The sequence below is a fragment of the Catharus ustulatus genome, chromosome 6 (genome assembly GCF_009819885.2).
Source record: "Catharus ustulatus isolate bCatUst1 chromosome 6, bCatUst1.pri.v2, whole genome shotgun sequence".
NCBI lineage: Eukaryota > Metazoa > Chordata > Aves > Passeriformes > Turdidae > Catharus > Catharus ustulatus.
In genome coordinates, this window is record NC_046226.1 from 8,565,799 (window position 1) to 8,636,132 (window position 70,334).

The 70,334-nt window shown below is 43.7% G+C and overlaps 3 protein-coding genes across 11 annotated transcripts; 2 read left to right on the top strand and 1 right to left on the bottom strand.

Annotated features, from left to right (window-relative positions):
* The first annotated feature begins 4,021 nt into the window (after positions 1-4,021).
* On the top strand, positions 4,022-11,958 carry CDCA4 (cell division cycle associated 4). 3 transcript variants are annotated; one of them, XM_033063593.1, is made up of 5 exons: positions 4,022-4,123; positions 4,758-4,931; positions 7,599-7,676; positions 9,541-9,818; positions 9,977-11,958. In XM_033063593.1, exons 4-5 carry the CDS (start codon positions 9,816-9,818, stop codon positions 10,730-10,732), a joined length of 759 nt encoding a protein of 252 aa, XP_032919484.1. In that variant the 5' UTR covers positions 4,022-4,123; positions 4,758-4,931; positions 7,599-7,676; positions 9,541-9,815; the 3' UTR covers positions 10,733-11,958. The 3 variants fall into 3 exon arrangements, with proteins under 3 accessions (XP_032919484.1, XP_032919483.1, XP_042635350.1); XM_033063592.1 differs by lacking the exons at positions 4,758-4,931; positions 9,541-9,818; XM_042779416.1 differs by lacking the exons at positions 4,022-4,123; positions 4,758-4,931; positions 9,541-9,818 and having other exon boundaries at positions 7,595-7,676.
* Positions 11,959-19,291: 7,333 nt separating this feature from the next.
* Positions 19,292-33,368, top strand: LOC116998072 (SERTA domain-containing protein 2-like). 7 transcript variants are annotated; one of them, XM_033063405.2, is made up of 5 exons: positions 19,301-19,396; positions 20,514-20,991; positions 21,197-21,295; positions 22,290-22,408; positions 29,811-33,368. In XM_033063405.2, the coding sequence occupies exon 5, from the start codon at positions 29,815-29,817 to the stop codon at positions 30,664-30,666; it is 852 nt and encodes a 283-aa protein (XP_032919296.1). In that variant the 5' UTR covers positions 19,301-19,396; positions 20,514-20,991; positions 21,197-21,295; positions 22,290-22,408; positions 29,811-29,814; the 3' UTR covers positions 30,667-33,368. The 7 variants fall into 7 exon arrangements, with proteins under 7 accessions (XP_032919299.1, XP_032919297.1, XP_032919296.1 ...); XM_033063409.1 differs by lacking the exon at positions 19,301-19,396 and adding an exon at positions 19,718-20,271 and having other exon boundaries at positions 20,886-20,991; XM_033063408.2 differs by lacking the exon at positions 20,514-20,991 and having other exon boundaries at positions 19,292-19,396.
* Positions 33,369-38,583: 5,215 nt separating this feature from the next.
* CLBA1 (clathrin binding box of aftiphilin containing 1) lies at positions 38,584-47,288 on the bottom strand. Its single transcript, XM_033063179.1, has 5 exons — positions 46,630-47,288; positions 43,085-43,233; positions 41,560-41,689; positions 39,739-39,852; positions 38,584-38,787 (listed from the first exon to the last, which is right to left on the bottom strand). The coding sequence occupies exons 1-5, from the start codon at positions 47,077-47,079 to the stop codon at positions 38,620-38,622; spliced, it is 1,011 nt and encodes a 336-aa protein (XP_032919070.1). The 5' UTR covers positions 47,080-47,288; the 3' UTR covers positions 38,584-38,619.
* Positions 47,289-70,334: the final 23,046 nt, after the last annotated feature.

Genomic DNA, 70,334 nt, shown 5'->3' on the forward strand with positions numbered 1-70,334 from the left:
ATGTAGTTCTTAAGCCATAAGACATCCTCCAGTTTCACTAGAGAGGTTATTGGGGGGAAAAGAACCACAAACAAAAATGTCATGATCTTCTCACTGTAGTTACACAGAAAAAAAGAAGAAAAAAATCATAAGGAGAGGGGAGTTAAGTACCTTACTCTATATAGAAGATGCTATCACTAGAAAGGGTAATGCAAATGCACTCTCCGAGCTGTGATCCTTCAGGGAACAGCCCCACACTGCCTCGAAAGGGGCCTCCATGGAGGCTCAAAGGTTCTTGCAGGATTTGTTGTGGGAATACCTATTTGGATTCCTGCTGAGCTGGGGCTGCTGGGGGGCGTGGGAGGAGGGTCAGGCTGTGCTGCTGCCAGCTGCGGGAGCAGCCGAGGGGGCAGAGCCTACATCTGCTCCAGGAATATGCTGGCTGTCGGGAATGATGGCTCCTGGAGTGACTAAGGCATCTTGACAAACCAGGCACTGCTTTAGGAAAGACTATGCCCAATGGGAGTGTACTTTTTCCAGATATTTTTCACACTTACCATCTTTTGTTTCACGAGCAATTTAGAGATTACCAGGATTACATCGTGGCTGACTGCGTGTTGGGGATTACACTGTTTACTTATAAAATATTAGAAATTAATTGTCTAAGGCTAAATTTAATTGTAACTTGCTGACAGTTTAGCATCAGTGGGTCCTGCTCAAAGCTTGGTGTCAGGGAACTTTAAATTAACTTTGTAAGCATGGACAGCTAAGCAGGGGAGTAAACAGAGAAAGACTGGGTATCTTCAGATAAGAGTTGAGATCCTGAAGGGCCCCAAGGATGGAAGATAAGAACAATTAATGGGCTGACCACGTGGACATGCAGAAAGAATTCCATGAGGTGTTAGAATACTCCAGATCATAAATCTCCATTGGGCATCAGGTGCACAGACTGTGGAGATAAAAAGGCCCAGGGATTTCTTTGTTTAGGATCCCTCTCCAGAGGCACCACATCGAGCTGGAGGAAACTGACTGTGGCTCAGAACCTAAGGTCCAAACTCTTCCTTAACACTGGAAAACTTTAGAGGTAACATAATTCACAGCAGAGTACCTGAACAAAGTCTTTGCACCATGTGGACGGTGGGAAATCTGGTGTACAAATGTGTTTGAGGTTCTTGGGGTGGCTGGTATGGAGTACTCAGCTCTGAAAGCAGTTACGCAACTCAGCCTTTTTTGTGTGAGTCATGAGACAGCTGGAACCCTTGAAGCTTAAGGGACACCAGATACCAATGTGGGAGCTGTGGGTTGTGTGTGATGAGTCAGGAGAGTTTGACCAGACAGCACAAGCTGTAGAGCATGTCAGGCTCTTCTACCAGTGCATCTGGAAGACTGGACAGGGAGAAAGAGGAAGATATTTGGATTACTTTATGTGATGTGTTGAGCCTTGACTGAGGTTGCATTCTGACATCTGAGTATATGGTGTGATTCTGGGCTTGTAGCAGATTGTGGTAAAGACCTAGAAATATAGTTTCACCATAATCCACTGACAGCTGTAAATGCCTGTTATGAAGCAGACAGTCATCATCTGTGCTGGTCATTGTGTTCTAGAGGGCCTGTTCTGCAGTGCTGATTCAGTTGAACTCAAAGGCTACGTCTTTTATATTGTGGTAAAATAAACAAAAGAAATGACACATCTTTCTTGATTGTACAGAATCCAGAATAAGGATCTCCAGTTTGAAGTGAGTGCAACATGAAGTTGTAAAGGAGGTTTTAAATGTCCATCATGGGAAAACCACCCTGGAGAATTGTGTGTTACAGCGTGAAGCCAGAAGCATAACAGTGCAGACATCAGCCAAGCTGTTAATGAAAAACTTGGATCTGTGTGGTGCCAAGGATGCTGGTGTGGAAATATATCCAGGTAGTGCATGCACTCTGTTGAGCAATGGTATGTACTGCTGCAAGGAGGTAATACTTACAGACAACTTCTTAGATTAATATTATGACATTCCCAAGGTAGCCATGATCAATAATGTGATCCATAATAATAAAGGATATGGCATGGTCCTAGTCAGATCAATGATGGTCTCTGATGCTTCAGCAGCCAGAACAAAAGGAAACCCACAGCCCACCCAGTCGGGGGATGGCCAGTCTGTGTAGAGGCTTCAGGCTTGAACAATTACCTGAATGCTTAAACTCATAAGAGAGCTGACATTTCTGAGCAAACCGAAGGCAACTAGGAAACTGCAAATTAATTGGGGGTTACTTCTCTTCTACAAAGAAGAGCCAGATGAAGTAACAAGAGATGACTGATGAACTGTCTTGTCCCAAAAGCAGATCTTCTTTTGCTATGGAGATGTTATTTTGTCCTGCTTTACTGTATGACGCTACAGCTCTGCTGTTCCCCAGCCTTTCCTACAGAGCCTCAGCTGCAAGCCTCGCCGATCCTCCAGCTCCTGCCTATCCCACCCTTTCTGCATTTCCTTCCCCTCCCCGTCCCGCCGCGCCCCGGGGGCGCGAGGCAGCAGCTGCCGGCTCTGCGGCTCTCGCAGCCCGGGCCAGCCGCCCCTCCTTCCCCCGGGCTGCTCCGGAGCAGCCGGCACGTAGCTGCTCGGCCGGGAGAGCGACCAGAGACGCTGCGACGGCCTAAGTGTTTGCAGATGTGCAGCCGCATCGGGCTGGGGTCACAGCGGCGAGCGAGGTTTGGGGAGGGGGTTTTGCTCAGCAGGGCGGCGGCAGCTTTAGGACAGAATCAGTGAGGTTGGAAAAGATTTCTGCGATCACCGAGTCCAACCTGTCACCGAACAGGACCTTGTCAACTAGACCATGGCACGGAGTGCCACGTCCAGTCTTACTTCAGCACCTCCAGGGACACTGACTCCACCACCTCCCTGGGCAGCCCATTCCAGTGCCTAATCACCTTTTCTGGGAGGAGATTCTTCCTAATGTCCAGCCTAAACTCCCTACAGCACAGCTTAAGGCTATGTTCTCTCTGGCCCTGTCACTGTTCCCTGGGAGCAGAGCCCGACCCCCACCTGGCTGCACCCACCCTCCTGTCAGGGAGCTGTAGAGACTGATAAGGTCCCCTCTTGAGCCTCCTCTTCTCCAGGCTAAACACCCATGATCTGCCTTAGCTGTTTCTCATAAAACTTGTGCTCTGACTCTTCACCAGCTCTGTTCCCTTCTCTGGGCGCACACTCCAGCACCTCAATATTCTTCCTGAATTGAGGGGCCCAGAACTGGGCACAGCACTCGAGGTGTAGCCTCACCAGTGCCCACTACAGGGAGAGGGTCACTGCCCTGGTCCTGCTGGCCACACTATTCCCGATAGAGGCCAGGCTGCCACCGGCCCTCCTGCCCACCGGGGCACTCGGTGCTGACTCGTGTTCGGACAGCAGCTCCTTGCGGGGTGTGAGACATCACCCCCGCCCCAGCATGCGGGTTCCTGGCTCTGACTGCGAGACCCGGGGCCGGGCGGCCGGGGCCGAACAGGAAATGCCACAGGCCTTGCTAATGGAGTGCTGAGGCCGCCTGTCACCCCCGCGGGGCGCAGCCCCGGGCCTCCCCAGCTCGGAGGGAACTGGCGCCTGACGGCGGGGAGCGCCCGGGCCGGGCCGGGCCGGCCAACGATCCCTCTCCCCTCCCCCGCCACGGCTCCCCGCGGGCTGCAGCGCGGCCAGGTCTGAACCTGTTCCCGCCGGAGCCCGTGGCCGGGAGCCCAGACATGCCGCGGGGCCTTGGCTGCGATTTGAAATCGGGGCGGCCCCGCGTCGCCCCCGCCCCCGCCTCCCTCAGCCTCTCACGGCCGAGGGGAAGGGTCCGGCTGCCATGGCAACCCCACCGCCTTCGGGGGCGGAGCCCGAGGGCGGGACAGACAGGTGTTAGAGCCAATCGCAGCGGTGAGTGGCGCCTGCGGGGCCCTGCCGCAGCCAATAGCAGCCTCCGCCGCTCCCTGGTGGGCGCGGTCTCCGGGGAAGGCCCGCCCCCAGCGGACGCGGGTCCCTTTGTGGGGTTTGACAATAAGATGGCGGGCGGGGGGAGGCGGGGCCGGCTGGCCCCGCCCGTCCCTCAGGCGCGGAGCGGGCGGTGAGGCGGGAGCGGAGCGGGGGTTCCTGCGCGGGCGTGCGCCGGCGATAGCAGCGGCAAGGCAGTGAGTACGGTGGGCTGGTCGGCTGGGCTGGGTCGGATCCGCGGGAAGTCGGTGCCGGCGGAGCCCTTGGAGGGGACGGGGTCGATTCAAAATGGCGGCGGGAGCGCGGGGCGATGAGTAACCGCCGAGAGGGCCGGGGCGGGCGGGACACGGGGCCCGTTCTGCACTTTCCTCCGCTCGGGCCCTTCCGCAGCCGCGTTCCCTCATCGTCCGCGCCTCCCCCGGGCACTCCGCTGCCCTCCCACCACCGGGGAGCTCCCCCTCGCTCCCCGCCCCTGTCCCGCCTCTCCCCCCGGTTCTGCGGGCTCCCCCCGCTCAGCGCTCCCGGCCCCCGCCTGCGTTTCCACGAGCTCCTGCCCCAGCTGCCCAGCCTGCCCTTCCCCGGGTGCTGGAACCCTTCCCCAAACCTCTCGAGTGCCGGAGAGGTGCCTGCCAGCCCCCTGCGCCCCGGGGGTGGGCAGACCCCAGTGCTGTAGAGGGGCCTTTGTTCCAGTCCGAATAGCGATGTTTCTGGCCTTAGCAGCCCTCTGCTGTGTCTGCACCCCACCGTACACCTCGTCACCATATGGGCACATGTGCATGTCTGCAGAGGAGAAGTAGCTCTCTTTCCGTCTTTTTCTCCACTATTACACAGAGCTTTGGTTTCTTCCCACGGTTCTTAGAAAAGCCAGTGTTGGAGTGGAGAGGATTAGAGTGGTAGAGGGGAGGTACGGCCCCTTTTTGCCTTCCCGTGCTAACCATCATCACTGTACTTGCGGCTGTACAAAAAGCAGCACTGTGCTTCACTGAACCTCCAGCACTGGCCTAGGTAGGTCTTGTCTGCTATCATAAAGATAAGCACCACTGAAATTCTTGTCTTCTCTGTTACCCCGACTAATGGGAAGCAGCTTTTTCCTTTAATTGCTTAACTACATCTTTGGCAGCATATCACTGTGTGAGTCTGAATTGAGTGTGAGCCCTGAGTTCTGAAGTTGATGCTCTAATAAGAATTGTGTCAAATTGCAAGCACCTTATTTGTAAAGCAGACTGGGAATTTGTTGATCCTAAAAACAAAACTTGTAATGAATTACATAATACTGTGCTACTATTACAAATAAAAAAACCCAAGCAAACAAAAAAAAAAATCCCCAGAAAACTTTTTCCTAGTGCACTGTGCTGCAGCTAGCTGCTGTCTCCTTGACAACATCTTTTTTTTGCATAGCTGTTTCAAACAGCAGTTTAGTTGGAACACACAAAGTTTGGACTCATGACACTGGGGTAACAGAGGAAGAAAGGAGGTGATGTAGCTCGTCCAGATGCTGCCTCTTGGACACTGAAAGGTGCTAGGTGCTGCTTGAAATTATCAGGGAATTTTGAACACCTTGACTCTGAAGCAGCAGTGCTCTGATGTACCAAAAGGTTTTACACAACAGCTAATGCCTTTTTGAGTATGTTAATGCATAAATCAATAGGAAAAGGTACTTAGATTTTAATTAAGTTTCAAATTTAGCATTCTCTTGAGATGAGTGCTTATTGGAGATAATGCAGAGAAGTCTGCAGGAGGTCGTTTGTGTGCAAGGTTTTAATTGCATCTGATAATAGTTATGAAGTTAATATGCTTTTACCAAGAACTTGATTGCTGAGGTCCACATCTATGCCAGTTTACAGAACTCAAAGAAATGACTGCTGTGATGGACATACCCTTCAAATTCACACTACCAGAGGTCCACGTGGTTTGGTTGTTGCCCTAGGGAAGAATCTGGAATCACATGCAGCAGGTTTTACACATTATTACATTGCATGGGAAAGCCTCCCTTCTGTAGTGTGTAAATAGATTACAGACTGGACTGGTTTGCCAGCATCCCCTGTCATGGAGTTTGTGGATAATGGCTCTTTTACCAGCAGCAATGGTCCCCTCCTGTATTCTCCGCTATTTTGGAAGGCAAACAGCCACAGCCTCCCCCTCTAAAATGTTCAGATATACCAAATAGTCTCAGAAGATATTTCAGTTTGTTTTTCTCATGACTGCATCATCTTTACCTGTAGTTATTGGCAGGGGTGGGGGGTGTTTGATGTGTTTTGCATGGTTGGGTTTTTTCAAATTAGGGTTATGCCCTTGTCACCTATCCTCCAATAAAGTAGAAATTTTGGGATTCAAATAGTTACCAGACACAGGCTCTCAAAGAGGTCACTTTTCATTTATAGAATGTTTTGAAAGTGTACCTGGGGAGCAGAAACTTCTGAACTTTTATAGTGTCATAAAGTGTTTGCCAGAAATAAGAAATAGTTCATTGACTTGATATGGTGTCTGACTGAAGTTGTAGCTCAGATGCCTTAAGACACTGTTTCCAAAGTTGCTGTGAGCTCAGTCCATAAAAGAAAATGAGTTGGTTGAAATACAATTTCCATGACATAACATCATTTAGTTTGAATATTTGGGGCCAAGTCAAAAGATTTTGGCTTGAGAATGTTAAAGGTGGGGTTTTTTTCTCCCATTGTGGTATTTTAACAAGTGTGCAGCTTCTTGAGGAAAAACATGTTTTCTGCACTCCCACCCCCAAGTCCTTTGTCAGCACTCTTCTTCCCCCCAACATTTGAGAGCAAACAATCTTGAAAAACTGTTTATTACTACACAAAACAGAAAATAAGAACAGATGTCCATGTGCACCCTCTTTATTTGTTTCTTTTCTAGGTATGCACTTCAGTTGCAGACACAGAACCATCTTGTAGTGCACAGACATGTCTAGAAAAGTATTGTTAAATTGTTTCCATAGTTTATTATGAACGTTTTTGTAGCCTCTTAGAACAACATTCTTTCTAGTTTCAGTAGTTAAAAGAATTGTTGCGTGATGGGATGTTGTATTTGAGATATCAAATCTTACTATGCTTTAAATTGGTTTTTAGAAACTCAACCTTTATAGTTAAAGCAGTTTAATTACTGTCATTACTCTTGTTATTGTCATCTTGCAAAGTAAATCTTAGTCATAAAGTTTCTATGCTGGTAAAGGAAAATTAAAATTCTCTCATGTTTTGCTATGTTACAGTTTTGTATTTGTGCCACCTCATTTTCTCTAGATGCTACAGAGTTATACAAGGGTTTGTATAACAAAGGTGAAAACTGAAGTTTTGTCATAAAAGTAAGGAAGACTTGCTTTCATTACCTTTTGTTTATGCATACTTCATCTTTAATGCTCATATGAAAAATTTTTGTTTGCTCTTCAAATGGCAACAGTGTAGGCATAAGGGAGAGGCTGTTCCAAAGGTCAGGGCAATAGCCTAGGACTTGGAATTAAACGGGCATTTTCCTCCTGCTGCAGATTTTGGGAGTATTGTTGGCCAAACCACGTTTGTGCTCTAATTGTGCCTTGGGTTTAACAGTACTATTCATGTTTGTGGAACGATGCTCACATCATACAGTACAGAGATACCAAAGCAAAACTGTTTTGTTCTGCATCTCCTGTCCCTGCCTGACATCTTGCTTCCCTGTGCTTGGCAGGTGCTGTCACTCTTACTGTATGGACTCTTGCTCAGTAGCATGGGAGAAGAGGAAGGACTGCATCAAACACAATTCCTGGTACGTCACTTTTTGCTTCTTAAATGAAACCATAACCTGGTACTCTGTGCAGTCACAAGAACAAGATGACAAGAACTGGCTTTATGATGTAAGATACCAATTGAAAGCAAGTTTTAGAAAAAAATCCAGTGAATGCCATGAAAGGTTTTCCTTTAAGAATCAATAAATGTTTTTCCTCTGCTTCTAGGTACCCAAGTGTGTGTGATGTATCGAGGTTTTCAGGTTTTCTCCTGTGTTCTGTTCTGTTGGTGTGCCTTAGAAGGCATATAAATGCCAAATTACAGATGTATGAAAACCAGGTTAACATTCAATTGAAGGTTTAATTACTCTTCACAAGAATGTGAGTTGAAATAAAAGAAGCTTCAAACTCTTTAGTGTTTAGTGTTTGACAATTCAATCATACATGATTTGTGCACAGTCCCAAATGAAGCTTCTAGAGGTTGTTTCACATGGGAGGGGAGGATGTGTTCAGAAACTACCATACATACAAGTGTAGAAAAAATTAAATAGTATATCCTTTGATAGGAAGTTTGCAGGAATGTCTAAAAATCTGGAAAAGGATCTATCAAGCAACAAGATGTATTGTATTTAACAGGAGTAATGCAAATAAGTTAGGTTTCAGGATAAGTTTTTAGAAGAAATGTCCAAAGTATTTAATATGTAGTTGATCCCATGGATAGCTTTTAAGAAGTTATGAAAAATGACTACATGACTAAGTTCATTCTATGTTGTAGTCTCTGCACATTGTGATTTCTAAGGAGTTTTGTAACTTCAGTGGAAAGAAATCTTTTAAGAATTGGCAAATCCCAACAAAGGTTATTTCATGGATATATACAGCAATGTAACAAGTGTTGTACAGAGTCAGATCAAGTGTTTATCTAGCTACTGTGCCATCCCCAGGTTTTCACAGTAGATAAGCATGTAATGTATTTTGAAAGGAACAGTGTTGTTGCCCTTTAGTGGATTTTTAGTGTCGCTGAAAAAGCTGAGAGAGAACTCCTTGAAAATATGTGGAATGTACCGTAGCAACCAGAAAAGCAAGGCAGAGTTTAGGGCTTATCAAGGAAAATGGGAAATTGTATAGAAAGACACTGCAATAGTATTTTGGTTTTATCAGCTTTTAGTTGAAAAACTGTTTTGTTTGGGTGACTACTTGAAAAAAGTCCCCAAATAGCGGACTAACAGGAATTCTAAGGACTTGGAAGAAAAATAAGGAAGGAGCGTAAATGTAAAGATCAGGTACCAGCTTTTATTTGCAGCGAATTTTTGTAAAACTAAAAGAAGTGATGCATCCTGCATTTTAAAAAAAGTTACTCTGTATTCCAAGGGATCAGCTGCAATATTTGCATGGGGCAGTGTTGTCAAAATTAGTGCAATTCAGAGAAAGAGCTAGGGCAGGTACTTGAGAGGCATCCCTTGGGGAATCCAGCAAGTGATTTTAGGTGTGAAAGCTGAAAAGCCTGCATGCACCCTGTGTATTTTTAGCTGGTGAACCTAAGCTATGAATACAGGAATTTTGCTGGCTTACAGCTGGGAAAGGAGCACAGAAGCCCAGACAGTGGATGACTGTGGCTATCCTTACTGGACTCACCCAGTTCTTACTGGAATTACGCAGTTCCCTTCCTCACCCAAGGAAGGGAACCGGAAGGACTGCTTTGGGCACCTCTGCTGAATGTCTCAAGTTACATGGAACAGATCTAGATATTACTCTCTTTGTAGCCAAAATAGGCTCATCTTTTCACATATGCTGCCTGTGTTTGTTTGTGGTTTTTTTCATGTTACTCTGTTTGGCATATTAATGTTCTGGAGGGGTCAAATCTTTTAAAAATGGTGTGCCAGGTTGTATTTTTATTTCCAAAATTAGAGGTTAAGCATGCCAGTAGAAACTCGTGAGGAGCGAGGAGAAACTGCCTCTGCAGTAGGTGAAATGCAGCCGGTGAGATGTTTGCTTCTGTGCAAGGCAGCAGCTCCTGACTTCCACCAGGTGTGGAGCTTAATGGGAGCCAGGAGCTGGGAGCCCCTGCCTCTCTCCGATGCCATGCCTTGTGGACCTGCTCACCCCTGGTTCCCGAATGTCGCCTTTGGGACCCGGTCCACATGTTCCTGACCCCTGTTGTACCACACTGGCCATTCTAGAACATGGTATGACAATTCTGATGTTTCTATCTTTAAAGAATTTGCTTTTTAATAAAAGATTAATGTTTGCTGTTCTCTTTTTTAGTACCTTTGTTTTTCTCCTCCCTCTTGAGCTGTTTATGTTGTACATGATTTTTTTTTTATTTGTTTGGTTTTTTTAACAGGACACAATGTTTGTGCGAGGATTAAAGAGGAAATGTTTCGATGGTGAAGAAGATATTGAAGGGACTCTGGCTGGTATTAAGGCTATTCCTTCGTATAATCTGCAGCGGCAGTCACTTTTAGATATGTCCTTAGTTAAACTTCAGCTGTGTCACATGCTGGTGGAACCCAACCTTTGTCGTTCAGTGCTTATAGCCAACACGGTACGGCAGATCCAAGAGGAAATGACTCAGGACGGGACTTGGCAGATGATAAATACCCAGAGTACAGGGCAGGCATCCCTGGATCGTCTTGTTTCCACAGATATCCTGTGTCGCTCATCTAGGGATCAAGCTGAGGGAAAGCATGTTCCAGCCTATGGTACTTTCAATAAAGACTTTGAGAGTGACCAGGCACAGGATAGTTCAGAAACTATGTCAACAGCCCCTTCAGTGCAAGCACCAAGAAACCTGCAGAGCAATGCGTGGGAAATGGAGAATCCACAAGAAAATAAAGGAAACTTTCAAAAATCTTTAGATCAAATATTTGAGACACTGGAGAATAAAAGTCCTAATTCTGTTGAAGATCTGTTTTCAGAAGTTGACAATTCTTATTATGATCTTGATACTATGTTAACTGGCATGATGAGCAATACAAAAATGGGACACTGTGATAGTCTTGAAACATTTTCTACTCCAACAAATACAGCTTCTAACTCTAATTGCAAATCTGATCTTAATGACCTTGATCATATCGTGGAAATCCTTGTTGAATCCTGAACCTCCTTGTGTAGGAGGTAAAGATCTGTTAATGAGAAGAAAAGACTTGAGGAAGTAATTTCTACAGTTTGTTCAATCAAATCTGCACGAGTATTTTACAAATGTCTATATATTATATAGATACATGTATTAAGAAGCACTTCATATTGCAAAAAAGTGTTAACTCTTAAAGTTAACCTGCAACTTGTAGTGTAATAATCTGATTTATCATCCACTGAACTGTAAGTAAATACGGTAAATGTTTCTACAATGGGGGTCCAAGGCTCTTGAAATTGGGTTCCTTTTACCGATTTATTTTAGCCTTTGATGGAGGATATCCTCAGGGAGAGGGATTCTCTATCTTCTTACACTTCTCCCATAAAAATGGTAATGAACAGAGAGAGAAGTTGGATAACTGGTTTCCTATTTTCCTCCAGTTTCCACTTTGTTACACCACAAAACTACCATACCTGCTGCTTCTGTTTTAAGTCGCTACATGGCTCTTAAAGAGCAGTATGCAATAGTTCTTGTTATCCTTGCTAGCTTCTTCTGGGTTTTGCTACAATTTTTACTTCAAAAATAGTTTTAAAGTGTTTATTGGTGTTTAGATTTTTCCAGGTATTTTCCTAAAATATATTTTTTACTACAGATGTTATGTCAGCTGCTAACTTAGTAACTTTTGATCATATCTGCAGTTGATGTATTTTTTGCAAGATTTTCAAAAAGGGATGTTTTTTTTTTTAACATGAGCTACCCAATGTAGTTCAGTAAAGTGTATGTAAATGTAAATATACAATTTTATACTTTGCATTAAAATGTAAGAGCTGTTTTCATGATTCTGTTTTATAGAGTAGTACTTTACTAAATTGAGAATTGTACATTTATGCTTTTCATACCCCACATACTTGAGCATCATTATAGGAAGAACTTCGATCTAGCTAGACACAATTACATTTAATTCATTTCAGAGCATACCTTTTGTTAACTACAAACCTAAATGATGTAGGTTTTTATTTATGTGTATTTATATGTAAATGTCATCAAGTGAATTGTTTATCATTGAAGTCTACCATCAAATATTTGTTTATATGGAATAACTATCTTGCACTAATTGCTACAAAAAGTGTTATTAGCGGCCTTTAAGTCTCACTGCTTGGTATGTCATGATGTCTTGTCATAATTAATATGCTCCACCCTTTCCAAGGGTTTTCTCTTGGCTTTTTTTAATAACAAAAAATGTAATACAACGTGAGATGGTGGTCTTTTTCTTCCAGCACATTTGGTTTAGAGTGTATATAGCTAAGCTTCTTCCTAGGAGACTTTTTTAGGGGAGGGGATAATTTGAGTATAGGCTATGATTTTATAAAATAATAAATGTTTACCATCAGAAGCTGCTACTGGGGAAAAGCCCCAAGCCAGCAGGGAGTAGGGAAGGGGGAAAATACGGATTGGTTTCTGGAATGTGTTGGCCATGGCTGTGCCAGGGGAAGACATCTGTCAGTAACGTGGTTGTTTCCTCTAGATCTGAGCCAAGCAAGCTGAACAAGAAAAGAGCACCTTGGTGTGTGTGACAGGCTCTGCCTTCCCATGAGTGACCTTACCTACAATGCAGATTCTCAAACCTGGAAGGGGGATTGGAGGTGGATGTATGTGCCAAAGAGTTGTTGAGAACATTTGAGTATCACTTCAAGAATAAGGAGACCACTGAGCTTATGTGCTTTAGAAACATCTGCATTGAGGAAAGATCTTATCACTTAGCTAAATTGTGCAAACTCAACAGTTGAATGTGTATTGGCTCCATCTTCTGAAACTTCATGCACTTGGTGTGAGTCTTCAGTGAACTGGAAGTTGTTTCCTTGTATTAAATTTGGCATAAGATAACTTGGAGTTGCTGCAGTTAAGCTTTGCTTTCTCATTTCAACTTTGATTAATAACTTCATGTTGAAGGATGAAATAGCACATAGGCACTTGCAAGTTCAGTCCATAGGATATAGCTGGACCAAAGAGAAGCCAGTGCTACATCTCTTAATTGAGAGATCACTCATAAGTATTGCATTAATAAATGCTGATTCAGGAGGATCCAAATATAGATAAAAATTGTCATATCTCACAGTGAAATAAAGCTGGCTTATCTGGTAATGTTTGTTGTATCAGAAATTCCTTCAAAAATTATAAATCTGCAGGTGATTTTTCTTGGTGGTTTTCTGTGAACCACTGAACTGGACATCAGATGCCTTAGGGTAAAACAGAAAGCCAGGGAACATCAGTTTTATAACGGGAACATCAGCATTGATTGGAATAACTAAATATCTTCTGTTCCTCTGGGAAGCTTTCCCAAAACTGCTCTGAACTGTGCTGAAAACCCACAGGTTTGAGCAATTGTGGGTGTTTCCCTGTGCCCCCACACCCTTCATTTTCATTAAATGAGCAATTTCATGTTAAGATATTTTAAAAATGTTCTTCCCCCCCTCCTTAATGTGCATCAGTCTGCATGTTACAGATAGGAATCTGTATAACTTGTATAACTTAAACTGTATGTCAAATGTGTGTGTATTTATAACTCTATTACAAAGCATCTAGCTGGGTGTATTCCTTTACTGAGGAAGCTGTGCCCAGTTAAACAATTTACAGAGACTACTTGGCAGAACAGAAAGGTGTTAGGTAAGTAGGCATTTGTGGAGTCAAGCATTTAAACAGAAATATATATCCTATTTTATTACATTCTCAAAATTTATGCCAAATCCTATGTGCTCTTACAAGCCTGGTATCTTGGCTCAGCAGGTATAAGAATTGGTATTGCTGAAACTTGCACAGTCACCATGCAGAACTGATGGGTGCCTTCAACTGGTCTGACTTTGCAGAGACCAGTCTGGAAAATCAGCTTGTCTCCCTATTGCTTTAATAATGTATCTCAGTCTGATTCAACTCCTCATGCTGAAAAAAAAAAAAAAAAAAAAAAAAAAAAGAAAAAAAAAAAAAAAAAGAGGCTTTATTCTTTATTTTCTAACTGCCATTCTCATTTCTTTAGTGAGCTGTTACTACAAATGGTGAGAGATGATATTTGCTGGTGAGGATTTTCTTAATTTCTACATGTAAATGGGAAATTTAAAAAGAGAAAACTTAAATTCGGAAAGGCTTCTGACAGATTTTGCTGTCACTCCTAGCAGCCTTTTTTCTCTTGTGCTGCTAGGGAAGAGTGGTGGAGCTTGCCCAGCATCAGTGCCTGTGTCAGACAGGCTCCTGCTCTGCTGATGGCACTGGGCTGTAGACTCACACACAAGAAAGCGCTGTCAAGCACATAGCTAATATCCAACCTGCTTCCTTTGCAGGTAACGCTGACTATCTGTCCCCTTCTTCTGTGCCTGTGGTTTTATTTCTCCTTTTCCCTTGCCAGAAAATCACAGCTCAGGCATTCTGCAAAGGCAAGAAGTGCAAGGATCCAGGCTGCTATAACAGTGGCTTGTCTGCTTATTGCTGCTCTGTTTGTGTGGTTTCTTTTAACCCCTTCTCTCTGCCACAGCTCTGGGAGTTTGCCTAGCAAAAGACATCACCTGTCTCTGTGACCATAGCTATATTTGCATAAAGGACAAATTTGGTCAATGGAGAGAGAACTAGGTCTTTGAATTAAAAAAGCACCTTTCCTGACCAGACTGCCTTGGAGTGCAGCAGTGAAGGGTTTCAGCCTGGAGCAGGTTAGGGATTCACACGTGAGCTGAGCTCTCAGACTCACCAGGAATTACCTGTTCTCAAAGCTCTCCTTAGACTTTTTTTGAAGTCTTGGGTATGTCTGGGCTGCTTTAGTAAGCATTTTAAAAGGCATTATTGTAAATTGACTCAGAATATAGTTTAATATTGTAATTGCCAGACCATTATGGATTTTTTGTGTCTCAGAATATTGATTTGTGTGACTACTTCACAGTCCTGCAACTTACTCCATACTCCCTTATAAGTAAACGAACTGTCAAAAGCTAGAATGAAAAAAACCCAACACATTTTTTTTCTGACATCTATGATAAGACAAATGCTTTCAAAAATTACTTCTGTTCCAAGTGAAAATATACTTGTGTCTCAGGCCTAGGATGTAGTCCCATATGTAAAAACAAAAAAAAACCCCAAAACCAAACATGTCTGATGATGACAAATTTTGTTTGCTCCTCAGTTCTTAAATAAGTCTTATTTCATCCATGACTAGTACAAAGCCACAAAGTTTCAAATAAATGAAATAAATTGTCTTGGAGAACATAGGTATTTGTGTCCATCTGGTTATCAAATACAAGGTTTTGCAAGGATTGTCTGAACTTGTGGTGTCTCTTATAAAGTTGACAGTTAAGATAAATTTTCCTATTTTATTTTCATTTAGAGGTGAAATCCCATCAAATAATTTATCAGGAGACTTATTTTAGATGTTTGTAATGCCTTTAAAATTAAAAAAAAAAAAAAAAGTTAGTGAAAAATACAAAAATTTCATTATTTGACATGATTTTAGTAAGTTTGTATGGTAGCTGTCTCTTTCTTTAAAAACCCAATAATTGTTCATTTGCTTAACCAGCATTCCCCCAAAATGAGTCGTTTATGACCTGAAGAATTATTGTGGTAAATGTTCATGCATGACAAACGTGTCAACAGGAAAACCTAATGCTAGAGGCTTTGCATTGCCAGGGAAGCATTTGAGTAATTTCAACTGTCACCTTTTTAGGGAAGAGTAATTGAAGATACAGGTGATTGCATGACATCTTGCAAACCCAGAATTAAACAGAAATTGTATCCCCATGTATGCTGGGTTTGGAAGTTCCCATGGAGCTCGTGGGAAGTGCAAGTATGTATGGCAATAGTAAAATGTTGCAGCAAATGAACTGTACATGCTATTTCTCATGTTCCATTTACAGACAAGATTTGGAGAGGAAATCAAGAAAAATTAATGCAACTTCAGCCTGGGGTTGTGCAAGCTTACAAAGCAGGACTTCCAAAGGGAAGAGCGGCTATGTTGATAAAAAATAAACTCAAAAACCAAAGGAGTTTAATACCTAGAAGAAAAAACACCAGTACTTGTAACAAATTCACTTTTCTGTATTTGGAATCATTACTGACAGAAAGGAAAAGCATATGGAAAGCACCGGGTGTTTGGATTATTTTGTGTCCAGTGAGCTGACTGAAGTTGAAGACAAAATTGCTGAATGGTTAATTGTTTAAATTGGAGCTCAGTAACATCAGTTGCTTTTGTGTCTCTGTTTTGTTTGAAAGGTATAGGGGGAAAGTGCTTTTTCTTGTAAATTGTGATTCTTTTGACAAAAGAGAACAAGGGCTAATTTCCTACTCTGAGAAATACTAAGTAGGGTTTTATTAGGTTTTGTAATAACATCTTGTGCCATGGCTTTTTCTAATAAACTTGAGTAAGTATAGGAATAGTTTGTTCACAGAGGCTTTACCACCAAAAAGAGGTGGTAAAACTAACTGGGGTTTAGTGCAGTGTGCTCTGCCTTTCTCACCTCCCTATGGAAGGATGGCATACAGGATCATTCTGCCTTTCAGCTTTAGAATAGCTAATTAATTTCAATCAAGTCCACCAGATCTCACATTTTTAGAATGTTTCCAAGTGTGGAGATACCAGAAGAAAACAGCATTCTATGCTGATATCCAGTAATCCAGATAAGAAAGAGACATAAGTTTCCAGGCATGAGACCTGCTTCAATTAGAGCTCATACCTTAGACAGAGTAATTAATCACAGGCATAAATCCATAGGAAAGCAGTCTTTGTTAGTTCCTGTGTTCCTGGAACTGCGTTTTTGAATAGATGCCGAGTATGAAGGTAAGAAGAAGCAGCAAGCCTCTGGTGTTCCTTTCAGATGAGTTACACAGAGATGTTGATTGGTTTGAGGCTTGTGTTTTTTCCTGGTTTATGTGAAATTTGCTGCAAAAGCAAATATGCTGCTTGTGAGACTGGCATCCTGGCCTGCTGCAGTGAGTATAGTCATACTGAAAGGCCGTGTTTAAATCATTAAAAATCATATGCAATCCTCTGTTTGCCTCAAGCTTAGTTCAAGTCAAAATGGGAAAGCATTAGACTCATAGAAAATGACCTCATTTGAGAATGCAAGGACCTTTTAAAGAAAGTTCTTTGTCAAGAAAGACCTTATATGTGAGCTCAGCCCTCTGAATTCTTTGCTGTGTGAGACATCATGGCTCCTCTAGCACATGAGACATTAAATATTGCCAAGCTAAACAGTTATTTTCTTCCAGGTTCCAGTACTTTAATGTGAATCCCACTGTTAAGCAAAACAGTGACCAAATCCTTGCAAATAATCACCATTATTTTGTGTCATTTCTATTAACTTCTTCAAGTGTTAAGTCATGAATCCAAAGTTCTGATGCATGCATTTAAACAACTCCAGGTTCTTTTTTTTCTGTAGCTCTTGTCATGCTTGAAACAACTGACCTTTCTAGAAACACATGCTATAGAAGGGACGTTAACCCTTTGCTATTGCACAGAACAAAAATTGCTTACAGAACAGCTGATCACCTTGGGTTAATCGCTCAAGAAGGAGTGAGGAGAGCAGGGTGACCGGTGTTGGTGTCTCTCTGGGAGGTGTGCTGAGCTGGAGGAGAATGGCTATACCAGAGACTTAAGCATTGCCTTGAGCTGTAGAGAGGGAGAATTGTCCAGGACTGTACTGCTGCTGCAGGGCTGCCCAGAGGTCATAGACTTTTGACCAGCAGGGGTCAAGTCTGCAAAGCCTAATCTTGGCTCAAACTATGAGGACACTTTGGTGGTACTGCTAGTTAAACCACCCCTTTGTATTCTGTATTAGACATAATGATCCCAGATCCATCCTTCTGCACCAGCCACCTTTGTACACCTATCCATGTCTATTCCTTGGAGATAATCCCCAGCATATGGCAGGGGTCGGTCCTGGTGCAATACTCTGGTTGTCCCTGGCTGACTTTAGCAGACAGAGGAATCCTGAACATCTCAGAGTAACTCCTCCACGAAAGCCACAGTGTGTGGTGGGAAGGAAGGGATCTGGGGGAGGTATTTGGTCCACTCCTCCCCTGCGTGCTCTGACACTGGTGCTGCACTTCCACTGGTGCAGCAGATGGACCATGGGGGCCGGGCTGTCACCATTTTGGGAGGTGACACTGCTCCGGCAGCGTGTCAAAAAGGATTCATTAGTGCCTCTCAGGGCAGCACTCGCTCCCCTTCAGTGCTCCGTGACCCCCAGCAGTGAGGTCAGAGCACAGCTGTGGCTGAGGAACTGGGGGCACCACGCTGATGGAGAGAGGTGGCCTGGAGAGACAGTCCCCGTGTCCTCAGCTGGGGACTGGCAGGGGTCAGCTCCAGCTTTGTGTCTCTGCCCTTCACCCCTGCTTTGGGTCAGGCCTTGCACACTCCTACCCCTTCACGAGTGCCCATCAGGGGACACAAGGTTAAAATCTGCTGGACCTGAGGGGTTAAAAGAAAAAATCTCCTTTGCTGAATAATCACAAAAAGCAGCTGATCGTTCATGGAAGTTGTATTGTATCTCCACCAGACAACTGCAAATGTTTCTGTAGTATTTATGAGACCGTCATGGAACCTTGTGCATGAACTCGATCTGTGCTCACCATCAATGTAGGAACCCGTCTGTGAGTTTGGTTTTAATGTCCAAAAGATTAACTTTCAGAGACAGGTTTCGATTAAGCAGCTTTCTAAGGATGCATCAGGTAACCAACCTATGGAAGGGTTCGACACAGGATGAAAATCGATCTTTACAAATACTTCAATGTCAGATTTTGAAATCCGGTTTATACAAACACTCGTGCCAACGTAACTTGATTACGCAAATGTCCGTGAAGAGCAAATATGAGGTTTGAGCATGGCTAAACCACCTCCTCTTTGAAGAAAAAAAATCAAGTGAATATTAATGGGAGAATTGTGCAATGTTTGACGTAGCTCTAGGGCTGGTCGGGAGACGTGTGCGCCTCGTTTCCCAACAGCCCTGGCACCGGGCGTTGTAGGAACGCCGCTCTGTAGAGGCCCTGGGCGTGCCTTTTACTGAAATTTGGTAGTTTTGGTCACAGACGCACTGCGAGTTCATTACAATTAAAAAAAAAAAAAAAAAAAAAGAGAGGGGATGAGGACGGCTGTGGGTTTGTGCCCGGGCTGGCCAATGGCTCCGCGCTGGTTTCAAGGCACGCAGCGCAGCAGCAGCGGCGGCGGGCGGAGCAGCGCCGTACCGTGCAGGGCCGTGCCGGGCCGGGCCGGGCCCCGCGCGGCCGCTCCGCCGTCCCCGGCAGCGCGGGCGGGGCCGCCCCCGGAGCGCCGCGCCGGGGAACGCGGGACTCGGCGGCGCCCGTGTCCCCATTGGGCGAGGCGGGCGCGAGGCCCCGCCCCCACGGCTCTCCCGGCTCGCTCATTGGCCGGCGCCGCGGGACCAGCGGTAGCCCCGCCCCCCCGGCTCCCCGGCCAGTCAGAAAATGGTTGCCGGGCAGGTTGAAAGCGCCGCCGGCCAATGGGAGGGCGGGCAGCTGGCGCGCGCGGCGCACGCAGCGCCCCCCCGCGGAAGCCGCGGGCGGAGGGAAGGGCGGAGCGGAGGCTGCCGGGGCCCGGCGGGGGTGGCGCTGCCTCCGCCTCCTCCCGGCCGAGTCCCAGCCCCGCCGAAGGGAGGGAGCGCGGCTGCTGCGAAGGAACGGGGGCTCCTCTGCTCCTAGGTGCGGCGCCGGGCGGGAGGCGGCGGGAGGGCGCGGGGCTGGGAGCCGAGGGCAGGGGGAAGGCAGCGGCGGCCGCGGGGTGACGGCCGGGCACGGCGGGAGGCCGAGGCGGGGGCGGCGGGAGCCCTGACGGGGCGGGGGGGGCTCTGCCGGTGACGGGTGGAGGGGCAGCCGGCGAGGCGGTGGGAGAGGAGGGGACGGCGGGGACAGGTGGAGCGGGCGGCGGGGCCCGGGGAGGTGCGGGGCGGAGGGACGGCGGCCCCGGGGAGCCGGGCTGGGGCACGGCGGGGCCGGGGTGCGGGTACGGCGGCCCCGGGGAGCCGGGCTGGGCGCGGGGGGAGCGCCCGGAGCGCGGCCGGCGGTGGAAGTTGTTCGCGCAGTTATAATTAGCCCGGCCGGGGTCTGAGCGAGCCGGGCGGAGGAAGGGGGAGGAGTGTAACTTTTCGCAGCTCGGGAAGCCCAAGGTTGTCTCTGGTTACCGCTGCCCACGGCCCGGCGGGGGGGCGGGACGCCCGCAGGAAGCACCGGCGCTCCTTCCACAAAGGCCAAATGGTGGCAGGAGCCGCGGGAGCGCGGCAGGAAAGGGCTTTCCCTGAATCCCAGCGGCTCCATCCTGGCGCTCCTGATCGCTGCCGCTTGGTAGTTGCGACTTAATGTATCAGCTGCAGTTACCTTTATAATAGCAGGTTTTGTTTGGCTTAGGGAACGTGTGTTAGTCTGGGCTACGAGCAGGTGGATGGGGCTGGAGGAGCGTAAGATGGGTCTTTATGCATATTGCAGATTAAGCTCGCAAATAGGTGCAGTTAATAATTTCTGCCCTAGTTAGGCCTGGAATTTTTCGAGCTGCGTTGGAATGCTCGTTTCTGAAAGCATAGGTAGGAGCCTTATGCAGTAGTTTTCCACTTTATTTTTGATGTGGCTAAAATTCCATAGTTCAGGCACTTAACTGCAGTGTGGGAAATACCATTAACATTGAAATGATGCTGTAATCTCAAAATTCTAAAGTGACCCCCAAACACATACTAGGGAGGGAAGACAAAAAGTAATCCACTAGAGATATTCATAGTGGTTTGCAGCTACTCTGTGTCTTCTATAGTTGTTTTTTTTTTCCTAACAGATTGTAAAAACTAAACCTAATAGCGTTACTTCTGTACTTCTTCCTGACACTCAACACAGTGTGAAATCATACAGGGCAAAAGTCAAAACCTCCACAGTTACTTCTGCAGGAATCCTTTGAAGTATCTAATAAAGAAATTAAATTTGAAAACTTCTTGACTTCATCTCCTTCTAGCAAAATGTTGGACTTCTAAAACACAAGTAACAGTACTATTTTTTTATCCAGTGGTTCTAATTTTGTTGGGTTCGGGTTTTTTTACCTAAGGTACTAAAATCTAAAACTTCGTAACATTTTACTATGCTTGTTAGCTTTGTGCAGTTGTTTTAGCATTAAAGAATCCTAAAACTCTAAAACATGTGTTTTTATATTCAGTGTATAGAAAATGCTGTGCCTGCACACATCTCCCTGTGACCTAACAAGTATATTTTAATGATGCTCGATAGTGACCATCTGAAGTCTGCTGTTTCAGAGCAAATAGGTTATGAATCTTCATTTGTCTCTTTGTTTGGGGCTTCTTTTTTTTTGTTTTTTAGTTATTTACAGATAGTGTGGCTATCATTATGCTGGGAAAGAAGTCAGCTTCTAGGAGGAGGAGGGAGATGTTACTGTGTTTGTTGCTGTGGGTTAGATTTGGCTTGCTTAGGTCACGGGCATTTTATTGCTGTTTTACTGCATCTTTACAGTTCCGAGGTTCTGTAAGCGGAGGAGCCCTTTGGTAGCATCAGGCTATGAGTTGCTATGTAAGATGAACTGTAGGCGTTTACTTGCCCATCTGTCTGAATGTAAGACTGCCTTTCACTATGTATTATTTTAAGATTTGTGAATGATTTTGTATGAACTCTTGATTTGTGCTCATGAAGGCCTGTGTTTATGCAGTACTGATCCTTGCTCCTGCGGTGCGCTGGGGAGGCGCTTTGCCCTAGCTGGGTCAGGTGTCTGTGTGTGTGATGTGCACAAACAGGCATGTCACATCCAGTCCTGGCTGCAGGCTCTTAGCCCTGCAAGGGCTTTAATTCTCGGAATTCAAACTGTTTGATTCTCCAGGTGGAGGCGAGACCTCAAGAGCATGGATCATGCGATTCCCTCCACATTTCCTAGCCTAGGCCATGGTTTACTGTCACTTCAACCTTTTCACGTTTCCCAGTTTCCAGTGCCTTGAGCTAATCCATGATTTAATCCCATGTGGTCTCTAGCCATCCTGCAGATGTTGCTATATCAGGAGTTTGATGGTAATGGTGCCACACTGAACATTAGACACAATCTTAGGACACCTGGTCAACTGTCTTCTCATTTTGTGTATGCTGAGAAAGAGGAAAGTTGGGGAATTAAATAAAAATCTAACTGCTTTTGCAGCCTGTAAGCATTAGGAGATAATGCTGAAATGTAGTTCTTCACAATGTATGGTATTTTCTCTCCTGATTATGTAATTTTGGAGATGATTACAATTGTAAATTGGCCTTCGATAACCTGAGGAATTAGCAGTGCAATTCCTTGTCCTAAAGCCTAACATTTAGAGGATCAGCATTTGTAATACTCATTTATGAAAGATAATTTCCACATTTTATGTGTTCACAGGTGAAACTGTTAGTTCCTCTTATTTCAGTGTATTCATGAATTTTAGGGAGGTTTACCCATATTTATCTGCTTTAATAGAATTTAACACAAATCATTTAAGAAGTTGTATTGAATTGTGTGCTTAATGCTTCTGATTTAAAAAAATAAAACCCACCACATCGTAATTAAATACTCTGGTTTTGTTTTGTTTTTCCTCTTAAGTCGCATCATCCTACCTCTGTGGATGGCTTGGCCTCTGGGATAGTTCAAGACTCTTGGATGAGCACGCTTTATGCAAAATCCAGAATCTTCCTGCCTGGACTCCTTTCTGTTTTCTAAGGGTAACTACTTACATTTTTTTATGAAATTGTATTTTACGTGCATAGGGCATGTTCTAATAATAGTAATGTGCTGCAGATGTTATTTGTGAATTAGAATGGTCAACTGAAATACATATTTTAGAAATTGGATATATAATATAAAGTGAGGTAAAATCTCTTTGGTTTGAGTATTCTGAATTTCAGTTGCTGTTTTTTACTTCATAAGGGGGAGTTATTACAATGCGATAAAGCATATTTCCTTAAGATCACGTTTGTCTTAGAAATTGCTTAACTGAGACTTTAATCTTATGGTAAGATCCACTGTTCAGCTGCTAAAATTGAGTATTCCAGTTTTGTCTTGTGAGAAGGTGGCATGTCAGATAGTGAAGTAAAGCTGTGAACTACAAGAGAAAATTCAATGATTTCTGATTTAGTTACTGACAGAATAAATGCACAGTCCTCTATGAGGAAAAGAGCTTCTTTTTCTTGTTTGCTTTTGCTGTTAATGGTTCATTTTTTTCTGTTAAAATATGGGCATGCCAATTTTTAGTATTTAATAAGCTCTGACTTCCTTTATTAGTAGATCTTTTAGATCACTGTAACCCTGCTGTCGGTGTTGTGTAGGTAAATGCATCTAGTGTCTCTGTTTGAAGCAAATATGGGATTGAGAACTGTTCAGTTGACTAGAGCAAGCTGTGAAGAGGTCTGTCATTGCATTTGCTTCTCTAATGATCCTTTGTCTCTCCAATGAGATGCTTTGGTGGAACCATGGTGGTTTGGTTCTTGTTACCTTTATGAGTCTTATGTTCTCATTAAATTACAGTTGAGTTTTAGTACGGGAGCTTCTAGGTTTAGTAACTCTTGATCATGTATTAGCTTTTGCCAACTAGTATTGATTCTTAGTTTAAATGATTTCCAGGCCCTGCTTCCACTTTAAAAAAAAAATCCACCAAAATCCTTGAAAAAATCATTGCTAAACACACACTCCTTAAAAATATACATATGACCTTTATTAATAAATGTAGACAAGAGTGACAGTGGTTTAGTTTGGGATTTTTCGAAGGATGGAAGTTTCTCTCTACTAAGTATTGGCACCCACTTGTTTTAGCTATGGAAGGTACAGAGGAGTTCCTTCTCCAGAGTGAAATGCTGTGCTCTGAAACTTAGCTGCCATAGTTTGTAAAGCAAAGCTCTTATCAGTGCTTTGTGAAATGAATGGGAGTAAGGAACTTAGAAAGATGTCCTTAAGTGCAGGAGTTTTCCAGATTCAGTAGACATAACATAAACAGGTTGTTTTGGGGGTTTTCAAGCTAACTTATAAATCAAGTTAAAACTTACTTCTAAGTGCTTCCTGAACATCATTTCAGCTCCTAAAATATTTGTGTATGATACAGGTTTATTTTCTACTTCCATACATAGTGAATGGCAGTGGAAACTTTATTAATTCCAGAATAATTCTATGCTAAACTCAGTCTTTCTCTTATTCCTTTCCTTTACCTAATGAATGCTATTCAGGCTAGTCTTACTTTCAAAAAGTGGGGAAATCCTTAGATGTGGGGTTTTTGTTTCCAGGGTTGGTGTGGGAGGGGGGTTTTTTGGGGTTTGTTTGTTGTTTTTGTTGGGGTTTCTTGAGTCTGAACAGTAGCGTATCTTGGTTCTGTGTTCAAGTTACTTTGTACCAGACTGTGGGCGTGTTATAGGTCAGGATTCGTTGACCAAAAAGTTGACATTAAGTCTCCTTTCTTTGAGCAGCTAATGTCTGACTCCTGTGAGCAAGTTGTTGCATAGTGGTTTAGGTATGGGAGTAAGCTGGTAGGACTGCACTCCTCCCTGTATGCACACTTTTAGTCACTTGTGCCTTCTCCAGCAGTTACTCATCCTGGCTAAACTGGGGCAGGGCTGAGGGGGGTGGGGAGGCAATGGACTTAAACACACTGCTGTATTATTTGGAAGTATCTTCAGGTCTAAACTGCTTTTTACTTTGGTGTTCCCTAAGTCCTTCCCTCACTTGCTCTGGGTAACAGCCAAGATGTAGTGTGAGGATCTCCAGCACTTGCTGGGGACCCCAGATCAGAGATGTTCTGTGTGTTCTGACAGCTTACGCTGTTATGTAAGGCATGTCCAAGTGATCAGCACTAAGCCCGGATGGGAGGAAGGGATTTTTCTGTGGCTGTTAACTACACCTTCAGCCTTTCCATTTTCTTGTGCACTTTCTTCTACGTGAAATACAACAGCCAGTCCAGCACTTAACTAAAACTGCTCATTTAGTTGTGTTACCTAAAAATGTCTGTCGGGTAGGGGAGGGATTATCATTAAAAATAGTGCAGCATACATCAAATAATTCTGGGAAACAGCCGTAACTATTGGGTGTTTATCTTCCTTTGTACTTCCTGCAGATAGATGTGTGCTTGTGAGATGTGTCCATGGAAGAGAGGGGAGAGCAGAACACCAGGTTATCAGCCAGCCTTGGTCAGTCACTAACACAAGTCTACAGCCCAGAGAGACTTCTGTCTGTCTTTACTCTTACATGGTTTCTACAGTTACAAGACACAGGAGACTTTGAAAGGGAATTGCCCGAATTACAATAGCAAGGAGTCTCTAATTTTGATTTTAATACTCTACTTGCACTACTGCAAACTGGACAGGCAGCTTTCACTCATGAGGTACTTACACACCTGCAAAGCTGGTATTTTTGTCCTGTAAGAAAAAGTAGTATTGCACTTTGAGACAGTCTTGGGCTGAAGAATGCAGCAGGGTACAGAAGGCTGTGCAGAAAGGATCAAACAAGTTTGAATTTAATAATACTCTAAAAAGAAAAACTGAAAGGAACCACTATGAATTCAATTACCTTTATCTGCATAGTGAAGGCCAGGTACTTTATTGATGATCTTGCTATTTAAACATATTTACTGGTAAATAAATAATTGTTGTGTAGTTTAATACAGTGCTTGTTTTGTGCATGAAAAGTTTGTGTTCAGACGATACTAACTGTGGCAGTCGTGTTTAATACACTCATTTTTTGAAGCTCCTCTCTGCTGAAAATTAAAGCTCTGTGAAGTCCTGAGTTCCAAACATTGTTAAACTTTTCTTCTCCCTCATCTTCCAAAAAAGTTTTTAAGTAGTAGTTTGCCCAGATAGAAGTAATTGAGGGTTTTCACATGTTGCATTATTCCTTGAGAGTGTTCCCAGCTGTACTTCCCAGCCATGTGTCAGAGGCAGCTGCACTGTCAGACCGTGTGACAGATGGAGCTGAAATGGTGGCACCGGCCTTGTATTGTCCACAACACGTCGCAATGTGAATTTTTCTTGGTAGCCTGGAATGTTTCTTCTGAGTAGCTGCACCCTGACCAGGCCTGTTTGTTTGGTATTGTGTGGATTTGCCAACCAGGGACGTGCCTCTTCCCTCCCAAGTTTTTTCAAACCCTGGTATGGTGTAGGATTACAGTGCTTGGATGGTTCTTCCCATCTTAGCAGAGAGAACTTGCTGTGAAATGTCCTCCATGGACCTCTGGAAGGAACTGAGGAACAGACTGTCAGGGCAGAATTTCTATGTAGACTCCATTGTAGTTCAGTGATGTGGATAGAGTTCACTTTACTTGCTTTTCTCTATATCTGAAAAATCATTTTCATTAAAAAAGCATTCTGCCATAAACGGTCTGTGGCTCAGTTTGCATTACTATAATAAGAGAGGATGAGAAAATGCCAGGAAAAAAGTTGAGATGTGTTGCTCCTCATTGTTCCTGTTTTTTTCATGACAAAAGATTCTAAAATAGATCATCTGAATGGAAAAAAAAATTGTTGTGGAGCTTTTTCAAGTTCAAAAAAAGGGTGACTTAGAGCTTGCTGCTTTTATAGTTGAACAGCTATGTACAGACCTCATATTTAAAGCTGGCATAAACTTTTAATTCTTACTCAGTTTATTTACTTAGAAATTACAGAGTTATCAGATTGGCACGTCCCAAAATCCTGTTAGTTGATCCAGTTTTTTGAGATGTGAGTAGGTTCCTGGAATTAGGCTGGAGTAAGGAGAGTGGAGTTTGTGGAGGCTGCTGTTGCATTATTGTGCCCAGATTGTGCTGCTCAGAGCTGGCTGTGCCCTCGTGTCAGCTGATGGAAGGGCTGACCCTGCTCCTGCTCTGAGCAGGCAACTGGGGCTTGTGTGTGCACGGCTGCTTGTTTGCCCTACCTCCAAAAACTGGAGTAGAGTAAGCATTGCATAATTAAATAATGCCGTCAGCATCTTCTGTTGTAAAGTAATGCTGTGAAAGAGAGCTTCTGCCTGAATTTTGGGTTTGGGATGAGGTGTCAACAAGCTACTTAGAAAATAAGCAGTAGTTTGTTAAGGATCTGATCCCATCAGAAATTCCTGTGTTAGAAAGTAAAGCAAAAGGCCTGATAAAATGTAGATTAGCTGCTAACAAAGGGGCTTTGTGTCTTTTGTAGGTCAGCAGCTGAGTGTTTGACAAGAACTGAAATTTAATGTCTCCTGTAGCAACCATGACACTAGTCATTTTTAAATCCCTTGTACCAATGGTACTCTGGGTTTTTTTAGCCTTTTCCAAATTTTTGTGTAACCTCTGAAGTCCTCTAGCTTCTGGAGGGGAGAGTAGGGGATTCTTCCTTTTAGGAAATAAAACAATGTTAGACAGAATTTCTAAAATGTAAGGTAGTAATTACTATGTTTGTTTATTTTAAAAACACATCTTGGGATTGGGAATATGTTAAGTAGAAACATTTTGAAGTTGGAGCAAATAGTGTTTCTTGCACTTCATTTTTACAGTCAAGTGCTGTCATGCTCAAGCATTGTTACATATTTCTAAAATGCTCTGGGACAAATTTTATGAAGGAAATTTGAGGAATGAAAAGAGGAGTGTCTGCCTATATGAGCATGAAGTATTTAGTCTAACTAGACCACTGTCTGAATTGAAAAGTAAAACACCATATTAAGTTGTTTTTGTGAAATTATGCATCCTTGTATGTCATAGTTGCTCACTTTTTAAGCTTGCTGACTGAATTTAAATACTAGCACATTTTTGAGACGTTAGGAATCAACAGCATTTATATAATTCAAAGACATAAGAATAGTGTGTCCTGTGTGTATAGCAAAGTATAAATGTGTATTAAAAAAAAATTTAAAGCAGTAAATTATCAAAACCAAGCTTTCTGAATATATGAAATGTCAGAATTGCTGTTTCCTGGGTGGTTCTAACTTTATTTCCTTATGGGTGTAAATTTTGGTGTGCTTAATTAATTGAGAGAAAAAAAATAAAAATAAAGAAACCCCACTAGTTTGTAGTGCGTGGGAATGATGGTGCTTAGTGAAGAAACAGCCGTTTTGATGCATAATATTTGTTCTTACAGTGATGTTATGAAGTAATGCCTGAGGTAGTGCACAACATTTAAATGCTACTTAAAATGGAGAGCTCACAATTTTATTGTGAGTATATGATTTGCATGAATTACTGTCTTCACGACAAGAGTTGGTATATTTAGCAACAGTCTACTTGTCCTGCATAAATGTGATTTTCCATAGACTCTGTTAAAAATTGCCAGTCACTGACGGTATTGAAGGATCCTTGACACACACACTGCCTCTCCAGCATACTTTGTTATTATATTTTGTGCCTGAACTTTGTATCCAGATTTGTTCTGATGTTGTTGTAATGAAGTGCTCGGTACTGGCTGGGTCCGTTTGCTCTTAATGGGGTGCTGGAGTGGGAGAGCGATACATGATCAGTGTGGGAAGGTGACCCAGGTGAGCAGGCACACCACATCCAGGCACCTTCTGGCTTTTAAAGAGATTCAGCTGGTGCTGTAGCACTTTAGCAAAAAACTTTAGAGCAAAATGGTTCCAAAATTTAAAAATTGCAGCAGTGGTAAAATTACAAGTAATTGATGTTTGTTGCTATTTCAAGAGTGACTATGTTAATGAACTGAAGATAGACCAGATTACTCCCTGCTAAGTAAAAATGCACTCCTAGGACAAGTTGTATTTCATCCAGATATGTCTTTTTAAAAAGTGTATACTATTGAGAAGTGTGACACCTAAACTCCTGTAGCAGCTGTTTTCTCTCTTTGTGAGGAGGATGCACTGCTTGCTTGCTTTCTGTTCCTCCAGAGGAGCTGAGTTCTCTAACAGCCTTGTCTGGGCAGATGGATGTAGCCATGGAGCCCTGCCATGCTCCCTGCAAATCTGGAGAAATCCTGAAAGCAAAAGAGGCTTTATCCTGCTGCCTTCTCCTTGTCCCCAAAAGTCTAGCAACAGGCTAGCAGCTGGCAGCTGCAGCCATCAGCTGAGCTATTGCTGGCAGCATCCAGTGCTCACATGAAAAGGAAGTTGGGAGGCCCTCGGCAGCACGCAGGGTCTGGATCATTGTGCGTGAAGGATCTGCCCTTAATCTGCCACTGGTGTCTAATTTATGATTGCCTAATTTTTTTTAGTAGTTTGGGAACAAGGTGTATTCATGGACACTTTAGGATGTGTGTAACTAAGACTTAACCAGTGTTTTCTGTGCAGAGTATATTCTTTTTCTGTGTTCATATGAGTGATTCATGGGGCTTATTGTCCCTAATAAAACTTGCAAAATACCCAAGCAGGTTTTTGTTTGAATCACTTATATTTTAGATGTGTGTGTGTGTACAGGTTTTTGTACCATATTGTTCTAGACCTACTGTATTTCAGTGCAAGAGCACACAAAGCAGAATGAAAGCAACTAAATTCTATTTTTGTTCCTGTTTTACCAAAATTGGTCACTTTTAAAATGCTGTTTGATAGCTTCCTGCCTGATGTTCTAAATGTGAAGTCAGTAGCAGTTTGGGAACCAGCAGCCATGAGCACCCATTATCTCTTTGTGGGCTCAGCCAGATTTCCTCCCACATTTAACCAAACTACCAAGCTGTGGAATGGGTATAAGGATCCCATGGGAGGCCCTGCTGTTGGTCTTGCTGTAAAACAATTTTGGGTCACCAAAGGAAAAAAGAGAAGAATCAGTCCTACATAGAGTTCTCAGAGACACTGAACAGGACATTAGAATGCCTTAATGAGATCAAAACGGGTGTTGAAATTACCTGCTGTACCCAAGAATGAATGTTAAAATGGAAATGGTGAAATATTCTGTAGAGTTGTTTGATCCTTAATATAAGCATCTATTTTATTTCATGTGGTCAGTCAGATGTACTTAGAAGTATATAACTTTTTTAAAAAAAGAGTATATTTATTCCATGTTTTCTGTTTAGGAAAAAAGTTGCCATGAAACAATTTAACTGGAAGGTGCATTTCAATGGCAGTAGTATTGTGTAGGATTTCTCTCTTGATGTTCTGTGAGACCAAAAGTCTGAGCTAGCCAATGCATTGTACACCAGGGGGTTTTCAGAATTGTCTGTTGGGCCTGCCCAAGGTTAATTCATAATTTTTGTCTTCCAGGTTCATGTTGGGGAGAGGCCTAAAGCGCAAGCTGAGTGACTATGAGGAGAGCATGGCTGGTCTCTCGAGTGCCTTTGATTCCAGTCGAAGTCTGCCCTACCCACTCAAGAGGCAGCTGGTGCTCAACATGTGCCTCACCAAGTTACAGACGTACAAAATGCTGGTGGAGCCCAACCTGCACCGCTCCGTCCTCATCGCCAACACCGTGCGGCAGATTCAGGAGGAGATGAGACAGGAGAGCAGCCAGCAGCCAGTGAACATCTGCCCTGGCATTGCTCCTGCTTCTCACAGCTACACAGGGATGGAGTCACCTGGGATTCCCCTTCAGTTGCCTTCAGGTGTTGGTCAGCAAGAGTCTCACTGCTGTGACCTGCGGTCTGTAGAAGACCCGATTGAAAACAGCCTGCTGATCGTTTCAGACGACGACATGTCATCTGCTATTTCGTCTATTCTGAAGGATTTAGACTTTGTAGAAGATATAAGCCCACCTACTTGTCTGGTTCCTACTGGAGATGACCAGCCAAAGTTTCCAGAAAATACTGGTCTGAAACTAGAAGATGACAGACAGGATTTGAAGGGAGCTGAATGTGTGTTTGGTTCCTTTGAGATTTCAAATTCAACCAGTTACTTGAAGGATTTGGCAATAGATGACATTTTTGAAGATATTGACACTTCAATGTATGATTCAGACTTCTGTTGCCCTCCCCTGATGCCGCCCAGATCACCATCTCTTGCTACAGAAGAACCATTGAAAACCTTCCCATCTTGTAATTCTTCTTCAGCAAACAACATTCAGATATGTAGAACAGATCTGAGTGAGTTGGACCACATCATGGAGATTCTCGTTGGATCCTGATACTTGTTTTACCCAAAGATACTTTTAAACTGCCACTTTCATTTGGTTTCAGGATAAAAGCCACTGGAATAGTTGTAAAGAATTCTTTAAAAAACAAACTAAATAATAATTTGTCCATAGTAGGATTTTCTAAATAATTCCAAAACTTATAAACCAAAAAAGTGGCAGATTTTTTTAAAAAAAATAATTATTTATCAGAACTGTGCAATCATCATTTTCCTTCCAGGGTGTATGTGGAACAATGGGCACATACCCTCATCACCCCTCATGCCTCTTTCAATAAACTTTTTTATGTGCAATTTTTAATTTGACAGAAGAATTTACATGCAAAGCAAATTTCATATGAGGTGATCTTTTACAATGCCTCCACTTTATTTTTAATATCAGAGTTTATGCCAAGCTGGCATCTGTCAAGTTGCAAGAGTTAGATTGTGTGGATTGCAGACACGTTACTAGAGATGGGTATATTTTAAAAATGAGACACGCTTTGCTTTCTTTTCGTCAGAAAAGCAGATCAAGACACTTACCAACAAAGTCTCTTGCATTTTCTAAAGCATTCAGAACTATTTATTTTTGTAAATTTTATAGTCTTTCTACATTTTACTACGTTATTTCATCATAGTTCAAATATAATGGACTTCTAGTTGGATGTGTTTAGCACTACCTCTGAGCTGAAATGCTTTAACTCTTTCCAGTGCTTCATCTGAGACTGCAAATCTTTTTGTTTCTGTTTCTTTCTGGGGGAAAGTATTTCTAACTCATTAAGTTGATCCTTTGACAGTGACCTAGCTGATTTGTGAAATCAAGGGTATTCAATGTTTAAAAACGTTTAAGTATTTACAAATTAATTTATATGTAGATTGTGCAATTTAACATTTTTCTGTCAGTATTATGTGCTTAGATTTTGAATAATCTTGGCGTTCTTTAAATTAAAACTTATTATGTACAGGTAGCTTTTTATTCTCTTTTGGAAAACACTGTCCTTCAACCCTGCTTTCACTACAAATTTTAAGATGATTTTTATGTGCAATATTATTTAAAAAGATAAACATTTGTATACCTGGCATTGTGGGAAGAAACGCTTCAAACTTAAAACCTCTAGCACCTTTGGAGGATACTCAGTCAACATTTCTGCGTCCTTTCAGAAGCCAAGCTGAGAACAGAGACCACATCACCCACTGCTGTGACAGCCCCTGGAGCTGCCAGGGCCGTGCCCAGTCAGTGCTGCTGGCTCTGTCCCTCCCAGGGGCTGGGGCCACCTGGGCTTTGGGACCTTGGAGCTGCTGTCCTGGGTGGGGCAGAGCTGTTTTTATACAGATACACAAACACCCTGCTCAGCTGGAGATGAGATTTGCAGTGAGAACTGTTTTTCCATCAGGCAGTTTGGGTTCTGTGTTTCAGCCTGGACCGAGGTCTAGATCAATCCCTGCTATCGTCTTCTGAGTTTCACACTTGCACATTGCTTTTTGGTTTGGGTTCTGTTATTTTTTTTCCTCCTTTTTTAATTATAAAACTTTGACTTTGTTCTTGAAAGCTGCAGCACCTGTCTTGGAAACTTGCAGTTGTAAAATCTTTGCTTTGGTTTGTTGTATTTTTTGGTTTTTTGTTGTTCTGCTGAGACTTTTTATGAAGGGAGCGTCGGCAGAGGGAAAAAATGTTGTCTGTGTGTTGCATCTCACAGAAGTTGAAATCCTGGCCCTGTTGAAGGGGCCAGGGTGTCACCTGGTATTTCTAGTCTTAACTGATGCTGTGGCACACCTGCCTTGTGCAGAGATCTCCATTTTTTACTGTGACTCTCTTGGTTAACAGTTAGCTGCCGACATAATTTGGTGTCCCAGGCCAATGGAGAACCATTTCAGGTCACATCCTCGCAGCCATCTGGGTTGTTCAGCAGCCCAAGGGTATAAATGTATTTATATGCATATATTGTATTGATTCTAATATAAAACTTCTGATCTAAAGCATTTTGAATTGCTGGATAAAGGGATTTGTTTGAAGAGTGTATAACTAGTTCTTGAAGAGGTACAGCTTCAGAATGTACACAGATTGTGCATTGTGTATAGACTACTCTGGCTTTTCCTCAGCCTCTACTTTTGTATTAAAAATATGACTGAATAAATCCTTGAAATATTAAGGGCCTTCTGCACTGTGATGAAACAGAGATGCGGTTAAAAATGTCTTTAAATTCAGTGATGAGGGATAAAATGAAAAGACTGTGTCTAATCTCTTTTTGCATTTGAAAATACGGAATGTTACTATGCAGTAAAGATATTTTGATATGAAAATTGTATCATATAGCAAATAGTGAACACTTAATAAATCCACTTACCCTGCAGTCTCTACAGAAACAGAAGACAACTTTTCATCATTTATGTACTAAAGTTTTTTGTATACTGCAGCAAAAGATTTAATTGTTGGTAGATCTTTTATCAACAATTCAAAATGCAATTTTTGTACAAGTCCTGCTACAGAGCTCTGTTTCTAATTGGTTGCTTGTGTCACAGTGCCAAGACCATGAACTGGTGTGTAATGCAGTTCGGTTATGTTTGGAATTATGTGCAAAGGGAAGTTTAATTTTTAAATATGCACAAACTAATTTTAAAATCCTTCCATGTAAAATGAAGTTAGAGGCTAGTTGTGGTGGACCTATTTATTGTATGTTTGGAAATAAAAGCCACAGTTTTGCATTTAAACCAGTTATATTTTGGAGCCTTCAGTATGTGAATTTTAAAAACAAAGCATAAAAAAAAATCTATGGCACCTTGCCACCTTTTCTTTGTTCTTTCGCTCTTAAAGACAAAAAATTTTCCATTGGCATTTGTACTTTTCTTCCTTCTCCACATGCCCCCTCTCCTCCATCATTTGTCCCTAGAACTACTAAACACCTTACAAACCTGTACAAATGTCAGACCCCATAATAGGGTTTCCATGTATCCTGAGGGATGGATTCCTTTAGGGAAGCACCACAGCCCGAGCTGGGTGCCTTCAAGGAGGGACTGTGAACAGTGAAATTCCTGGGCAATTATGTCTATTATAATAATAATAATTCAGACCATTATTAATAATAAGGTCTGGGGTCTTCATGGTGTTTGCTCCTCCACTGCTCAGTGGTCATTGTCTTGCACAGCATCTCATCCTCCCACCTTGGAGCCCGAGTCTGCAGTTTGGAATTTGGAATCTTACAATGTTACACTCGTTTACCACAGTCCATAGGTTTTCTCTACTTCAGCTATTAATATCTAAGCTGCAGCTTTGCTCTGGCTCTGAGTTTCACTAAAAAGCACTACACCCTCACATCCCCTTTATAACCAAAGAAGGGATGGCCCCCAGAGCATCTTCCCAAGCAGTGGGGCGGTGGGATTCCTGTCGGGAACAGGGGACACGTGTTTTTAGCCCTGAGCTGTCTCCAGTGCCCTGTGAGGAGCTCCCAGCCCCTGCAGTTCTCAGTGTCCCTTCAGGGCATGCAGTACCAGAAAGCAAGTGTCACATGCAAGTGTCCTTGACACACATAGTGGTGACTCTTCAGACCTGCCTGCTTGTCAGGCTGGACAAAAGCCCTGCCACTCCAGGCTAGTGAAAGGCTGCTTGTACAAATCAAACCGGAGCTTCAGGTTTAGAGGTTTCCATTATCTTTCTGTTCCTAAAATGAAATCCTGACCCTTCTGCAATGAACTTTCAATGTTTAACCTGAGACAGAATCGCCGTTTCCCCTCATTTTTAAGTGTTTAGTGACAAACATCCTTATGTGCCATTTTAAGAATTACATCAAGTTCCCTCCGTTTTAAGGAAAAAAAACCCTTAATATCATACAGATTGAGGCATAACAGAGCACTTCCAGCAACTTTCACTGATGAGACTGCAGTGGCTGCTGCTTACAGGCTTCCTCCTGCCTCCTGCCTGCTGACCACAGTGTGAAAAGCTCAGTTCTAGAAGGAGCTGCACAGAAATCATGCTGTGACCCCCATGCCATCAGCTCCTGGACTGACTCATTCCTGAGGAAGCTGCTGCAGATGCTGCAGCACAGAGCAGCAGAAAACGCTGCCATTTGAGGGTGTGCTGCAGTTCAGTGTTCTAAGAAAATATTTTTGGAGCTTTCAGAGCAAGCTGAGACTGTTTAAAGGTGGTGTAGGTGTTCATGGACTTGCATCGATTTTAGCCACGCTGAAGGATCTGAATTTGAAAGCGTTCAGAGCAGCACAGCTCAGTGCAGAGCTGCTTCAGACAGCGGGCTGGGGAGGGCTGGGTGCCACTCAGAGTGCTCTGTCCAGCTCTGTAATCTGTGTGCTGGAAGTGACACTTTAAAAGACTCATTTTTCAGCACAAGCAACAGTAAAATACAAAAAATTAAATAACCTATCCACTAGTTCTGTGAGGAAGATGAGTTATAAATTAGCAGCAAAACTAATTTTGAGCTGTTCAAAATCAATGTTAGAAGTGAGGACCAAGCTCTGCAGATGCAGGAGTATCTGTGGAAATGTGTGTTAATAAAGCTGATGTTTGGGGAAGCTGGAGGATTTTTGGCATTTCAGTATTTGCCCAGCATTCACAGGCATCTCGCCTTGATTAAAAAAAGCAAAAAATGTTGCAACTTCATTCCATACATTTTTCTCTCATCAGGGCCTGCTTATCCCACCCAGCAGAGCACTAAGCCAGGCTGGCTGTGCTCTGGCATCCAGGCTGTGCTGTGGGAGGCAATTTAGGAGGTCCTCAGACATATTTCAGTAGAAGGAGCAAAAACTTTTTCTCTTTTGAATCTTCCACAGTGGATCTGGAAAGTTAAACTTGGATCCACAGGGAAATTTGGGAGTTAATTAATTTGAGGGTAGCTCTGTTTTAGCCAAATTCCCTTTTGCTGTCTTAACTGGAGTAGGAGTACTCCAGGAAGACCCATTTTTTAAACTATTAAAGCTGATCTTCTCATTAAAAAATACCAGAGTGCTTTTAAATCCTGCAATGACCTTGCATTTTGAGAAGAGCTTAGGCCTTTGCAAGATTTATTTGTTTTTTACTCCATCTTCTCCATATGCAATGAATAGTGGGCTTATAGTGTGGTTAGAAATCATCCTGGAGTCTGAGTACCCCCCTTCTTTTTCTTGAGTCTTTTAAAAGTTATTATAATTAATTAAATTCCAGGTTTTAGAACATGCATTGAAAAATTCTCAGTCTTTCACAATAAAGTTGGTTTGAGGGGTTTTTTTTGCAAAGGAATGTTTACAGCATTCCTTCCACAAAGAAAGCATTTCAGTAATTACACTGCTGATTGGAACTTTTAAAAACTTTGTTCTATGGGTATATTTTCCTTCTAATCCCAGCAGAAGAAAGAGGCATTCCTGTCTAAGTCTGCTGTCCAGAGCTCCTGCCTTGCTCTCGTTTCCACCTTTTCAAAATCCTAAGCAAATGCCAGAACCCTGTGGTATTTGCCTTCCACAAACACAGAGTACAGTAACACGTTTAGTTCATCAAAACTCAGGATTTCACAGCTGTGAGCTCGTAACTAAGACGAGAAACATCGAAATTCGTAGCTTAAAAACCGTGCTGGGGCACAGAGTGCTATTTCCTCTGGGCACCCCTTGCAGGGCGCTGACCCGGGGTGCCTGTGGGGCTGCTGTGCCTTTGGGGACACGGCGTGTGCTGGCACCCTGGGCTGGCTGCCAGGGACATGAGGAAATGACTCAAGGAAACGAGCGGTGGCGGCTGGCGCAGAGCGCGTCACAGGCGCTTCCGGCAGCCCTCGCTCCTCAGCACAACCACGGCAGGCCAGCACACGTTTTCACTATGGAATGAGCCTGGAAATGCTTGGCTACACTTTGGTTTTTCCCCCTGATCTTCTGTCACTTCATAGAGCCCTTTTTTGTCTTTGTGGGTAGCCCCAGATGTGCTGGTCGTGTCCAAATTCTGGTGGGGGCTGCAGGGATGTCGGAACTCCCCAGCCTTGAAGATGAATTGAATTACTTTGCCATTCAAATTTTGCTGGTCTTTTCCCCTGGAATGGTGAATTTGTTCATCTCAGATTAGAAATGGGAGTTACAAGGTCCCTCAGTTGTCTTAAGCCAGTGCTTACAGGTGGTGAGGGCTCAAAGCATCTCTCCAGAAGCGGATCCTGTCCTGGAAGGTGGAGCCCATCACCTTTGGAACCCCAGCAGTTTGTTTCCCTGCTGAATCACAAGGGCTGAACCCTTTTTCGTTCCATGCTGTACCTTGGACAGGGCTGTAAAATCTTCTGATAGGAGGGAAAGATGACGTATTCATCCTTCTCCCAAAGGAACAGTGCAAAACATTTTTTGATACATTCATCCAATGCCCACAGGAGCAAAGGCAAAATTGAAAGCCCAGAGGAAAAGAGGGCTCTAATGCATCACTGAATGCTACACACACTGTGAGTTGCCCCCTCAAGCCCCTCTGCAGGCCCCTGCTTGTCTGAAAGCATAAAAATGGGATTTTAATCTTATAATTGATTTTAATAATGTTTATTACCAACCTCAACTATTCAATCACCATTTACTGGCAATTTAACATTTTGTGAGCTTATGACTACCCATTTAATACATGTTTAAGAGCTCTGAAGGAATATAAGGGAAACTGAAAATTAATTCAAATCTAGGGTTAACTGGAAAAGTTAACCCTGCTCTTGTATGCAGATGGAGTTTCCAGTTTGGCACTGCAGGACTCCCTCCAGGGCCAGGGAAGCTGTAGAGCCACTTCAAAAGAACATTTTTCTAAAGGCCCTATTCCATCTACTGAGTAAGCAGGACAGAGATCTTCCCATGCTAATAGCACTGAGGTATCAGAAGCATTACTGAAGTTATTACAGCATTGTAATGTCACTGCTGAACAGCTTACTAGGTTAAGGGTTGAAGTCTGCCAGTGCTTTATAGTATTCTTAATTCTAAGAACAGAATATGCTCATTAAATAATTAACTGGCTTACTTTTGGAACATCCAACTTTTTTCCCTGCTTTCAAGACATAAAATATCAGTTGTCATGCTTTGTAACTCCTTAAAACAAAAAGCCATATAAAATTTTCATATTCAGAATGGGCAGAGCAGCAAATAGATCAGTAACTTGTGTAAAAGTTACTGCCAATGAATAAATAAAGCTCCTGCAGTTGGCAGGGAGCCAACAGAGAATCTTCTGAATGACAGTGAAGTGCCTCCCCTGTGGCATTCAAGCATGCAGGAAGATGGGCAACAGTCAAGAGTTCCTATAAAATTTTAAAAGGGCAGGAATTTACACCATTATGTAAGTCCTGAACTGCAACACTGCTGAGCTTTTACAAGCAGGGTGTGCATGGTGTAAGTGTGGCTGAATGAACCCAGCATGGCCTGTGACAATCAGCTTCACAAGGTGATTTATTTCTGCCACAAACCAATGCCAGAATGAAGCATTTTGCTGCCTCCACCCCTATCACAACAGCAGGCTTCACCAGACAGAAAATAAAACACTTTCATTCTGCTAAAGCCCATGGAAGTCCCCAGATGAAGAAGGCTCCTCTCATTCCACCCAGCAGGGGCAAAGCAACAGATCTGAGCTGATCCAAACTGGAGCAAGAATGAGGAGAGATGGTGACAAGGCACTTACAACACACCTGAGACTTGTGCAGATTTTGGCAGGGAAAGAGGGTTTTGACTGAAGAGGCATTAAGGCCTGAAGGGTCATTAGTTCAGGAGAGCCCACCTCAGTTATCTTGGAGCATGGTTGCAGCTGCAGCATTTTCTGTAAGAGACATGACTCTGCAGCAAAACTTAGCAGGGCAAAATTACAAAATTTGACTTCACAACTAAACAGGAGAAAGATCTCGTAACAACATGGCCTTAGGTCCCTCATACAGAGCAATATGTCACTTCCCTAGAGAATGTCTGCAGTCTACAGTACCAAGTCAGTAACAAAATGAAGGTGAACTGCATTTAGTTCAAAAAAAAGGAAAAAAAAAAAAGGCTAAAAGTTGCATTCAGTTCAACAAACATCACTACTGAAAAATTTCATTTTTAGGTTGTGTGCAGCAAAAATCTGCTTCTTCCTTGGGATTGTTATACACTGTGTGCTTTCATTTGATGACGTGGTCTTCAAAAAGAGGTTACAGCTGAAAAGGTGACCATGTCTGGAGTCTGGTGACACAGAAAGCTGAATGAAAAAGAAAAACTTAGTCAATTATTTTCATCCTACAGGAGGTTAATCACTTTGCATATGCCAGCCTAATTTTTATATTTTCATTAAAATAATTTTTAAAGGTATTTTAATTTTTTAGAGAAAAGAAAAAGACATAAATATGAAGATAAACGGAAAACATCACATTGTACAATTTGACTTACTTTAAATTAGAAGTAGCACCATATGTTTTTTAATGATTTTTTCTTTGAGACACCAAGCTGCAGGGTTTGTTCTTTCCCTTATGAGGCCATCCCAGAAAAATATTGTCCTTTTACCTTAACTTTGTATTGCAATTATTTTTCCTTTTATTCCTTCTTTGTCTACTTCAAACCACTTCTTTGTCTAAACCCTGTTTCTGTATTTTACACATTTCCAGTGCGATTCAGTCACTGTGATCCCCTCTCACATACTCACTGAAGAAAGCAGAACTGAATGATGAAGGAATAAGCTGGACAGTCCTTTTAAGTTTTATTTCTGAATTTTCCAGCCTATCATCCCTTATGTACAAGATTCCCAGAACAGTTACACACCTCCCCTGTCCAAGGCAGTAAAGAGGATAAAACAGAGCAATGAAAGTGTCCCAAACACTGTCTCCACTGAGTGACAACAGCTGCTCAGTTTTATTCTCCACTGAGGAAGGGATCTTGGGTTAAGAATATTTCTCCAAAATACCTTGCTAAAAAACAGACTGAGGTGTTTTATAGCATTGGAGAATGACACAATTTTCTTTGCTGTAAGAAGAAACAAACAAGCACCAAGGTATCTTTTCCAAAGCTGTCAGAGAGGTTTCAAAGAGCAAAAACCAACTCCACATCCAAAAGTTTTACCAGGACTGAACCATTGCATGAGAACAGATGTGGGACAGCAGAGAGGAACATGCACCCTGTGGTTCTCTGAAGTGCTCACTTCCAGAACAATCCTTACCTTGGTCTGGATCAATGCTTTGCAGTCATTAACACTGAATCCATCAAATCTAAAGTCCTCATTATCTTTGACATTTGCTTCCTCAAAAATATCAGCCTGGTTCTCTGAAACATCCTAAAAAGACATAATTTACATTTTATTTATTAATTTATTTGTACTTTTCTATCTGATTTCAGTGCATACAACCTAAAGAGAAGTTTCCTTCAAATGCCAACCACTACATTTTACTTTCTGAAGCTGTATTTTATCATGTGTCCCCCTTTGCATTAAAACAATTTTATGCCAAAACCAGTTGTATGAATGATGCCTTAGGTTTTAGATTTATATTTTTCAGATTCTGTACTGCATTAGTGTATAACTCTAAACTCTGTATAGAATGCTAGCTAGCTTTCTACACATTTTGGCCAGACTAAACAATCCTTTTAGGCCTGAGAACCAAGGTCATCAACACAGGCCTGAAGAGTATAAACAAAAGTGAACTGGGGAGAAAAGCAAACAGGGAATGTGTCTTCATTACCTGAAGTTGTAATTGGACAATTAGCCTCTGATATGCAAACAGACCAAACTTACACCTGTCTGAGAAACTTGTGCCTGTTGCCCATCTTGGGTGCAGCCTCTGTGAGGTTTTGCACTGCCCAAGGTGGATCCTTTCAATAAACACCTACTTGATTCTCTAACTCTGTCCAGCCTCTGTTCTGGTCAAGGCATCACCTACACACAAGAATCTGTGACTTCAATTAATAAAAGAACCATTTCCAATTAGAATTAGCCTTAACTAGCACCAAAGCATTGGTGAGAAATGTGTCTTAGTCAGTATTGTCAAAAACAATACAATTTTCCAGTAACAGATAAGAAAGAATGATGCAAGTTTAAGCTGCCTGGGCATTGATTTAATGCTGGGGGCAAGAAAGGAGCAGAATGGGAGTTTAGCTATGTTAGAGAAATGTCTCTGATTCTCTCAGTTAAATTACAGTTCTACAAAGTGACTTTTTCAAGTGCAAAACTGGTTTCTACCTTCAGCACCCTCCTTCTGTTTGGATATAACTTGCATGAAAAGTCAAATATGCCCATAAAATCATCACCTTCCAACCCCATGCTTCAGCATTCAAATAATCAATTGAAATAGTTACTCCTGAAAATTATGTGACTAATTAATCCCAGCTAAATAACTGAATTCTAAACCATCCCTGACACCTTCTCAAAACAATAGATTGTTAAACAGAGACATTTCTCTTTGAGATCTTTCAACATTGCTGTTTGGTTTCAATCCAGATTAAAACATACTCTCCCTCAAGCCTCACAAAAACAGACAGAGGAATAATGTGAGGAAAGGGGAAGTTGAACACACTTTCAGTTTCTTCACAGTAAAATCATCCAGTAATTACTGTTACAGCCGCTCTGGTTCAGATCTGATTTTCACTTAACAGAAAGATATTAGAGGCTAGCAGTTTTCTCACTCCAAGCAAAACAAGTAAACAGTTCTCCTGCACACACACCAGGGAGCTGATTCTCCATCTCTAGCACCTGAAGGTTGCTTCTCCATCTCTACCAAAGCTGAGTGTACCACCTAACAGGGAGCTGCCTTGGGCAGGCTTCAATGTAGGGACAATCAAAGTGTGATCCTGCACAATTTCATAGTTACTTACACATGAAGATGAGAAAACACTAAGCTATTGTCTTAAAGAGCTCCCTGTTAAAAAAAACCAACCCTGTGACTCACCCAGATCTAGTCCCTCATGCATCTGCATGTACAGCTCACAGAAGATGAGATTCCCAACCCGGTGTTTATGCTGGCAGAATGGAAAACCATTGTTCAATTACCTTTTGATTTGCATCTATTCCGAGAACACTCAAGAGGTTTTCTTGGCAATGAGATTTACTCCAGGGATGTCTTAAACTGGGGGAATTATCAAAGTCTCTGAGTGCTCTCCACACATTTCCAGAATCCATGCTAGGAAACAAAACACAGTTTGAGGTTTTGAGCTGATGTTTCCATATGTAAGTTATTCTCACTACAAACAGCTGTATACTAACCTTGATCTAACAAGCACTTGTCTTAAAACTCTCTGTGCTTGTCCAAACTACCAACCCAATGTGGTAATGAGCTGGCATGACAATTAGTGGAAGCAGTAAGTCAGAGTAAGTGTGTGTTTGTGCTCCTCAGATAAGAAGGGCATTAGCAGCACATTTCAGACTGCTCCATGCCAGCAGCTCGCAGTACTCAGCTGCTTCTGTGAAATGTGGGCAGAGTTCAGCCCCGTTAGTTCTGCACTTTGCCTTTTCTGTCCCTCAAGTCTTTCTCCATCCCATAGGTCCCACTTCACCTGTCCTACAAAACAAGCCCAAGGCACTCACTGCTGAAACAGCGAGAAGGAGAAAGTTTCCTTTGTGGTGTTTTGGATTCTTACACTGCACTCATCACATACAAAAATTCAGGTGGGCTTTACTTCAGTTTGCACTTGTCATTGACCTTAGTTACTCATCACAGTAAATCAGGAAATTTTTGTTTTTACTTGGCACTCTGCTGTAACAGTGCAGTTCCCTTTACAATTATATTTCTCCACAAGTTTGATGTTGGTTAAAATATAACACATATGCAGGGAACTTGGCTGAAAGGCTGCCCACATTGAAAGTTTTACTTACAATTCTTCTGAGTCTTAAGACATTTCTCAAGTATGGTCTGACACTGCTTACTACACACAAAACCTCCAAGTTATGAAAAAATAACTGCAACTCTGTTCAGTAACTACAATCCTGCTCTGAAGGTGCTGATCCTTAAAAAACATGTAACAAAACTAGAAGTGTTCCAGCTGTTGCAAGAGAAAACTTACTTAATGATACTAATTGCTATTAACATAGCCAGGAAAGAAGCCAGATGCACCACAGATTCTGAAGCACATCTGGTCAAATGAGAAGTTACCAACTGGGAAAACTGAGGGGGAAGGAAAAAAAAAAAAGCAAGTAGGTTGTTAGTAGAAGTAGCAGCCTCCACTGATGAAGAAATAAGTGGGATGTGCTGTAAAGAAAGGACAAGCAAACAGGAAGAACAGGCTGCCTGTTGGGTTCTGGCATTCCAGAGGCTTAGTCATAAGGAGGAACACCAACAGCAGGAAAAACCCGAAGCAGGAATTTGTAATTTTGATATATTCCCTTCATTGTTTTCCAGTGGCTAAACCACCATCCATTTCCTTTAACAACGTGCTACAAAACCGGTAAGGGCTACACACTGAAAAGCACAGTACTAAAAAGATTAGGTGTACCATTGATTTTTAAATTATGAAAGAGTGTAATTGTTGAGGAACTTTTTATTTCTTTCTTTTTTTAACTGTTAATCTAAACTCATTACCAAAATTGATTCTTCAAAAGTTCAGGAGTCCAAATATCTTCATTATTTGCATCAAGAACTTGTTCTAAGCTTCTTATGCACTCTCTGGACTGTGGCACAAAGACTCCTGGAAAGCCCAACTTAAATATCTCCTCATAGCTGTGGTCTTCCTAGAAAAAAAGAGATTTTTATTACATACACCATACAGATCACCCCCACAGTTTATGAAGTACCTAGTCCAAAGACTACAATAATTCTAGAGATGGTCTTATTGTTTTTAGAATTTATATTTATATTTATGTTCATATTTATATTCATATTTATAGCAGAGGGACTGAGTTCATATTTCAGTGTTTTGAGTATTTTGAATACCTAGAATTAATGGAAGCAAGAGTCCCAGAGTTTCTGATGAACCTTGGTCTTTAACTTCCCACCTTCTCAGTCACTTGCAGACTTGCATATTTAACACTTTGGACTCCTGCTTCTGCTCAGCTAATTCAGTCCACGTCAAATCTGATGTTCACATCAATTCAACAGCTTGTTTTGCTAACTCAGTGTTCAAACACTCCTAATTCAAGTGTAACACACCTGCCAAATGCTACAGTAACCAAGAAATACTTGTACTGAGCAAGTCTGCAAAAAACCTGGGGCGAGGATGTTTCTATACTCTTGTGTTTGCACCAAACTTTTTCCAGCCTGTGTTAAAAATCAGAGCCAGATTTAAATCCTTGTTGCTCCTCCAGCAGTGATGATGAGGAGGTTTGGAGGAGTGACCACAGCACAGGAGTGATCCAGACAGTGGAAGCAAGCACTAGTAAGAAGAGTTATCTGACAACTAAGAAATACGTGTACAAGGGAAAACATGCATAATTTACACCCTATCCTAGAGGCATGCCATCTGGTTTGGAAGCTTTTATTCCTTCAAGGAAGGAATTATTGCAGTTTTCCAAATAAAAGCAAATTAATTGATTTCACCACCTGACCAGGGAGTGCAATGCAGGAGCAGCAGCCCTGTGTGAGAACCCAAGAATGGAACCAGTCAGTTTGGGGTTTTTGCCCAGCAACCAACAATTCAGCCTGAAAACCCTAGGCATGGATACTCCATGTTTTTACAGTTTCATTTAATTGTAATTCAAACATTTGCACATTCTCATTACACTGAACTCAGACAAGTGGGGTGAACACTGAGACAGTATGGATTTAATCTAAGGATAAGTGGGCAAAATCAAGAGAGTTGGTAAAGGCTTCTGCACTCCTGACCAAGCTTCAAGGAACAGAATTTGTGCCCCATGCTGCTCCCTCCTGAAGTAAGGCCTTGCTAAAATCCTGTCACTGATGATTTAAAGACTCCTGGGTAAATTGCTTTGAATCTTGCCCAAAGTGTCACAATATTTTCAATAAATTTGTAAATTATTTCAGCAGGGATACAACATGGAGGATCCTGATGGATGCTCGAGAAGCTCATGAAGTAACACTTGCTAAAGCATACAGGGTCAAGAAAAAAAAAACAACCAAAAAACCGAAAAATAACTTCCAGGTAGGCACCAAAACTGAAGTGGGATGGGAGCCAAGGAAAAGCCAGGCTGATGCTTTTGGCTTTGGGATGGGGAAAGTTACAGCCCCAGGGAGAGCATGGAGGGAAGCACAGCTCTGCCTCAATTGCAGTATCTCTGTGCTGCTCCAACACACATTCAAGTCACTGATTTACAGTTTAGCCAATAAAGACATTTTTTATTACTTTTATTACTGTATATTTCAGTGAGTGTTTTTGAAACAAAGCTTGGGTATATTTCCATTCATCTTGTGGCTTTGTACTAATTATAAAAAATCAATGTACAAAGTTCACATCAGTATTTTCTGAATAAATCCTCTATATCCTATTATATCAAAATACCCCATGGCTTAAACACAAGCATCAATCTCTCTCTCAAAGCCCAGTGTTTAAAGAGCACATGAAAAATCCTCAAAGTGTTCAGTCATGTAGGCAAAACACCCAGCTATTGCAAGGAAATTAATGATTGCTTCCATCTTAAAATACATGATTCTGATTAAATGAATTGATGTCATTTAATTAACTGAAGCAATAAATACTGAGGTCAGACCTCTGACCTGAGATGATTTCCAGAGGTCCCTTCCAACCCACCTGGCCTTTTTTCTATTGATCATACAAAAGTCAGAGTTCCAGTCCAAAGATTTTATCATCTCAACAACACAAAAAACAGGGATAAAGACAAGCTACACATATATTCTACATTCCAAGGAATCTCCAGCAGCTCTGTGGCTCTCTCCCTTGGTTAACTTATTTAACTTGTACTGGACATTTCCTTCTGCCTTTAACAAATGCAAAATACAGAAAAGGCTTCAGTAAGATTAAGATCTATTGCTTTTGGAAAGAAACCAAGCAACCTGCTATATTCCATTTCAGCTTCAGTCATTACAACATTCTCTTTCTCCAACAGAAGACTTCTTGTCTCTCATTTCCAGCATTACAAAAAGTTTGGATTCTCTGTTTGTGAACACCAATAACCAGGTATTTTGTGTGTCCTCACTCAATCAGTGTGGGCAGCTTTTCCCACCTGCATCTTTGTGCTTTTTCTAGTAATACCTATTCAACAAGCAAAATTCCTAGGCAAAGGGCAAGAAATCCTGTCTCCAGAAAAGTCTCGGTTCCCTACACACACTAAAGCTCACCCAACAGATTACAAGCAGTAAGTTATTGCTGCTACAGATTAACCCCATGGAAGTCTTAGCTGATTGTTCTCTTTTTTCTAATGTTGTCATTTAGGATGAAAGTAGTGAGAACAAGGGGCTTTTGTTCTGTATTTCTATGTTCTTTCTTCCCTTTTGTTACTTTCCTTCCCTTTGCTGATATATGTTTGGTCCACACGGAAACATGTTTATCCCAACAAGGTATAATTCTTTACCTGAAACTTTATTTTTGTGCTGGTAAGAATTCATTGCATTATTTACTCAGAATTTTAGCTCTAGCATTGTAATAGCGAATGTTATAACTTGTGCTAAAAAATGAATTATATTATTTCTATTAATTTCTTGTGTGTCATCATCAGTCCAAAATTCCAGAAAAAGTGTTGATATTATTCAGGGAGTATACTAAATAACGAAAGGCATTGTTTTTCTCAATTTCTAACTCAATGCTATGTGGGTTTACTTTAGTAAGATTGCAGGCAACTCAGAATTTCTGTCCACCCTGCTTTTGCCACCCACTCTCCCGATTTGCTGTTTCTTGTGCTCTTTCTTGTCTTAATTTTAAATTGCATGTCCTTCAGGGCAAGGTTCATGCTGCCTACGTGCTTACTTGCCTATGTGCCTACTTATTCCTAGTGCCTAGAAGCAAAATAGTGCATTACATTCTTTAAAGCTCTCCAGCAGCACAGCTTGAGCATTTGTCAAACACTGTAAAGAAGGAGCTTTTGTTCCACCTGAGGTAGCTGGGCAGCGCTCGGCATGTGCAGCGTTACCCTGTGCAGAGAACACAGACACAAATCCGCAGGTGAAGGAAGCAGTGACACCAACATTCGTGGTCCTTGTTTGCTGTGAGCACGTACCTCATTCAGAGAGCCCGAAGCCTCCTGCATCCCCGGGCACAGGGATGGCTCAGCACACACCTGGGCAGCAGAAATGCTGCAGCCTCCGCTGCTTGCATCGCCTCCAGAAGCTTTCGCTGACTTCACCAAAACTTCAAGGTTACAACTGAATTCTGGTTTGTCTAAGGGCTCCTGGAAGCCTTCAAAATCACCCCAGGAGCCACTGGGTTCTGAGGTACTAAAGCTGCTCTCAGAAAACCCCTCACAACTTCTCCCTTTGCTGTTCATTACAGGGAGGCTTTGCTGCATTGCTTCAAGATTAACAATTTCTTCATTACTCGTTCTTTCATTGCAGTTACAGTCACTTCCACCGAGAGACACGCCACCTGCCTCAGCTGCCAGGTCTTTGGGAGGCTCACAGTGTGATATGTCTGTATCAGCAAGACTTTCTACCACCGACAAGTTCTGCATCTTTGTTCGAGGGAAAAAAATAATTTGTTGAAATCCGTGCTGCAGAAAGGTTACTGAAGTTCGGTTGCATCAGAAATATGTTTCCAAAACAGAATCAAATTCTTCATTTCAGCCCAAAGAATAACAACACTGCTGAAACAAAACAGGATGTCCTTCAGCCTCTCCTCCAGTACTCAGCATGTGCACAGCCTCACTTTCTGTGTAGAGTGTTAAGCCTGCAAAGAAAGGATTATGAATAAATACCTCTGTGATAAGGCCTGTGTAGGAATAAAGATAGCTGATAAGGTAGGAGAAAGAATGCTAGAGTTAAAATAAACACATTCCTGCATTATCCACTGAAAATTGCCGTAGGCAAAATTATTTAAAATTTGCACTGAACTATCTGCCTGCATCACAAGAAAGCCATTAAATTAGTGAACAATACTCAGCAAATACATAACAGAAGTTGCTGGATTATTAACTCAGTACTGAGTATACTGGAGACAAACCAAAATAGCTATAGTCAACATCCAACACTTCAAAAATAGTTTCTGCAACTAGTTCATGCACTTCATGCACACTCAAATAATGCTATTCCTGCCTGCACGGACTGCCCCATCCCAATATGTAAAAATATAGTATTTCCAACTATTTGGATAATTGAGGCAGATCTCATAAATTCAGTCTGGCATCTGTAATGACACAGACAGTGCTGCACTGATGATTAGACTAACCCCATCTCCTCAAGCATTTTCCCAAGCTGTTTTGGGGGGCGGGTTGCAAAACACTCACTGGACGCTCTTCTCATCCGCGGTGCTTAACAGAACCAAACGTGTGGTTTTTCCCTCGGGTTTCCTTCGCAGGCAGGCTGGGCACGGAGCAGGGGTGCGGCAGGTCCCTCTCCTGGGAGGGAGCGGGCGGGGGACACGGTCCGGGACAGCAGCGGCGGCTCCGCCCGCGGTGTCACCTGCAGGGGACAGTGCCACGGGACAGCGTCACTGCCTCACCGGGACAGCGTCACTGCCTCACCGGAGCGGTGTCACCGGAGCAGTGTCAGTGTCGCTGCCTCCCCGGAGCAGCCGCCCCGCCGGTCCCGCAGGTCGCCAGGGGCGGGCCGAGGTGTGCGGGGCGGGCCGGGGCGGGGGCACCGCCCGGGGACAGCCGAGCCCTCCATCCCTCCGCCCCGTCGGGGCCAGGGAGCCTCAGCTCATCCCCCCGCTCTGCTTCCACCAGCGCCTCTCCATCCTCGCCCCCCGGGTCCCGTCCGCAGCCCTCGGGTTACGGGCGGCCTGACCCGGCTCAAATTGGGTTCAAATTGTGGGGAAAAAAAAAAAAAAATCAACTCTTTTTTTTCTCCTCCCCCATCTTCTTGCTGCGTTCTGGCAGGTTAAGGACACGCGGTTGGATGGTGGTGGTGGTTCCTGTTTGTTTTTCATTTGAGACGAAAATTTGAGACATAATTGCAAAGTTGCAGGATATGGATTTTTTTAGAGTGATAGTCAGTCCACCCATTAACAGAACCTCAGGATAAAATAGTAGGAACAGACCAACAGCAAGCCTCTTCCTCCCTCTCTTCTTTCACCCTCCAAAGTATTTGGCTGTCCCCACTCTCTGCTGAGGCTGAGGCTCGATCCCCTCGCAGCAGGTAAAGCCAGAAGCTGTGGGTCCAGTGCTGCACACAGGTCACCCCATGGCCCGGTGACAATCCCATCCCACCCAGCTGGGAGGAACAGAGGTGCTGTGCCCCAGGCTGCCTGCTCCCAGGCCTGGGGGTCAGAGGGAATGGTGCAGAGAAAACTCCTCAGCTGCTTGTCCTCAGGCTGGGTTAAACATCTGGGCAGTCCCAAGGAACAGGGGACAGTTGTAAAAGCAAGGAAAGAGGTTTTCTGGAGCAAGGCCCAAAGTAAAAAGCTTTTTCTAAGCACTCCAGTACACATGTTTCCCAGCCCAGACACAGACACATGCACTCCTCCCACGCATCTGACTCTCATTCCAGGCTCTAGTGCTTTATCCGAGGGCCAGAGGCTGGATTTGGGAGCCATGCCCAAACACAGAGCCAAAGAAACTTTATTGGCAACTGTCTGAAAGGTTTTTTTAATTTGTTTTCTTTCTGCTTTGGAGCAGTTTCCTGCCCTGCATGGCCATCCCGTGGCAGCCTGCAGCTCTCAGGATATCCGACCGGCTCGGCCAGCTGTGATTCAGCTGGCACTGCTGGGCTGTCACTGTGTGCCCTGGGGACCTCAGGGCTCCCAGCTCTCTCTTCAACTTTGAACGGAGATCAGCATGGGTTTTCTTGCAGTGACTGAGGTTGTTTTGCTCAGCTTTACACTTTCACCTTTGTCTTCTCAAAGGAAAAGGCCACAAAGACTGAGGTGCTCCTCTCCTCTACCACGCTCTGCATCCGGAGGGGAAGGGCTACGTGGGTTTTGCAAACCCTGCCGAGCTCAAGGTGTCTCTGCAGCCCAGCAAGGAGCTGTGGGAGAGCTGGGGATCTTCAGAAGCTGCCACAGGCCTTAGACACCAGAGTGTGAGAGCAGAAGGAAACTCTAGCACATTCTTCTCAGAGTAAGATCAGAAACTCTGGAAGGGCTGGCCACGTCACACTGTTGTTTGTGCCTCTCCAGCACACCTTGTCACCCACCTTGGGAAAAGCAGTTGCCAGCCCTGGGTCCCTGCAGTGGAACAATTGGCTGCAGCATCTGCTGGGTGTAACCACTGCTGCCTTTGCTCTCAGCTGAAAACCCACAGGAACACAAGAAAAACCTGCACCGGTGTGGTTCTGGAAGGTTTTCATTTCAAAGTGTGAAGTACAGCTGCCCTGCAAAGTGGATTTCACCTGCCCTTGTCTGAATTCAGGTCTCTGGACTCAGCTGAGTGTGTGACAGCTGCTGCTGGGATCACCAGCTCCTGCTTTAAATGACACTGCTTTAAGTTGGAACATCAACACAGTTGGATTGAGAATTTTCCCCTCTGAAGTACAGCGGGATAAAATTCCTGTTATCTGTTTGGGAGGAAAAAAGTTATAGTTTTTTCAGAGCAGGCCTTGTGCATAATTACTGCATTAAACCAGTATTTTCTTTTTTAACTATCACTGTGGGGGCTTGGGTTGTTTTTTTGTTTTTTGTGTTTTGTATTTTTGTTGGGTTTTTTGTTGTTTTGTTTTGTTTTGTTTTTTATTGTTTGTTTGTTTATTTGTTTTTTAATAACTCAGTCATTATTTAAAAGGTAAAAAGGTCAAAAGCTTTAGACATGGACTGTAAGCATATCTTTAGACACACACGTATGCATCTACCAGAGTAGAATGCCATTACTCAAAAATTCACCAATGCAAACAACTGAATTGACTGAACACTGTTTTTTAACTATTATTACTTCTTCTCCCAGCATTCGAGTTTAGTACACACATTCTAGAACTATTATCTTTTTCTTTTTATCCTTTAGAAAAATACCAATTTGGAGTGAAAAAATTCAACATAACAACTGAAAAGTATTTACTTTCAGGTCAAGTCAGCACTATGCTGTTGTATTATGAATTTGTGTTACAAATCTTATGAAAGATCTGGTCCTGGATTATTGAATTGTGTGGTTCCCTTGTAAATGACCAGGATTGTTTTTTAATGGATTGCTTTTTTCTTCATTCATTTTTTCTTTTGGAAAAAAAATATAAGCAAGAAATACCTTTGTATGCAGAATCTTCAAATTTGTTTGTTTGGGTTTTCTTAATTGAAGATTAACTTGCTATTAAGGACTGAAATATTTTCTTTAATTTGTACTAAATACTTGTATGCTTTTTCATGTAAAAAATAATACATTGACATTTAGCTGAACTGACATAAAATGTCATTTAGAAAATAGAAGTAAACATGTTTTCAGAAGCAAATAAATAATTTTGAATGACTCAAATGGCATTTCAATAAATGAGCTGCCTTTTCAGTTAGCAATTAATGTTCTTTTTCACCCTAAGTACCCAGAGTTCAGAAGTGCAGCACACCACCAATTCTTTAATTTCTGTGATAATACAGAATGCTCAGCTTTTTGAAAATCCTGCAGAGATCAGGTCTAAATACTGATTAATTGACTATCTGTGGCTTACATTTGAAGATGGGGTTGATTTTTCCACCGACATCCCTCCTGGAGGCACAGTGGGTTTGCCATACCTTCAGTTGGTAAATCCATCCCCTTCTTCCTGATTTACACGTGAGAACAGCAGATCTTCAGGGCAAACTTTTCTCCTCCCCAGTGCTGGAGTGGATTCCTGTTTCCCCTGTGGAATATTGCTCTGTGTGCTGAGCCAGTGTGATGGGAGCCACTGGCACGAAGGAGCCACCTGCAGCTCTCAGCAGTGCTAAAGAACGAACCAGGATTTTTCCAACAGCAGATGGCAGCTCTCCCTTGTCTCTCTTTTGTGCATACAACACATCTGTCAGTTCTCCTGAGCGAGGGAAGTAATTAATCCCCTCTCCACTCCACTTTATAAAGGTATTGGACCACCTGCTGAATGTGCTGACCACAGAAAATCCATCCCATGGGACCCCTCATTGATGGGCTGTCAGTGTAGAAGGATCTACCTGTAAAGAAAGTGACATCCTGTGCAATCAGTGGGAGATGCACTGCATGTCCTTCTCTTTTTGTCTCAGCTGTGAAAGATATGGGAGCTGTAATCCACCTCTGAAAAAATCAAGATGTGCAGGAGGCATCAGGGCCCTGTGGTCAGTGGCTGCCTTTAGTGCTTTTGTTTGCCCACCATTGTGGCTCCAAAGCAAAGCTCACATTTTCCTGGACAGTCACTCTGGTTCTCAGAGTGATTTTGGGGAGCTGCAAAAATTTCCCCAGCAAGTGGGGAAAGGCAGTGAAACACCATTCCACTCTGGCATTTCATGGAAACATCATCTTCCAAATCCAGTGGCAGCACTACTTTAGGTTCTTCCAGCAATTCACATGGCACATGTGCTAAAAGAAGACTCTCAAGCCATTGAGAGCTCCCACGAGATCCCAAAGTGGGTTTTGCCAGCATTTGCCTGCCTTCCACTCTGCCACCACTTCATCATCCAGTGACACTTCTAGTTTTAAATCCTTTCCTCTCTTCAGCTGCTTTCCCTTCTGTTGTCAGTCCCACTTGCTGAATCTCTCAGTTATTTTATCAGATCTTTTTCTTACTGTCCATTTGCCAACTGTTCTCTCTTCTGCCTTCAGCCTCCTGAAAACTCAGAGAGCTGAGACTTGGGTCCCTGGTGGAAGGGGAGGTGCTTTTTATTCAGTGAGCAGGACATGAGAGGGACAAAGGTTTCCTGGGTAGCAGAATAATTTGCTGGTAGGAGGTTGCTAATGTTATGACTGTATGGGAGCAGTGGACAGCAACAGATTTCAGAGAATAAAGGTGATCTCCTTGAAGTTCTATGGCACTGCACTGAGAGCACAGCAGGCACACATCTGCTATGAGAGCACAACACAGCAGCAGCTGCTCACATGGGCTCTGTCACCATGCTGGAGCACCTGGGGAAGTGACAGTGCTTTGATGTGGCTCCAGGGTGCTGTTTGTGGATCCCACAGAAGATCCCTTCAAGGCCATACTGTTAGATGCTTTTTTCACCTCTGCCCCTCATTAGCTGGAACCAGCACCCTGTGTCCACATCCCAACACAGTGAGTGCTGCTTTTCTATGAAGGTTGCTTGGCAGAGGGGCAGAGCTTCTGAAGGAATTACAGCTCTGGGCTCAGAGCTGCAGGGAAGTGATAAATATCACCAGACTGCCCAGGAGTGCTGGCACACCTCTAATAGCAATTCCACAGGGGCTATGAGCTGCAGGAGAAACAATTCACACAGCTATGTGAAAATACCAACAATGATGAGGTCTGCCTGCCCAGCCCTGATCCAGGATGGATGGCTTTGCCTCAAAGCCATGCAGCAAATATTGCCATGTTTGTGCAAAACAAATGTTGGGATGGCTCCTTCCCTCATTCAGCAGGGCAGGCAGGTGTCTGAGGTACCAGACTGGCTTCTAGAGGCTCTGGAGAGGTGACACAGCCTCACAACAGCATCTTCCTCCAGAGCCACCAAGCTGGTGCACACACATTCCACAGGAATGCCTGTGGCAGGAGGAGGTGGAGGGAGTTCAGCACCATCCATGACTGACGTGCAAGTCCAGTGCTTATTGCACCAAATTATTTATTATTGTATGCACAGCAATGGCCACTTGAATATCTTGCTTCTTATGATCAACTTAGCCAACGAAAGGATCCCAAAACAAACAATTATACATTTCTTTTAGCTCTGAAACCTCCAACTCCTGCTTCTCTTAATGCTGTGTTCTTTTCCTACTTCAATTTCTCCTTGCCTTGAGTGTAATCAAAGCAGAAAAACTAGGAGCATATATTCTTCTTGTGGTTCCTTTTCTGGGCACAGGTGAAAGTGAGCCCTGCACTCCCTGAACCTGCTACATAAGCCACATCTGCAAAAAGGGGGTTGTTTAAATGTAAGACAGTGGAGTGTGGTACCACACTTGGATTGTATTCACCTACCTATACCTGCTCCTCTATTAAAATTTCCCATTAAGTTCCTGTTCTGTGCTGCTTTGTCTGCTGATCTTTCAAAATAATCACATTTCTATATGAAGCCCAACAGTCCCTGCTGCCCACAGAGGTTTTTCAGGTACATAGACATTAATTTAGTGCGAGCATGCTTGGCAATTTTTGCCAGTCCCCTGCATGCCCTGCAAACCGAGCCGTGATCGCTGCGGTCTGCAGCTCACTAATCCTCTGTTTTAATGCCTGATTAGGTCCCAAATCCATCATTGTTAGTGAGATGTGGGTGTGGGGAGGGCAGGAGGATTTCATCCTCTCAGCTGAGAGTTAAGCTGCTAGAGGTACACCCGCCTGGTGCTGTACCAGTGTATTAATTAGCTTGCCTGGAAATTTCGTCGGTGCTGTTCAGTGAGGTTGTGGAAAGGTCACACACTCCATTAGAAGTGCTGTGCTTCAACTTGAAGTCATTACATTTGACACTTAGCAAATCTCTAGGAAAAAAAATCAAATAGAGCATTAGCATAAAAATATTTTAAAACCCAAGTCCCCACTTCAAGTAGCATGTGAAAGAACACAAAATCATGATAATTAGCATTTTCTAAGCTCCTTAATTACAAGCATCTTGCTTCTTCATTCTGCAAGTGAGCTCTGCAGGGGCTGTAAGCTTGGTGCAGTGGTGGTCATCACTGCACTTTGCATGGGGGGAAACATCATCACTCTGCCTTGCACAGTGGGAAACACCATTAAAGGTGGTTTAAGTTGTCTGCCCCTAAAAGAAGACACAAAGTTCCTGATGGGTGTCTCCATATCCCCAACCCTGCGAAATTAAAGTGTTGGTAAAGGCAGCATTTTATTGCTTAAAATGTAGCACTGCAGTATGAATGAAAAATACATGCCATCCTCCCATGCTGGGAGGAGTGGCAAATACCCCAGAGGGCTGTACAGCCCTTCAGAAACCTCAGCAGCCTGGAGAGATGGGCAGAGAAGAACCTACTGAAATTCAACAAATGCAAATGCAGGTCCTGCACCTGGAAAGGAACAACCACAGGCTGAGGGTGACCTGCTGGAAAGCAGCTCTGTGGAGAGGGACCTGTGGGCGTCTCAGTGGACAACAAACTGTCCATGAGCCAGCAGTGAGCCCTTGTGGCCAAAAAGGCCAATGAGATGCTGGGGTGCATTAGGAAGAGCATTGGCAGAAGGTCAAGGAGGTGATCCTGCCCCTCTGCTCTGCCCAGGGGAGGTGAATGTGCAGTTTGTGTCCAGTTCTGTGCTCCGTAGTACAAGAGGGACGTGGAACTCCTGGAGCAGGTCCAGTGGAGGACAACAGAGAATAATTGAGGGAGTGGTCCATCTCTCTTCTGAGGAAAGGCTGAGGGAGCAGGGCCTGTCCAGCCTGGAGAGGAGATGACTGAGAGTGGACCTCATCAGTGTGTGTAAATATCTGAAGGGAGGGTGGCAGGAGGATGGAGCCAGGCTCTACTCGGTGGTGCCGAGCAATAGACCAAGAGACAACGGGCAGAAACTGATGCACAGGAAGCTGCACCTGATCATGAGGAAGAACTTCACTGTGCAGTGAGCATGCACTGGAACAGATATCCAGAGAAGGTGTGGAGTCTCTCTCAATGCAGATATTCAAGCACCATGTGGATGCAATCCTCTGCCTTGTGCTCTGGGATGGTGTCGCTTGAGCAGGGAGGTTGGGCCAAAATACCCAATGTGGTCTCTTCCAATCTAACCCATTTGTGATTCTGTGATCCTTGCAAGATGTCTTGGGTTGCAATACAGGATGTGACCAAAAGTATCTATTCTGTCACCATCTGTTGAAACCAGGTGGGGCAGTGATCCTTATCTCCATGAGAGCTATTCTGTTAATGGGCCATCTGTTAAACCAGGTGGGGCAGTGTTCTTTATCTTTTCACAACCTATCCTTCCTCCAGAGAGATATCTCCTGTTAATGGGTAATCGAGTCCCACTGTATGACAGATAAAATTACATCATCCCATTGGGAGATGCTCCAGCCAGGGGAAGGAGCCAAGCCTTTCCTACCAGTATAAAAACTGAGATTTAGAACACCAAGGGAGCCCTTTTTTCCACTGGATCTCAGAGGAAGACTGGACCTTTCCACATCATCACTGGATCTTTGGAGGAAAACTGCACCCTTCTACAGGAGCACTGCTTCAGCTTCACTGCAGGAGGATGCGGCCACCATTTAATGGGACTGCTACCAACGCCCTCCCTGACGGGTGTCAGGTTGTATTGTGACTCTGTCAGCATTTTGGGTTTGTTCTTTGTAATACTGGACTTCTATTTTAATTTTCCTAGTAAAGAACTGTTATTCCTAATTCCCATGTCTTTGCCTGAGAGCCCCTTAATTTCAAAATTATAATTCGAAGAGAAGGGATTTACATTCTCCATTTCAAAGAAAGTCTTCTGCCTTTCTTAGCAGACACCTGTAAAACCAAGACACAAGAAAAAAAAAAGGTGGAATTAAATAGCAAAAAGACAGAATTTGTTTGAATTTTGCATATGTGTGTAAGACAGTTACCTGCCTTTCTTAGCAGAGAGTGCCACCTCTCCAGTAAAACAGTATGCCTGCAGTACAAACAGGCAAGGGCTTGGCTGTCAAATAAAACAGGTGGCAATTTCTGAAGCTGAAGTAAACTGCCTCCTTTACTTCCAAACCCCTGCTCTGCCTGCTTATGCCCCTGGGAGGTGGGAATGTGCTATATCAGACATAGCTGGGTGAGCTAGAATGTGTGTCCCAGGGCTAGGACAGGTGACAGATGGCAGCTGGTGAAGCTGCAGCAAGTCCATCACGTTGGGATGCAGGTGAGCCCAAAGCAGCCAGGCAGGCTGCCACAGAACCACACAATATCCTGAGATAAAAGGGAACCACAAGGATCAGAGAGTCCAGCTCCTGTCCTGGCATAGGACAACCCCAGGAATGAGACCCCATATGCCTGGGAATGTTGGAAGGTCTGTGGGAGCAAGTCATTCTCTGCCACCTTTGCCACAAACATCCTTCACACGCTCTCACCTTGTCTATCCCCTCCCCTCACAGCTAAAAACACTGTGTACCACACCACAATTGTTTTAGAACTGTGCCTGCATAATATGGACTGCATCAAAAACTTATTAAAGCACCTCCTTGAGCAGTGTTTCCAGATGCTTTTTGCAGCATGCAGTTCATAAGAAGTCATGCTTTAGCCTCGTTTTGCGTGTATTGCAAGCGGTAAAACTAAATACAACGAAATGGGTCACAAGTTGGTTGTTTTTCCAAAGAGAAAACTGTTAAAAGCTCCAAGGCTGGAGCTGACAGCCAGGAGCTGGCTGGGGAAAGGCAGCTGCTCCCAGCTCCGTGTTGGTAACACCATAAATATATGGCTGGACAATTTACAGCAAAATCAAAAGAGGGCAGAGGAGGGAACACAGCCAATCCCTCCTGCACTAGCAACGCTATCACAGTTCCAGCTGGAAGAGGGCAGCATGTGTTTTGTTTAATGGTTTATATTGCTCCACGCTGAGGTCACATTTCTGAGAGCAAAACAAATCAGCAGCAAAAGCAGGGAACCTGTGCTGCAGCACCTGGGTCTAGCCTGGAAATTCAAAGTTTGGGTCTAGATCCAAACTCTCCCCAGGTGCCCAAGGGTTTGCATTTTAAGATTTAGAATTTGTTCATTTCCATTTATGCTAAAAAGCCCCACCAAAGAGAAAAGGCTTAGCCTGCATCTATTAGCAGCAGGCCTCAGCTTCTTATGCTTTTGTAAATGAGGTCATGAGGACTTTGCAGAATATTATCATAAGGTTGCAATTAGCAATGAGATTTATGCCACACACATTTTACATTAAAGGAAATAGTTGCAGTAAAAGGCTGTTCAATACATGACATCAAAGCACACAGTTCGTGTCAATTAATAATACAGCAAAATAGAAACTTGAGATGCACAGACACACCAACAGTTCATTTTTTAAAAGAAAAAGCATTTGTTGAGAAGTTCAGTCACACTTTATACTAATTTTCCATTTTTGAATATTGTATAAAAGCGCATACATTTATTATTAGCTTGAGTAAAGACATGATTTACAAGGGTATGAATATGTCAGGGAAAAACATAAGTTATATATGGATAGGAACATGTCAAGAAAAGGCATTTTGTTAAATGAAACCCTCTTTCAAAGTAAATCTAGTGAGCCATTAAATTTAATGAAATACTTAACCATAGACTAGCCTGTCAGTCTATTCACCAGTTGCTCTTTTCCCACAAGCCATTTAGATGTGCTGCTTAGGAGCGGAACCTTGCAGAAAAAGGTGACTAGAACACTTCAGATTTTTGAGTTTATTGCTAACACCTGCATGTTGTTCTCCCTACAGTCAGTGAGATCAGTTCATTAGCTATAACTGGAAAAAAGATTGGGTTCTCTCTTTTGAAGTAACGACACCAAGGCTTCCATACTTAAATAAATTTATATGGGAGACCCGGCTGGCAAAAACACTGAGAATACAGAGAAGACTGAGCTGAAGGTTAGTATTTTAGATCTTTGCCTTGTTTAATTTTTAATGTATTCATTTTGCATTTCTATACAGCATCTTTCAACAGGGAAGAACAGGGCTAAATTTAGTTCCAGTTAATGGGAACTCCTTACTACATAAGTAAGGGCTGTGAATTTATTTGACAATATCTGCATGAAGGGCTGTGGCAGCATAAAGCAACTTCCAGAGAGCCCCAAGGAGAGGCTGGGAAGTCAGTGACATTAGATGGGAAATGCATGCAGTCACTGCATCTGGATCAGCACGTCCCAACAGCTCTGCTGCAGCCACAGCCAGCTTCAAGCCGCTGTTTTCCAGGCACAGCAGTGCAATTTTCCTCAGCCCTCAGTTGAGACTGATGGTGTATTTTGTGTGTGTGTTACAGCATCCTGTTTTCCATACTACCCCAGTGGGACGAATTATGGTGAGAAAATCTCATTGCAGGACTGCTGAGTATTGGAAGGGCCAATACACTGTGGGAAGAGAAAAGCAGCAAAGTAGAGCCTGTAATATAGGCAAAAGCATCCCAGGTGGTTCCACAGACTGAAAACAATCACCAGACACAATTCTGCAAGGGAAATGTCAGTGGTACAAAGGAAATGCAGTTTAACTGTGGAGCCATGGTGATGGGAGCTCCCTTGTCCTGTGAGCCACATGCCAAAATCTGCTACTCTTAGGTCACAAGCATCCAAAGAACTGGATCCAGCAGCCATCCCTGCACCCCTCCATCCTGCTGATACACTGAACAAGGCTTGCTGGCTACTGGGCAGACTGGTTAGCTCAGCTGGAGTGTGTGTATTTGCTTGCCCTCCCATGCTGGGGATTTTGCTAACCCAGCAGAACACAAGCTGTAGTTCTGGAGAGGATCTGTGCTCCATCTGCTCAGCAGGAGCATGGGCTGCTGGTGGATCACCCCTTGTGCACATGGCTGTGTTCTGCTGCCCGGGTTTCACCCAGCTCTGCTCTGTGGGCTCAGCCATGCCCTGTGTCCCTCAGTGTCAGTCCACCCTGAGGCTGGGCTGCAAGAGCTTCTTTCCCTTCTCATCCACTGGCATGAGGGCAAAAACCTGATTACTCATCCCTTGCTCCTCTTCCCTAACTGAACTGTCCATGACATGGTGATTCAGCCATGGGCATAAACAGATGCTTTGCACCTCACTGCTCAGACAGCCATGCCAGCAGTCTGCCATTCAGAGTACCCTGTGTAAGGCAGTTGTCTCTTCTGCCCTGGTTTTGCTGTTATTTTTACCCTTTTCTTCTACTATAGCTCAAAAAATTCTGCAGAGTCTTAGCTAATTTGGCTTCATTTACTCAAGGATTTCAACATTCAGTGAGCCAGACCAAATTACTGATTATAAATGTCTGGTGTATAGCATGGATAGAGTCTTGAATAAATTACAACCTGCAAAAATTATGTGTGTATGTAAGTGAAGCCTGGTTCTAGCACTTTACCCCTTTCTATCGCTCTGCTTTTCCCAGGAACCGAAGAAATTTTCTCAACAAGGCACAGAATCCATGATTTTACAAGTCTGCTTTCTAGAGATCAGTCCTGAAGTCCTTGACACTCTAGGAAACAAAGCTCAGTAAAAGACTTGAGATTATTGTGTCTGTTCTCTGGCTCCAGAGCTCTTCCTTGTGTGTTTCAGTAAAAACACTTCCTTCATTTGCTCAGATTTTCTACCAGCATAGTAACAAATTTGGAATACAGTAATTTCACGAATACAAGCCGCACCAATTTGACCAAAAATTTGGTGGAAACCCGGAAGTGCGGCTAATATTCCGGGGCGGCTAATCTATTAACAAAATTCTAAAAGCTGCCAACACGGAAGTGAGAGCCCGCGGCAGCCCCAAGCCAAGCTGGAGCCCGGCCGGCCCCGGCAGAGGTGGGAAAGCCTGGCAGAGGCGGGGCCAGCAGTGTGGGGGCGGGCGGCAGAGCCTGAGCCAGCAGGGCGGGGCAGGGAGGGCGGCAGAGCCTGAGCCAGCATGGCGGGGGAGCCCGGGAGAACTGGGGCTAGCAGTGCAGGGGAGCATGGCAGAAGCAGGAAGGCCGGCGGGTGGGGCTGCCTGGCAGCGGGGGAAGCCCAGCATAATCGGGGCCAGCAGCGTGGGGGAGCCCGGCGGTGCGGGGGCCTGCAGTGCCGGCCAGGGCGAGGAAACGCGGCGGCGGTGCAGACGGGAGGGGGCGGCCGGCGAGCCTGGTGGCGGCGGCGGCAGCCCTGCCGGCGGGGCGAGCGAAAGCGGCGCTCGCGAAGCGCCGCCGCCGCTCGCGGAAGCGCCGCCGCCGCTCGCGAAGCGCCGCCGCCGCTCGCGGAAGCGCCGCCGCCGCGAGCGAAGCGCCGCCGCCGCTCGCGGAAGCGCCGCCGCCGCTCGCGAAGCGCCGCCGCCGCTCGCGGAAGCGCCGGCGCCGCGGGGCGGGCGCGGCGCTCGCGAGGCGCGGCGCAGGGCGAGCGAAAGCGGCAGCGGGGCGGGCGGCGAGCCCGGCGGCGGCAGCCCTGCCAGCCGGGCGAGCGAACGCGGCAGCGGGGCGGTGCTGACGGGAGAGGGGGGCCAGCGAGCCCGGCGGCGGCGGCAGCACCAGCCGGCCAGCCCCGCCGAGCCGTGGCGCTGAGCTGGGCCACCCGGCCCCGTCGGCAACCATGAGCGGGCCGAGCCTGCCTGGCCCCGCCCCGAGCCAGTAAAGCCCGCTATGCCGCGATCCTGTTACTAATTGGCCAATTTGTGAAAGCTGCGCACGGATTCTCGCGACGAACGAAAGTGCGGCTAATATTCGGGGTGCGGCTTATCTATTGACAAAGACAGCAACATTGTCGAGGCACCGGGGGTGCGGCTTATAATCCATGCGGCTTGTATTCGTGAAACTACTGTAGTTAAAATCAGGAAAAATATTTGCCAAGTCCATCCTATAATATTCTTCCCTTCTCTTAGGCAGCAATTTACTCTAATACAACATATGAAATAATTGCATGATGATAAATTCACTTCAAACATTGGTTGTTCCAATTGATCCAACAGTTTCCCCAATTAATCTTTCTGAATTATAAAAATTAATTAAGTAATTTTATAGATTTGCAAGGTGAGCTTCTGAATGAATTAATCCAGGTTTTTACATTTCTGAGGTGGATTTATAGTGCTAAAGAGTAGGTGTGCATGTAGAGTTTAAATAATCAGACTAAATTATTCACAGTGTATATATAAAACTGCAAAATATTAATCTTAAAGAAAACACATGTTAGAAGAACATTTAATGTTTATTTTCCTATTATTTGAGCAAATTTGAAAGGTATTTTTCATGGGTACAGGGTGTCAAGTAAGAAATACTATGGTATTTTGCCTTGGGGGGATTGTGTTCTTATCTTCTGACTTGAGAGGCCTGGGGTGAGATGTCCAAGCTGTTCTCCCTGTCACAGGCACATAATTCCACTCTGAAGTGTGTTAATATTCTCTCTGAGCTGTTCCTCTGAAACCCTCCCGTTACGAGTTGTCTTCAAATAACAGAAACAGCTTGAAGAGCCCTCAAGCTGCAGGGCCATGCAGGGCTCCTTTGGACAAATTGCAAAAGAGGACAAGAACAGAGAAGAACTGAAAGCCAACGGATGTGGCTGAACTGTGGAAATTCATGTCCCGAATTCCATGGATTTGCTTTAATCGATGCCATGATCTGTTTAGTTGAGCTGTTGTAAATCCTGCTGTAAGCAATGTGAGGGGTATTTAGGAAGGCTAAGACAAGGAAGACTTGTTTCCCTTGGCTCCTTCCACAGTCAAGGGGGAGAGAAAAAGGCTTTTCCAGGAGAACAACTGGGACTATGGATGCACTGAACTGATCTCATGAAAAGATGCTGAAAGAGCAATGTCTCTTCCTCCAGTCTGTCTGCTGCCTCCACCTTGCCCTTACACTCACCAGGCTTTCCCACCAACCAGATCAGCTTTCCAACACTGAGAAAAAGATTCCCTGTTTTTCTGGTGGGTTAGTCTGCTGCCAGGCTGGTGGCTGGGCTGGCACTGGGGTGACCTGGCCTGCTCTAGGTAGGGCTCCCCTTGCAGGGTGATAAGCAGTGCTTTGAGTCCCTGAGCATCTTCACAGAACTCTGACTTACAGAGCATCACCATAATTCTGCACTACATGTGTGTACCTCTATCCATCTATATCTTTATACATTTATCAATGTGTATATATGCATAACCCTACATTTGCCTTAGAAGGGGTCACATAAATGAATAAAAAACTACATTGAGGAGCAGTTTGTTTAAAAAGTGTTGCTGTGGCTGCAGTGGCTTTTGTGTACAGTTAGTTAAGATATGGGCTTGTGCAGAACGAAGTGACAGACAGATTTGTATCTTTGTGTGGTCAGACTGCCACTGGTACTGCTCTGCTTGCTGGTTACAGCAAGGGGCAGCATCCCTCTGATGTCCTGAGTGAGCAAGGCTGGAGCTCAGCACTCTGCTCTCTTCAGCCAGCTGGGACCCAAACAACTGCTCTGAAGCTGTTTGTTTGTTTGAGAAAGGAGGTGGATGTGTGTCATTTCCTTGCCTGGACACATGAGCATCATTTTCCTTTCTCTTTTTTTTTTTTTTATTCCTGTTTTGTTAGGTTTGTTTTATTTTGTTTTGTTTTTTAATGAGACAGCAAATAATTTGCTGCAACACAAACTGCATTAGAAGGCTGAGGCTTCTGAGCATTGAAAGACTGAAGAGACTGAATTTTTTAATGGGTCTTCATCTGAAATCCTAAAAATTCCAAGAAGTACTTGAAATGTCAAGGCACTTAAAATTGTCCTTGGATTACATGGGGGTAAAACAGTCAGAGAGCCTATCAAACAAGTCATGAAACTTAACTTGTGAAAGGTGGGAACAGTGTGGGGCTGAAGGGAGTGCAGCAGAAGTGAGCTCAAGGAAGAGCAAGTGAGTGCTTGGCAGACATGAAAGGAATATTGTCCATGTCTATGGGATAGTTCAGCCTTTCCCATTCTGTGATCCTGTCCCACGGCTTCCCCAGGAATCGACAGGCGAATGCTGAGTGCAGCAAACAGATCCCAATCCTGTGAGGCCCTCTCTGCTATTTCACATTAGTTCTGCCAAAAATGTCTGCCAAAAGTCGCTTTGCAATTGTTTCCATAGCTCTTTATAATGGGGTCATTAATTATCCTCCATGTTGTTTATGAAACAAGTCTGGTGATTTTCAGATTTGGCCTTTCCATGATGACATCTGTGCTCCATTCACCATCACTCTGTTGCCTCTGAGTTCCTCCTGGGCAGTTTTGCCCAGGTGAGCTCTCTGGAGATGCAGACCCTCCCCTCACCAATCACAGGGCCTGAAGGTTTTCCTCCAGGAATTTCAGAGGTGAAACATGCCCAAGTTTCCAACTTAAGAGACAGGAATAGAGATCAGGATCGTACTTAGCTGGTGAGGGTTCAGCCTGGTTTGGCTGGAAGTTGCCTTTCTATCCACAAGAAAGATACTGTCTGTCATCAAAGACTATAACCTGAAATGCTGCTTACATTTGTATGGAAGAGTCTGTGCCCATAGCTGTGCCAGCATTGCTACACCTGTTATCCACCATCAGGTGTAAACACTAAAGAGAAAGAAAGAAAATACGTCAATCATTATCTGGGAGGAAGTGTAGCAGAAACAGAACATCGCCCAAGGGACCTTGGTACACTGTGAGGTAAACACAGCACATCCTTAAATAGATGTATGATCTGTATCTGAGCTAAATGATCATTCTCTGTGAGTAAATAGGACAAGGCCTAAATCTGAGCACTGCATCTGGACATCCTCTTCATTAAGCTGCTGATGGACACCATGGCATAGTTTTCTGTCCATGCTCAGAGTTACCAGGACCAGCATTTCTCCCTAGACCCCTTGGTCTAAGCCACCATGGCCTCAAAGAGAATCTCTCCCAGCTTCTACCTGAGAGGTATTCAAGATCCATTTTGTCAGGAAGAGAGCAAGGAAGTATGTTAATGTTAAGTTAATGCCTTCAGAGTCAGGAATCCTGTAGAATAACTCTGTTTCTGCTCATCTGCTCGTGCACATGATTTTCAGATGTAGTGCATGAATAATCTCAGAAAGAGGTTGAAAATCAGTCACTTAAACTGTCCCAAACCTTAGCCAGGGACTGGGGCTGGCTGCCCCCGGTCTTCAATGCTCTGAAAATTCCTCATGGAAGAGTGCACCCACCTCCTTCCTCTCACATATGATGCTCTCACATATTCCAAAAGAAAAGAGTGGATTTTATTCCTAAGGAAAACACAGGGGCTGAATCCCCTGGCTTGAACATGGATCCCAAATGGATTAAGGCCCAGGCAAACAGCTCAAGGAAGGTGCTTCATCACTACATGTGGGTGAAGTTTATACAGTTCTTTCTGCTCTTTCACCAGCCTGGTGATCCTGCACACAGAGGACCTTGTCTGAGGAGCCCAAGTGCCCAGCACTGATGGTGGATTTCTCCTGCTGTGATAATGACACACTCCCATCAGCTCCTGAGCTTGCAGTGCTGCAGGGATGCTGAAATGGCTGGCTGGATGCAGCCAACACAAACCACAGGTCTGCATCCCAAACCAAACCACATTGTGCAATCTTGGTAGGAAATTACACAATTTACTCACAAAGAACTGTTTGAGCACATGGAGGAGTTGTTAGGCACTGATTGAGCAAACACACTACTGCTGACTCATCTCTTTGGCCCTTCAGCTCCTCTGTTGGTTACTGAGATATTAAATGCCCATTGGAACAGCTGAGATTCCTCAATATTGCCTTTGTTGCCCTGGAGCCAGGGTAGGAAGGAGAGATGGCTGGATCACAGAGCACATGCCCTGTATGTGTGTGTTTGTGTCTCACATGTGCCTGAGAAGCACAGATCATGCTCTGGTTTATGTTGCAATTTTATCACTTACAGTGATATTCACTATTCCAAGCAGGCAGTATTTTGCAAAAATCAATAATCATGTTAATTAATAATGGCTAAAACCTTCACAGACTTTTTTTCCAGAGATATCAAAGTACTTAGCAAGCATGGGAATAATTCATGCTCCTATATCCTCGTATTAACTTATTGGAAATATTTATGTAGAAGAAGGAATAGGAACATTCGCTTATTTCCTACCAATGGTAACAGAAGAGTGGAGTGAACCTTGTGTGGTTTCTTTTCAGCAAAGGCCTGGCATTCCTGGCTTGACTGGATGCAATGTTGGCAGTCCATTTTATTCTCTTTGCTCTAACTTCTGTGAGAACAGGCTCCTCCTGGGTCTGTATTTCAGTGCTTTTGATACTCTGCTGGATTAGACCACAGATTTCACTCAGTTAAGGGAGGTGGCTCAAGATCTCTATCTTCACATTTGGCAGTGTGCTGGAGCAATCAAAAGAAAAACTGTACTACTGTAGAGACAAGTCTGTGTATAAAAGCAGAATTATTGAAACTGCTGCAGAACCTTCTACTAGTGTGTGCCACTGTCTCCTTTCCTCTTACCTACCTGTGTAACAGATTCTTTTATTTTACCACTCTAGTATCACAACAGGAGTTCTTAGAGATTGGAATGTCAATGAAACAAGCAAGCCATGATGCATAAGAAAGACATTTGTGAAGGTGAAATATTCACTTCTGCTGAATCCCAAAATCATCATTCAGTAGATCCTGAAATCTGGGCCAGACAGAATTGCTTCTCATGCATGTTTCAGGTAAAATGACTGGGCACAGCACACAAAACTTCAAACACAGAAGAAAATTGAAAGGAACAACAGATGAGAAAACAGAGAAACATTGAAAAATTCAGGTTGGAAGGGACCCCTAGCTGTCATCTTGTTCAGGTCTTTCCTCAAAGCAGGGCCAACTATACAGGTTTCTCTGGACCTTCTCTGGGTTTTTACTGTCTTCCAGGATGGAGATTTCCCATCCTCTGCCTTGTCCAGTGCTTGTCAGTCCTCCTAGAAATCTTCCTTGGAAGGTGAGCCTCTGACTCTCCTGTTTTAGTCCACTGTGTTTTGTCCCATTGCTATGCACCTCCAGGAAATGTCTGACTGCATCTTCCAATACTCTGCACAAGGCAGCTGAAGAGAGCAGGAAAATCACCCTCAGCTTCTGCTTTTTAAGGCTGAACAAACCCAGTTCCCCAAGACCCTCCCTGTACATTGTGTTCTCCTACCCATCCCATCTGCTGAACCCCCTCATTCTCAGGCCTTTTTGAATCAAGGATAGACAAGTCTAGTTGGACAGAGACCCACTGTCCAAATTGTGCCCTACTAGAGAGAAGAACAACTGCACTGAGGTTATTGGGGCACTGTCAGAGCTCCCTGAGCTCCAAAACACTCCTCCACAACCAGCAATTTCTAAAATGCAGCAGTCTCTGGATCCAAAGTGCTCATGAGTGTGGCTGCCAAAGTAGTTCTAAATTTCTGCTCATTGCAGTTACTGCTACAGGAACATTGCTGGCATAACATTTTCTCCTGGAGTCTTTCTAGAGCACCTGCTTCATTCACTGAGTGTGCAGGCACCAGCCAGGACAGATGCTCAGGGAAAGAAAGAGCTGAAACCCCAAAGCTCACAGAGCTGACGCCCTTTATCAGAAAAGAGGCCACCCAAGTTCTTGTTTTGAGTGAGGAGGCAGGAAAAAGTCTTTGAAGAAAAGCAGCTTCCTTAGAGTGTTTAAGGAAACCCTTTCCAGAGAGAATATTAAAAATGCACGGGTGGAGTGAGAGAGAAAGAATTCTTATTTATGTATAAAGTTACACATGAAGACAATGTCCAAAATTACTGAAAAAAAAAAGTCTGTGTGTCTCTGTTTTCCTGAGTTTTGACAGCATGTGTTTAGTATTATCGCTTGTCCATTATAGGAGCCAAAGTTAACATCTTCCAAAGCATAAGGGTTTTTTGGTTTTTCTAAAGCGCAGTTGAATTCTAGCACTTCAAACCTACTTAAACATGGCAAAATAAAAATCTCTGGAAACTCTTTATTTAGGTTTCTGTAGTCAAAACAATTATGCAATTGGATAAGCAATTAAGTCAGTTCAAATTTGTGAAATTCTGCATTACAGGACAGGACAAATTACATTTGATCCTGGAGAAAAAAAGCAATATAAGAAATGTAGTGGAGGTTTTTTCCCATCAAGAAAGGACAGCCACACAGGTCTAATCTAAAGGAGTCTTGCTGTACCTTGAGGAAACAAAGCTGAAGACTTGATGGGATGATGCACAATGCACATCTTCCAGCACAGAGCTGCCACAGCACAGCTGGATGAGAGGAACTGCTGGCTGGAGAGGGGGTCTTTGGAGGCTTTGCACAGCTCTTGCACCCCAGTGTTCAACATTCCAGTCACTGAGGGTGCTGTCTGTGGGTTTATGTGCTCACAGTGCACATAAAACTGTGCTGGAGTGAGCAGGCTCTGGAGGCAGCAAAGGGGAGATAGGAGCAGTTTGTGCCTCCCCATCCTGTCTCTGCAAGCAATTAATCCATCAGATCAGCAAGATGGCAAGGCACATATGTGCTTCCCAAATGGCTTGAGTCACTTGTCTCTAACTCAAATCTCTTTCTGTTTGTTGAGTAGGAGCTTTCACTTTAAACAAGATCTCTTCAAACCAAGCTGCTGGGAGCTGTGAGTGTGGATGTTCTGTCAGGGACTCTCTGTGGAGCTGCTGGTACGAACAGCATGGAAAGGAAGGCTGTAGAATTGATGTCTCAAGGAGTGTTTGTTATGTAGGAAAGGGCATAAAGCTGAAAGGGATGATACTTTCCAAAAAATCAGCCCACCCACATCCTCTCCCTGCTGATGGATGGTAGTGGCAGGTCCCTGCTGGGTGCTGGAGCTGCACTGAGACACTGTGGGAGCAGCAGGGCATGGGCAGGTTCTGTCTCCTGCTGGTTCTGCCAGGACCACATTTTCTGCCACAGTCTTCAGTCCAGGATAAATAGATTGGGATCCTTTTTTCAGGTAGTAATTGCCTAAGAAGATAAAATACTGCTATGTATTGTTGACACTGGGTGTATCTAACAAGTTTCTTGTCTTAGGGATTTAAAGACAAGGGCCAGGACAGTGCAGCCCTTCAAAATGACTAGAGAAGGGGACCACTGAAAGCAAGATCCCTTCCAGAAATCAGCTCTGGCAGGACAAGAAAAGCACAAAGCTGGTGGAGTTTCTCACCTCATTCTTCCTTCATCCAAGGACAGTTAATTCCATGTGGTTTAAAGCAGGAAAATTGAACGAGAAGCAAGAAGGCCCCTTAATTAAAACCTGAGGGATTCAACACAGACTCAGTGCCACCCAGTGTCAGCCAGAGTTCCCATCCATCCATCCAAGCTCAATTTCCTGCAATTTGTTTCATCTCACCAAAACAGTGAGTAACAAATCACCTTCTCAGATAGCACAGAGAGATAGCCATAATTCCACAGCACAGCAATTGGAAACAAAATGTTACTGAGGATTCCTTGGGTAAAGAGCAACCCAAGCACAGGGAAGATGAATTCTGGTGGCTTCTTACACGAGCACTGCCGTTCAGATTTTTAATGCAGCAGAATGAGGAAAACACTGAACTGTTAACTTGATTGATACTGGCATTGTCCAGGCTGCCAAGTATTTAGCAGCTGATAGCTAATTTGTACAGCTTCTTTCATCTGACTGATCCAATATATTTTCCAGAGTTTAAGGAGAAAACATGTCCAGATCCAATTTCTGTAATATTTTCAGAGACTTGACAGAAGAGACAAGCCCAATAAAATATGGGAACTTCTTTTTTCTTTACAAATCACAGGAAAAAACATGAATTTTCAATGCTTTTAGAGCTGGATGGATCAGATAATCTCCCATCCAATGGAGCCAAGGAGAAGATAAGAGAAAATCTTTTCCTGCAGATCAATGCAGTAGCACAGACTTCTGTGAAAGAAGAGCCAACTCACTGGAGGGTTTGCTTGATTCTCAAGCTGAGTTTTCCTTGCCATTACAGACTCTCCACCTCACTCTCTCAGTGAAACTCAGAAAAAAATATTTTTGACAGCCTACCTGCTCTGCAGGGATGTTTAGATTGGTACAATATTAGATATTGGTACGATATTACAATATTTCTCTCTTTGGTGGTTACAATATTATTAACCCTGCACTTACCTGGCCACCAGTGTTGCTCATATTTTGCAGTGGGACCTCGGATAAAAGCAGCAGTTTTGTAATTCTCACTGTTTCTCAAGCCCAGCTGCAAATTCCCCCGTTCCCCATGCAGACACAACTTCAGCCATAAAAGCCTTACAATATCTTGCAGATTTGATGAAGTAGGTTAAATAGACACAAAGATGAAATTTGCAGTGATCTTCCTGAAGGCTGCTCAGTGGATGGGAACAAGCCCCTCCTCACTAATTAGATCACTTGACCCCCTGTGTTCTTTAGAGGCCCTGCCAGCAGGCAGAGATGCTGGAGGAGAGGCACACACACATCCCTCACCCACAGCAGACCCCTCACAGCAACCTTCCCCATAGGCAAGTCATCAGTACAAACACCATTTCTTTCACAAATAAGCTTGTGTTGCTAAATATAAATGCCTGCTAGGTCAGAAAGTCCTCTGACAGTTCTCTCTGACAGAGACAAGAAGCAGATTCGTGGGGGAAGAGGTAGGAAATACAGCACATACTGAGTTACCTGTTCCCTGCTTATGCCACTCCAGCCTAGATCCTGCAACCAGTGCTTTAGGGACTGTGAATTATAGGGAACATCTGAATTATCTTATTCAGTAGCTCTCAATGGACTTCTTCTCCCTGAGTTTGTTGAAACCTGTGCAGGCTCTTGTCCTCCACAACATCCTGCAGCAATGAGTCACGATTCAGTTATGCATTGTGTGAACAAGTACTTCCCCTTGTTTATTTTAAAATAAATCTGCTACTTGCTCTTTTCACTGGACACCCTTCAGTTCTCATGTATAACAAATAATGCCCTGTTGTTCCTCAACCACCTTCTCTTTGTGACTGTAATACCCTTTTGATTTCCCCTCCTCTTTAATCATTACTCATGTTCTTCCCATCTATTGCTATTCAGTGCCTCTATACCAGGAATCCAGCAAGGCCAGTGTCCTCAAATTAATTCCAATTTTTTCCGCCTGAACTAATAATGACCCTACTGCCTTTATGACCCAAAGGGCAAAAGTACCTGTGAAAAGTTTAAAAAAATCCCCAGATGTATCATTTTAGGATGGTGAAACCTGCAGGAAGACACCCTTCATCTACTTCAAAATGCACCAGCTCTTGTACCAAATCAAT

Excerpts from the sequence above, each read along its gene's own strand:
- CDCA4 (XM_033063592.1), top strand. The coding sequence starts at position 7,638 with ATGGGAGAAGAGGAAGGACTGCATCAAACACAATTCCTG. Across the intron at positions 7,677-9,976 it reads TGCATCAAACACAATTCCTG|GACACAATGTTTGTGCGAGG; the intron begins GTACGTCACTTT and ends TTTTTTTAACAG.
- LOC116998072 (XM_033063408.2), top strand. The coding sequence starts at position 29,815 with ATGTTGGGGAGAGGCCTAAAGCGCAAGCTGAGTGACTATGAGGAGAGC.
- CLBA1 (XM_033063179.1), bottom strand. The coding sequence starts at position 47,079 with ATGCAGAACTTGTCGGTGGTAGAAAGTCTTGCTGATACAGACATATCA. Across the intron at positions 41,690-43,084 it reads CTTTTGAAGAATCAATTTTG|CATGGATTCTGGAAATGTGT; the intron begins GTAATGAGTTTA and ends TTTGTTTCCTAG. Across the intron at positions 38,788-39,738 it reads AAGCATTGATCCAGACCAAG|CTTTCTGTGTCACCAGACTC; the intron begins GTAAGGATTGTT and ends TTTTTCATTCAG.